Consider the following 70,301-nt stretch of genomic DNA (forward strand, 5'->3'; position numbering starts at 1 on the left):
CTTGTTAAATCTCTGTTTCACAGTAAATGTGACAGTGGTTTAACACGATTCGATGGCAAGGGACACTTGATTATTTACTGCATAGAGGACAGGGTCAGACAGAACTGTTAGGGAGACCCTCCCGCTGACTCACGAGGTTCAGAGAGGACCCCCTTTGCATTCTAAACTCCTTCCCTTGGAGGAGTCTAGGTGCGGCTGGATCCAAACTTAGTCTTGGACTTGGTCAACGTTTTATGTCTAAAGGATTATATGTGCACAAGCAATCAAAGATATAATCTTAGTGAAGCTTACAAAGTTTAGCAAGCTATTAGTCACTTACCGAGGATCTGCTGCGGCAAGGACTCTCCCAACACCGAGGCATAAGGGAACTCTGCGGCAGGCGTAACCTTGGGAGGCGTCCCTGCTCAAGGGGAGATCCCGTCGTGCAGCCCACTGCCGTGCAGGAGAGCTCAAAGGTCTCTTGGGCTGCTCACTATTTATGGGGGTAAGATGACTGACTCCTAGTCATATTTGCATACCGACCACAGAGATCTTAGTTTCTTTCTTCCAGATTTGGCTTGAGTGGGACTTTGACCAGCACTGTGGTTAGGTGGGCACATTGCCCACATCAGCCCTTGGCTATTGTGTTGTTATCTGTCTCCCGAATCCACTTTGAGCCGGATGCAGCCATCACGACCAGACGCAGCCATCACGACTGCCACTGGTGGTTATCGATGGACCGCAAGTCAGGGACTGAAGGAGCAATGTCGCTCCCACTGTAAGAGAAGATCAGGTTTGTGACCCCCTGAGGAACCTGGACGTACATAAGTCTATGGGACCTGACGAGATGCATCCCGGAGTCCTGAGGGAATGGGCTGATGTAGTTGCCAAGCCACTCTCCATACTGTTTGAAAAGTCACGGCAGCCAGGTGAAGTCCCTGGTGACTGGGAAAAGGGAAACATTGCACCCGTTTTTAAAATGGACAGGAAGGAGGATGCTGGGAATGACTGACCTGTCAGCCTCACCTGTGTGCCTGGGAAGATCATGGAACAGATCCTCCTAGAAGCTATGCTAAGGCACATGGAGGGCAGGGAGGCGATTTGAGACAGCCAGCATGGCTTCACCAAGGGCAAGTCTTGCCTGACCAACTTAGTGGCCTTCTATGACGGAGTGACTACAGCAGCGGACAAGGGAAGAGCTCTGGATGTCATCTACCTGGACTTCTGTAAGGCCTTTGACACAGTCCCCCACAACATCCTTCTCTCTGAATTGGACTGTCCGGTGGATGAGGAATTGGTTGGATGGTCGCATCCAGAGGGCAGTGGTCAACAGCTCAATGTCCGGATGGAGATCAGTGACAAGCGGTGTCCCTCAGGGGTCCATACTGGGACCAGTGCAGTTTAATATCTTCATCAATGACATAGACAGTGGGATCAAGTGCACCCTCGGCAAGTTTACAGATGACACCAAGCTGAGTGGTGCAGATGACACGCCAGAGGGATGGGATGCCATTCAGAGGGACCTGGACAAGCTTGAGAAGCGGGTCCATGCGAATTTCATGAGGTTCAACAAGGCCAAGTGCAAGGTCCTGCACCTGTGTCGGGGCAATGCCCGGTATCAATACAGGCTGGGGGATGAATGGATTGAGAGCAGCCCTGCAGGGAAGGACTTGGGGGTACCGGTGGACGGAAAGCTCGACATGAGCTGGCAATGTGCGCTCACAGCCCAAAAGCCAGCTGTATCCTGGGCTAGATCAAAAGCAGCATGGCCAGCAGGTCAAGGGAGGTGATTCTGCCCATCCACTCTGCTCTCCAAAAGAGGAAAAACCATCTTGGGTAGATTCCTTGGAGGAGTATGGGGCTGCTACCCTGGGTCTCAGGTCCCTAAAGCAGACGTGAAAAAACTCCTGGAGATGCCTGGGAGGAGTCTTGGGCAGATCCTGGAGGAGAGAGTTTCACCCAAAGGACAAAAATATACTCTGGGTGCTTCCTTCGAGGAGTCTGGAGCTGCTACCCAGGATCTCAGGTCCTTGAAGCAGTGGTCAGAAGACTCCAGAAATTGCTTTGGAGGAATCTGGGGTGGACCCGGAGGAGAGAACTTCCTCTAAAGAAGAAAAAACATCTCGTGAATCTTTGTTGGCAGAGTCTGGGGCTGCTACGTGGGATCTCACGTCACTACATCAGAGGTCAAAAGACTCCAGGACATGCCTGGTAGCAGTCTCGGGTGGATCACAGAGGAGAGAGTTTCCTCCAAAAGAGGGAAAAACTTCTTGGGTATCTTCCTTGGAGGAGTCCAGGACTGCTACGCGGGATTTCACATCACTAAATCAGACGTCAAAACACTCCAGGAGATGCCTGGGAGGAGTCTCGGGTGGATCCCAGAGGAAAGAGTTTCCTCCAAAGGAGAAAAATATACTTGGGAAGCTGCCTTGGAGGAGTCTGGGACTGCTACCGGGGAACTAATGTCCCTAAAGCGTATCTCCAAACACTCTGGGATCTTCCTGAGAGGAGTCTAGGGTGGATCCCAGGGGAGAGATCTTCCTTTTAAAAGAGAAAAATCATCTCAGGAAGCTTCCTTGGAGGAGTCTGGGGATGCAACCTGGAATCACAGGTCCCTGAAGCAGAGGTCCAAACACTCTGGGAGATGCCTGGGAGGAGTCTCGGGTTCATCCTGGTGGAGAGTGCTTCCTCCAAAAGAGGAAAAGCTTTTTGGGTAGCTTCCTTGGAGGAGTCTGGGACAGCTACCCGGGATCTCATGTCCCTGAAGCAGAGGTCAAAAGGCTCTGGGAGATGCCTGGGAGGAGTCTCGGGTTCATCCTGGTGGAGAGTGCTTCCTCCAAAAGAGGAAAAGCTTTTCGGGTAGCTTCCTTGGAGGAGTCTGGGACAGCTACCCGGGATCTCATGTCCCTGAAGCAGAGGTCAAAAGGCTCTGGGAGATGCCTGGGAGGAGTCTCGGGCAGATCCCTGAGGAGAGATCTTCCTTTAAAAGAGAAAAAATATTTTGTGAATTTTCCTTGGAGGAGTCTGGGGCTACTATGTGGGGTCTCGGGTCCATAAGAAGTGGTCAAAAGACTCTGGGACATGCCTTGGAGTAGTCTTGAGTGGATCCCAGAAGAGACGTGTTCCTCTAAAGGAGAAAAAACATCTCAGGTAGCCTCCTTGGAGGAGTCTGGGACTGCTACCTGGTATCTCAGGACCGTAAAGAAGAGGTCAAAAGACTCCCGGACATGCCTGGGAGGAGTCTCACGCGTATCCCGGAGGAGAGATCTTCCTCTAAAGGAGGAAAAACATCTGAGGTAGCTTCCTTGGAGGAGTCTGGGGCTGCTACCTGGGAATCCACGTCCCTAAATCAGAAGTCAGAACTCTCTGGGAGATATTTGGGAGGAGTCTCGGGTGCATCCCAGAGGAGAGAGTTTCCTTTAAAGGAGAAAAGACATCTCGGGTAGCTTCCTTGGAGGAGTCTGGGGCTGCTACCTGGGATCTCATGTCCCTAAAGAAGAGGTCAAAAGACTCCGCGAGATGCCTGGAGAACTCCTGAGGAGGAGGAGGATTACGATGAGTTCTGAGGAGAAGGAGAAGGGGGAGGAAGAGGAGAAAAACTCCTGAGGAGGAAGAAGAAGAGGAGGAGGAGGACAAGGACACCTGAGGGCATGGAGGGCTCCAGGAAAAAGGAGGAGAAGAAGGACTCCTGAGGCGGAAGCAGAGGAGGAGGAAGAGGACGATGAGGAAGAGGATAACTCCTGAGGATGAGGAGGAGGATTTCTGAGGAGGAGTATGAAAGGGAAACCTGAAGACAAGGACTCCAATAGAGGAGGAGGAGGATGGGGAAGACTCCTTAAGATGAGGAGGAGGACTCAAGAGGAAAAGGACTGTGGAGGAGGAGGAGGATGACAATGACGGCAACTCCATAGGAGGAGAAGGACTCGTGAGGAAGAGGACTCTAGAGGAGGAGGAGGAGGAGGAGGAGGAGGAAGAGGAGGACACCTGAGGAGAAGACCTCCTATAGATGAGATGGAGGAGGACACCATAGGAAGAGGAGGACTCATGAGGAAGGGGAAAAGGAGTCTAGAGGAGGAGGAGGAGGAAAACTCCTGAGGAGATGGAGGAGGAAGAGGAGGAGGACTCCTGAGGAGGAGAATCGAGACAAAGAATTGAGTCCTGAGGAGTAGTAGGAGGAGGAGGACGACACCTCTAGAGTAGAAGGAGCACTCATGAGGATGAGGACTCCTGGGGAGCATAAGGCCAGCTGAGGAGGAAGAGGAGGTGGACTCCTGAGGAAGAAGAGAAGGAGTCCTCCTCTTGAGGAGGAGGTTTCCTTAGCAGGAAGAGGAGGACTCCTGAGGAAGAGAAAGAGAAGGAAGACTCCTGAAGAGGAGTACTCCTGAGGAGGATGAGGACTCCTGAAGAGGAGAATTCTGTACAAGGAGTCCTGAGTAGGAGAAGGAGGAGGATTCCAGAGGAGGAGGAATAAGAAGAGAATGACGAGGAAGAAGATAACTCCTGAGGATGAGGACGACTCCCAAGAAGGACAATCTAGAAAAGGAGGAGTCCTGAGTAGGAGCAGGAGGAAGGCTCCTGAGGAGGACGACTTCTATCGAGTAGAAGAAGCACTCATGAGGACAAGCGGGAGGACTCCTGAGGATGATAAGGCCTCCTGAGGAGGAGGAGAACTCTTGAGGAGAAAGAAGGAGTGGACTCCTGAGGAGGACGAGGAGGAGGATTCCTTAGGGGGAAGAGGTAAACACCTGAGGAGGAGGTGAAGGAGGACTTCAGAGGAGGAGGCGGCGGAGGAGGAGGAAGAGGAAGAGGACTCCTGAGGAGGAGGAAGATAAGGAGGAGTTCTGAGGAGGAGTACTCCTGAGGAAGAGCAGCACTCCTGAGGAGGAGAACTCTGAAGAAGGAGGCACCCTGTGGAGGAGGAGGAGGAGAAGAAAGAGGAGGACTCCTGAGGAGGAAGAGAAGGAGAAGGACTCCTGAGGAAGTGAAGGAGGAATCCTGAGGAGGAGGAAGAGATGGACTCCTGAGGAGGAAGAGGTAGAGGAGGAGGACTCCTGAATAGAAGGACTCCTCTAGGAGGAAGAGGAGGACTCCTGAAGAGGAGAACTCTGAAGGAGGAGGAGGAGAAGGAGGGGAACTCCTGATGAAGAGGTGTAAAACTCCTGGACAGGAAGAGAACTTCTGAGGACTCCTGAGGAGGAGGAGGAAGAGAAGGAGGAGGACTCCTGAAGAGCAGGACTTCGGAGTAGGTGAAGGAGGACTCCTGAAGAGGAGTACTCCTGAGGAGGACGAGGACTCCTGAGGAGGAGAATTCTGTAGAAGAAGGAATCCTGAATAGGAGAAGGAGGAGGATTCCTGAGGAGGAGGAGGAGGAAGACGATGCCTTAGGAGAAGAAGGAGGAAGAGGAGGAGGACTCCTGAGGAGGAGGAGGACTCCTGAGGAGGAGAATCTAGACAAGAAGTGCTGAGGAGGAGGAAGGGTCCTGAGGAGGATGACTCGTATGGAGTAGAAGGAGCACACATGAGGATGAGCGGGAGCACTCCTGAGGAGGATGAGGAGAACTCTTGAGGAGAAAGAAGGAGAAGGACTCCTGAGGAGGAAGAGGAGGAGAAGGACTCCTAGGAGTTGAAGGATGAATCCTGAGGAGCGGAAAGAGATGGTCTCCTGAGAAGGAGGAGGAGGAGTCCTGAGGAGAAGAACTCTTTTGAAGGAGGAGTCCTGAGGAGGAGAAAGAGGGGAAGTCCTGATGAAGAAGTGGAAAATTCCTGAATAGGAAGAGAACTTCTGAGGAGGACATAGGAGGACTCCTGAAGAGGAGGAAGAGAAGGAGGAGGACTCCTGAAGAGGAGGACTTCTGAGTAGGTGAAGGAGGACTCCTGAGGAGGAGGAATAGAAGGAGGACTCCTGAAGAGGAGTTCTCCTGAGGAGGACAAAGACTCCTGAGGAGAATTCTGTACAAGAAGGAGTCCTGAGTAGGAGAAGGGGGATTCCTGATGATGATGAGGAAGAAGACGACTCCTTAGGAGAAGGAGGAAGAGGACGAGGACTCCTGAGGAGAATTCTGTACAAGAAGGAGACCTGAGTAGGAGAAGGATGAGGATTCCTGAGGAAGAGGAGGAGGAGGAATAAGAAGACTACTTAGGAGAAGAAGGAGGAAGAGGAGGAGGACCATTGAGGAGTAGGAAGAGGAGGACCCCTGAGGTGGAGAACCTAGAGAAAGAGAAGTCCTGAGTAGGAGGAGGAGAAAAGGGTCCTGAGGAGGACGACTCGTATAGAGCAGAAGGAGCACTCATGAGGACAAGCGGGAGGACTCCTGAGGAGGATAAGGTCTTCTGAGGAGGAGGAGGAGGAGGAGAACTTTTGAGGAGAAAGCGGGAGTTGACACCTGAGGAGGGCGGGGAGAATTCCTTAGGGGGAAGAGGTAAAGTCCAGAGGAGGGGGTGAAGGAGGACTTCTGAGGAGGAGGAGGTGGAGGAGGAAGAGGACTCCTGAGGGGGAGGAAGATAAGGAGGAGTTCTGAGGAGGAGTACTCCTGAGGAAGAGCAGCACTCCTGAGGAGGAGAACTCTGAGGAAGGAGGCATCCTGTGTAGGAGGAGAAGTCCTGAAGAGGAGGACACCTGAGAAGGGGGAGGAGGAGGAAGAGAAGGAGGACTCCTGAGGAGTTGAAGGAGGAATCCTGAGGAGGAGGAAGAGATGGACTCCTGAGGAAGAGGAGGACTCCTGAGGAGGACTCCTGTAGGTGGAAGAGAAGGACTCCTGAAGAGCAGAACTCTGTTGAAGTCCTGAGTCCTGAGGAGAAGTCCTGAGGAGGTGGAGGAGAGGAAGTCCTGATGAAGAGGTGGAGAACTCCTGAATGGGAAGAGAACTTCTGAGGAGGTCATAGGAGGACTCCTGAGGAGGAGGACTGCTATAAAGGAGTGTTGGAGAGGGAGAATCACCCGGAGTAACGATGAAATCTCAATATGAGTATAGTCGTTCTCCCCTTTATTCAAGCTTACAGAGTATATATAGACAGATGCCAAGAACACGCGTCCGCAACAGTTGTATAATTGGCTTACAGCCTCTGTTCACGCGCCAGGGCGGCGAGTGTGATTGGTACAGTGCTCTTGTGCACGCACGAGAGCACTTCTCCTCTTCGTGGATGTAGCTCCTTCTTCTTGTTTACCATTCCACTGTCTCTTATCACATCAGGCTTTCAAGGACAGTTAGCGGTTCCCTCTGAGCCTTTCCTCTCATCAGAGACTGAGTTGCTCATGGGAATCAGATCGTGTCCCTTGTTACTAAGCCATTCCTCCACAATTCCCCCTTCTTGTTTTTGAGCAATTCAGGCTTGGTGAGCGAGCTGCAAAATTAACCTTTTTATACAAGATATAGCACAGCTTAAGCATACTAAAACAGTAATTATAACTATTATAATTAAGAGATTATATTTAAACAAATCAGCACACTTTGATTTAGTTTGTTCCCATTCATGCACAACCAAATGACCATACTAACCAAATGATCAATACAAATCATGCAACGTAGTAACCAAGTGATTAATACAAATCATACATGCAATTGTATGTCACCAGGCGGGGTTCTCATGAACCACAAGTTATGAGCAGCTTCAAGTAACCGGTCCCGAACAAAAAAGAATGCCTTATTCTTACCAGAGGTCCTTGTCTGTCCCCGCGAGGATCCGCTGAATCGGTGAGTCCCTCCAGAGAAATCTCCGGGGCCGGCCTAGAGAGTCGCCGATTCAGAGGCTCCTGCAGCCAGACAGAGATTGTCCCATCTAAAACTGAAACAACAAAGTCGGTACCGAGCCCGCGATCAGGACGGTTTTCCGAGATGAATAACCTAATAACAACTAGTTTGTTATTAAGCAGGCATTCTTTAATACAGCGCTGGGCAGCATTGGGGATTTGTCCACCATGAGTGCTCCAACGGGTTAGCAAAACACCTCAGTTCATATACAGAAACAAATCATACATATTCATCAGAATTCTCAAAAGGGCAGTCTTATGTGGATGAGTTCCCGGAACTCTTTTACTACCAGATCCACGTATACCATAACCAAGACTGCTGGAGCAGTCTGTCAGAGTTGGCCTCAGGCTCGTGACCTGTTGCTACCACGATGCGAGAAGCATTGTGAACCGAATTTGGTATTGTCCTTCTAAACAGTCATGACACCAATGTCCCGCTAATCCTCGACAACGAAATTCTTGTTGTCCGCAGGTGGCACAGTGCACGTATTCAGTTGTCATTCAACTGGACGGGGTCAATCGAAGGAGGAGGTTCTTTCCATGGTCTAATCCACCACGCTGGGACCCACTGTGGACCCTGATCTTTTAAGATAAAAGCATAACCTCTCCCAGTCATTTTAACTTCAGCAGGACCTTTCCATTCCCCGGATATTGGGTCCTTGAACTGTACCCACACAAGTGTCGAGGGCTGCAGGCCAGATTACAGCGATAAATGATGTATCACTATTGGGGGGGACTCGCGGTCGCCCGTTAAGCGTAAAAAATTTAACACAGCGCTTTTGCAAGCCGTTCAGCTGGACACAGGGATGAGTCTCCCCCTTTTTGTTTTTGCAAAAGCGATTTCAGCGTAGCATGAGCACGTTCTACTATGGTCTGTTCCGTCAGGGAATGTGGAATACCCGTAGACCTACGGATATCCCACTGGGTACAAAAATGTGCAAAGCGTTGCAAAACATAAGCAGGACTGTTATCGGTTTTAATTTCATTAGGTACACCTAACACAGCGATGGATGCGCACATATGTCTAATCACATGTCTTGCCATTTCACCTGTGTGAGCCGTTGCCCACATAGCCAGAGAATATGTGTCAATGCTTACATGAACATAGTTTTGACGCCCAAATTCAGGAATATGAGTGACGTCCATGTGCCACAATTGTAAAGCATGCAATCCACGAGGATTGACTCCTAAACCCAATCCCAGACCTGTAATTTGGCAGTCCGGACATGATTGTACAATGCCACGGGCATCAGAAATAGAAAGAATAAATTGTCTCGCTAAAACTTTAGTCGATCGGTGAAAAAAATCATGGGAACTCTGGCCTTGCTCAAACAGGTTAGTTTGGCGATTTTCCCAAGCGGTGGCAACTAAGTCATCTGCTCTGTTATTGCCAATGGCCAGACCAGAGTCAAACTGATGGCTGCGAATATGCGTAATAAAATAAGGATTGGTTCGCTGATTTAACAAATGCAACATCTGTAACAACAACTGATATAATACTGGGTTTTTCACCTCACGTACCATAGATCGCTCAATCCGTTTAAACAGTACCCACTACATACAAGGAATCAGAGACGATGTTAACAGGTTGAGTTGTCCAATTCTGAAAAGTCCAAACCTCGGCCTTCAGCTCCAACGTTTGCAATGAATCTTGCGGATAACCTGTAAGCAATTGGGAATGCCATTGTCCCTGAACACACCAAGTAATAGCGGCTCATTTTGACTTTTTTCCTGCATCGGTAAAAACAGTAAGCCCTGGGACAGGCGTTTCTGATAATTGCAGAGATTCTTCAAACGCTTGGTCCTGTAACAACGGTAAAAGTCTTGTAGGTGGGTAAGCATTAGTAATCTGACCAGTATATTCAGCAAAAGCGTATAGTAAAATACCAGAAGAGGACAAAAGCCAATCTAAATAGGATTGCTTAATAAGAATACAAATTCGTTCTGGATCCTGCCCTCTTAAATCAATACTGCGACGCCTTCCCTTTATGATGATATTTGCAAGCAGTTCTATTCTAGTACACACTGTTGTCTTAGGCTGATACGACAAGAAAAGCCATTCTAATAGTATGACACTTTTTGGTGATTGCTGGATTAGGAGACCTAAAACATGGTTCCTACTTTTACTGGAATTAACAATAAATAAGTGTATAGGTAGGTCTGTAATAAATTGTTGTGACATCCTGCCGACTAATTTCTCAGTTATCTTTTGCAAAGCTTGCTGTTGCTGCATCGATAAAGTTCTCGATGCATCAGCAGATGCAGAAGTCCCTAACAGAGGCATTAAAGCAAAAGCCGCGCAGGCAAGCAAAGCAAAACAAGGAATTCATTCACCACTACCCGTCGGCAGGCAGGTGTTCAGCCATCTCCAGGAAAGCAGGGCTCCATCACGCGTAACTATTACTTGGGAAGACAAAAGCCATTACTCCGAATGTCCCCCAATAATTTCTGCACATCTGTTAATGTTGTTATCTGCGCGGTCAGCTGTATTTTCTGTGGCCTCACAATACTTTGTGTGATGATCCAACCCAAATAATGCCATGGAGGACCCTTTTGGACCTTTTCAGGTGCAATTTTTAAACCTTTTCTCTCTACCGTAACTGTCAAATCTTGCAATGTTTTTCCAACATCTAAATCTTTCCCCGCAACTAAAACATCATCCATGTAATGATACACGAGCAGGAACTGTCTAACCTTAAGCTTAGAGGATGTGTGGATCCTTGAAACAGGCCAAGCCTGTCCTTCTTACCTGTTGCTGGAAGAAACCAAGACTTGTGATGTCTGAAATATGTAGGAAAACTTGAAGTTTGGGATAAATACTTGACAGACTGGTTCATTCTTTGTTTCACATAAGCTCCTGATAGATTTGTTCTTAATTTCTCCTGGAGAAAACACTTCAGTTGCTTTTCAGACCTCTTAATACAAATTGCTTTCTATAAGTCTATTTTGTCAAATAAAATTTTGAGCAGTAAACCCTTTATAACTAACTTTATCTATTGCTTCTGCCTGTTTGTGTTCAGAAGCACTAAGGTGATGCTTCTCTTTAGTGCGGAAGAGACTGGGGGGGGTTGAGAATGCTGCAACTTCTGAATTGAGGGTTTTTTTCGGGGGAGGGAGGGCGGGGGCTGGGGGGGGGTGGTGGGGGGGAGGAGGGCAGGGGCCGGAGGCAGGGAGGGAGGGCGGGGAGGCGGGGGGCGCCGGGCGCACGCAGGACGGGCGCACGCGCGGCGGCGGCACAGCCGGGCCCGGGCTGCGGCAGACAGATGTTCACCCCCTCCCCGCTCCCCACTTCGCGCCACGTGCTGGCGCGGATTTTTTCTTCCCGAATGCCTAATGTCCCAAATCGATGAGCTCAGTAGGTGGCCCAGGTCCCTCCTCCGTTAGAGTTTTCTGAGGAGGCACTTCCGCATGCGTATTATTTCTCCGTTTTGGCTTAGAACCGCTCACTTCCGCTTTTCCCGCGTCCTGCACGGGGCTCCGCGGCAGGCTTTTTCTTTCCTCAGGAGGGTCAGGGGTCTCATAAGTTTGAATATCAGCAACAGTTTTGCAAACAGTCCCGGACATGCCCTTCACCACAGGCATGCCAAAGAACCGCGCAATAGGTCCCGGCTTACTCGGCGGTTTCAGAGCAGCTGTTCCTGAGCCTAGCATCTGAGCGGCGGCACAGGCTATTTCCCGCTCTGCTTTCATCGCTTTCAATGTTGCTAACACGTCATTCCACAGTCCACGGACAATCTTTATTTCTTTTTCATCTTTTTCATTCCCCTCGATCGTTTTTTGCCACATTGTCCCTCCAAAGTCCCGCCATTCCGAGACAGAAAACAGCATATGCGTGTCAGAAAAATGACCCCATCGCTGTCCCAATCTAATTAACTTAACCAGCCGCTTTACAGGTGCTTCAATCCCTCTCTTAGAGAGGATTCCTGCAAGCAAGGTGGCCGCAGCTTCTATTTCCATAGCTGCGCCTGAGGGGTGAGGAGCGACCTCACACACCGGTGTCTGCCGCACTTCTTGTGCCCGAGCAGCACCTCCCTCAGCCGTGGTTTCCCACTCCCCTCCTCTAGCTGCTTACCGCAGTCTCGGAGACCTCAGTCGAACTGAACCATCCTCTGCTACCAGATGTTGGAGTGGGAGACAGACCCGGAGTAACGATGAAATCTCAATATGAGTATAGTCGTTCTCCCCTTTATTCAAGCTTACAGAGTATATATAGACAGATGCCAAGAACACGCGTCCGCAACAGTTGTATAATTGGCTTACAGCCTCTGTTCACGCGCCAGGGCGGCGAGTGTGATTGGTACAGTGCTCTTGTGCACGCACGAGAGCACTTCTCCTCTTCGTGGATGTAGCTCCTTCTTCTTGTTCACCATTCCACTGTCTCTTATCACATCAGGCTTTCAAGGACAGTTAGCGGTTCCCTCTGAGCCTTTCCTCTCATCAGAGACTGAGTTGCTCATGGGAACCAGATCGTGTCCCTTGTTACTAAGCCATTCCTCCACAAAGGAGGAGGAGGAGCAGGACTCCTGAGGAAGATGAGGGCTCCTGAAGAGGAGGAGTTGGAAGAGGAGGACTCCTGAGAACAAGGACTTGTGAGGAGGAGGAGGAGGAGGAGGGCAAGGACTGCTGAGGAGGAGGAGAAGTGGAAGAGGAGGAGGAGGAGAGGGGGCAGGAGGCGTCGATGATGCAGTCGTTACCCAGCGCTCCTCCAGTGACGGGTGGCAGCGGCAGAGCCGCGGCAGAGGCCGTGTCTCGGTGCCGGTCCCGCTGCCGCACACGGCCCCTCCTCCCGGCGCACTTCGCTCCGTGGCGGCGGGCAGCAGCCCCGCTGCAGCGTGTCCCTGCGGGAGCCCCCGCCCCGCAGCTCCCCGCCCCTCCGCCCCGCGGCCCGGCCCGGCTCCGTCCCCGTCCCCGTCCCCCCGCCGCCCCGTTCTCCCCCGGCCCCGCTCCCCGCCGGGCCGCGCTGCCGGGGCTCCCCGCGGCGGGGGCGGAGCCGGCCTGAGCGGCGGCTCATGAATATTCATGAGGGCGGGCGGGGCCGCGGCGGGGCAGGTTTTTGGTGTCCGTGAGGGTACGTTGTGTCCGTAGGGTTTGTCGGTCGGATGAACGGAGGGAAAGTTAATTTCCGCCCTTTAGTTCAAGTGTGGAAAAAAGGACACGCTCAATGCTTGCTGCTCCTTGTGGTGACGTGAATTGGGTGGTTTTAGGGTGATGAAGCAGCCTCAGAGTGGTGTTGCAGAGGGTGGGAGCTCCCGGAGCCAAGGTGCATCCATCAGAAGCCGGCACGAAGCCGGGAGGCGAGAGCTGGCCCCGGGCGGGTTCTTGCCTTCTGCCTGCGGGACGGGTTTCCACAGCTCGCGGGTGCTGGGAGAGGCTGGGGGTGGGCACGGGGGTGTCCTGGGGCCCAGCGCCTTTGCAGAGCCTTGCTGCTCCTCTGGCTTCCAGGATGGAGAGAGTTCCATTTCTGTGGTGAGCTTTTCAGTTGCACGTTTTTCAAAAGACAAAGTCTGGTTTTTCGAGTTTGAACATTCAGAAAATAATCTCCTTACACCTGCGGACGGAGCAGAAACCTGAAGTCATTAAGGTACAAGAAGTAATTGGAACGTGCTGAAAGTTTCTATGTGCTGGGAAGGTGGGAGTGCTTCTGATTGGGAAATATGGCAGCAGAACTTGCTCTGAGACTGGAAATAACTGCAGTAATGTTGTGGCTGTTGATGGCTATAAATGCGATGTCACTAATTGCCATCATTTTTCTCTGCAAGCTTGTACCGCCTGATGTGCTGCCAGCCTGCCGGTTGTCACCTCGCTGCTGGGTGACCGCTCCTGGGTGCTTCTCTGGGGTCCCCTGTGCACCCAGGCTTTTAAGGCAGCCTTGCTGCTGCCCCTTCCCGGTACCCAACCCCTGACCCAGCCCTCCTGCCCCAGTGACACACATCCCTGGGCATCCTCGGCGAGTCCCCGGTTCCTTCCTTGCAGCGGCTCCTCCGTGCTTCTCCTGCGCCGTCCTTCTGCCCAAGGGCAGCTCCTGGGGCTGCTCCTCGTCCTAAGGAGACAACGGGGACTGTCACAGGCTGCTCTGTGCTGTGCACTTCTCACAGCTGCATCTTCTTAAATGTTGAAAAAATGCCTGTGTGAAAATAAAATTAATAATCAGAATAATTGATAAGGAATTACTAACCAAGAATTATTCGAGATTTAAACAAAATAGTTCTTCTTCCGAACACTTCTGTAGTTCAACTTGCTTATTTTTTCTTCACCTCGCCTTCAAGGTCCTGCTCAGTTCTGCTTTGTCCTGCATCTCTGTTTCTCGTACCGATCTCATGTAGCCAGGCAGACCGATTTCCTCCTCCTTTTACCCGGTTTTCGCCCTCTGAATCTGTTCTGTCATCGCCTGGTCTTTGTGGAAAGACGTTTAAAAACTGTGGTTGCATGCTCCGGCCTTCCAGGAGGTGCCTGTAGCTGCAGGGGTGCCATGTGAAGCAGGTGGGACAGGCCTGGTGTCTGCTCCGGGTCGGTGTTTCCTCCCCTCTGGTGCTGCTGAAGGCAGGGTGCTGTGGACAGGCAGCTGCAGCTCGGGTTCAGAGCAGAACGGGTCTGCGGAGGGAAGAGCTGCCGGGTCCCGCTGGGTGAGCCGCCGTGCCGGGCTGGAGCAGCACCGCAATGCCGGCAGAGCTCTGGTCCCTGGCTGCCTCCTGCCCCGCAGCCCGGTCCCCCAGCAGCGTCCTCTCCCCTCTGCCAGCCTGCTTGCCCTGGGGTTGAGCTTGGGCTCAACCTTTTGTTCCTCATTAGTGCATCAGGGGTTTACCGGGGGTTTTGTTTGTTTGCTTGCTTTTTATCTGCCATGCTCTGTTAAAACCAAAACCCCAAACCCAAGCCCTTACTGTAGCTCTTTGGATTTCTGGCATTAAATTAGGTGGTGTTTTATGGGCTGAACTAAAGGAAGTCTGTAGGATTTCTGCCCAGGAGTGAAGTGACCAGAAAGGACTGTCCTGGTACGCTGCTGCCAGCCTTCAGTCTAGTGAAATGGCTGGTCGTGGTGTATGTTTGTTGCAAATACTCTGATTTTTAAATAATCAAGATTTGATCATATAGAAAGGTTAAGTTTGATTAATAAATAAAAGAATAAAATACAAAGGTATAAGTTAGGATTGTTACGTTTGAAACAATAACCATAGGAACCTCACCAGGGAGTCGCTGTTCCGTATTAAGGACCTACTTGTAGCGAGATTGAACGATGAAGAATCGAATAGAGCAGTTTTGTCTGGGTCCCGTAACAATGTGACCTGGCCAGTGATGCTGCTTGGAAAGTTCCTTACCTTTCCCACCTTGATTCGAATATCAAGAATGCCAATCAATAAATATTAATAGAAACAACCATTGATTATTTTAAGTATGGCTATTGATAGAACAGTATAATCCAGAGAGCGATTAATAAAAATTAAATTACATATATTCTGTATGAAGGTAACTAGATATGATTTATCTGTGATTTAATCATAAACTAACTGCTGAACAATGTAGCATTGTGAATAGGTAGGATTTGCTTGTCAAGAGAATGACAAATTGTAGGCCTTGTCGGTAAACCGAGGAAAACTTAGGAAGATGCCAAGAATGGAATTTTGCAACCAACCTGAGCCTGCGCAAAGATGGGGTTCGACTAAAGGACAGGATGAGGAAGACTATGGCCGACCACCAGAGGACCTTAGACAACCACCTGTGTCCCTGGAGGAGCATGCGTCACGAGCATTTACATGTATTAATGAGTTCTCCGAAACGGTATGAGTATGTTAATCGTTGCTTGGAAATGTGATGAATATGTATACTTTGATTGTATATAACTTTTGTAGCAGAGAAACTAAGCACGCACACGAGGTGGAGCGATCCCCTGTGCGTCCAGCGCTGCAATAAAGAAGTGTCTGCTCACCTACGTACAGTGTGTAGGTGAGTTTTTATATTACAGATTTGTAACATGTTTAACAGTGACGTAACCCAAATGCATGTTAAATAGACAAGTTTTGCCCTTGTTGCTGATCTGTCTGGGAGATAATTCTCAGGAGGTCATAAATGGTATGTTCTGCTGTGCTTTAAAATAACCTGTCGCCAGAAATGTCTTCCTTAGTGCCTGTGCAGAGCAAGAACCTCCAGTAGCGAGGGCATGCTGACCCTCGGGCAGCTTCAAAGCAACGAATACTTGTAAATAGGTTAAAAATCCAGTCCCGTGGTAGCAGCGTGTCTAAGTCCACCTCACTCTCCACATTACTCAGCACTCAGTCAAAAGTTTTTGTGGGTAGGGGTGGATGAAGTCGGTATACTCTAGAGGCAGGTGCTAAAACTGGCCAGGCAGTTCATCTAAATAAATCAAAATTTACCTTTGAATGGAGTGGCATGCCTTTAGATGTGGGGGTGGGGTGTGTATTGCTTTTTCCTTCCTTGGTCTGAGCACAGCTCAGAGAGAGGTGTTTCCACCTGGGGGAGGGAAACTCATCCAACAGCCATCATCAGCCTCAGGGCTTGTGGTCCTTGATGGAGGCCTAAGTGCTTGGGATAGCTTTAGTTGTGTGGTGCTTCTCATTCTGCTCCCAGCTTTTCCCATTAACGTTTGCTCTTTGGTTAATTTGTCTGTACAGTGTTTAGTAAACATTCTCCATTCAGAGCTCTGAGTCCCTTTTTTTTTTTTTTTTTTTTTAAAGGCAGGTAAACTACATGTGCCTTTCTTTGAAACCCCATGAATAGCTCTGGAGTTTACCTTGGGGGCAGGGAAAATAGGGACCCTTTAGAGTAGAGAAGAGAATTTAATAGGGGAAGCACTTCAGTGATATGCTGCTTGTGAGGAGGAAAGTACCTGCTTCAACTTCTTTTGGTAGCTTCTGCACTGTTTAGCAATAACTACTTAAAAGACTGACTACTTCAGCAAAAGAAGAAGAAATCACTTCTGATTTCTGTGTCTGACTGAAAGAACTAACCTGAACATACAGAAAACTGATGTGAAGAGCCATTTTTGGTCATTACTGGGTCATCAGTGGTGGCCTTTGTATAAATCGGATGATGAGGAGAAATGGTCCTTCAATGGAACCTTGAATTAGAATACCTTGGTGCAATTGATGTTGGTTTTGAGGGGGAGGCGGTACTGCATTTCCCGGATGGGGGGGAAGCAGGGAAACATCCCCACGGCCTTTCGCTGAGGGGCGAGTACGCCCTTGTGTCTTTTGCCCTGGATAGGGTAGTATTGTTGTCAGTTCAATCAGGTGGTGTTCTTAGGCTGAGGAATAAGCCCCTGCGGGCAGGGTGTTCATTATGGGAGGTAAACAAAGGGGCGGAATATTGAGAAGGAGCCCTCTAGGCTGTATTTTAGCTCACTGGGAGGAGATAGGAGAGCTGCCAGGAGGAAGCGTGAGCAGAAAGACTTTAATAAAATATTGTCATCAGTGGTGGTCTTTGTATAAATTGGATGATGAGGAGAAATGGCCCTTTAATGGAACCTTGAATTATACCTTGTTGCAATTGATGTTGGTTTTGAGGGGGAGCCGGTACCGCGTTTCCCGGATGGGGGGGAAGCAGGGAAACGTCCCCGTGGCCTCCCCCGGCTGGGGAGGGAGCTGGAGCCCAAAAAAACCGCTGTGACGAGGCCCGAGCGCGGTGCTGCGTGGTGTGTGCCCCAACCAGCGCCCAAGGGGGCCCCTCCCGCCTCAGCGGTGCTTCTCGGAGGCAGCAGCCCCGCTGCTCAGAATGAGAGAGAAAGGGCAGACCCCGTCCTTGATTTTATTTTCTCAGGATGAAACCTATCAACCAAGCTTTAACACCTACGGAAGGTGATTTTGTAACGGTAAAAGGAGCTACTGGCCAAAGTGAAAAGGGGTATTTTTTAAAAACCTCTTTAATTTAGATTGGGAAAAGAATTGGGAATACACAAATTCTTATCTGTGCCTAAGTCACCAAAACCTCTGTTGGGGTGAGACTTATTGGAACAACTAAAAGTGGAGACAAAATTTGACAAAGGAAAAGTAGAACCTCGAGTGGGGATGACCAGCTAATTGAACTTCTGAGTCTGGCCCTCAGAGATACTCCTGTTAGCTCAGAAGTACCTGAGGAAATCCAGAACCAAGTATATCCAGGGGTATGGGCCTCAGAAATACCAGGAAAAGCGAAAAATGCCTCCCCAGTAATGGTCAGGCTCAAATCAGGGGCGCGGCCTGTAAGAATTAAGCAATATCCCCTCAGAACTGAAGGTAGGGAAGGAATCCGACCAGTAATCAACCGATTATCAAATAGAGTAAGAACAGAGGAGGGGATAGAGGGTCTTCAGTGGCTGCAGTTTTGATCAGTTTTCTTCCCAGGGGCGCTGGTGCTTTGTGGGCAGAAAACTCTCCCTGGAAGTCCTCCTCCTGAAAGGTCTGTTATGCACTGTACCTCCCACCTAATTTTTGATCTTTCTTTAATAAACCTTTTTTGTTGTTGTTGTTTGGGGTGTTTCCCCCCTCTCCAGGATGTGATATGCCTCTGTTTTGGAGAAAAGCAAGTAAAAGAGCAGAAGCTGGGACAGGACTAGGTAAGTCGGAGGAGTGGTAGAATATCATGGGCAAAAGCGCATTTGGATTTTGGTCTGCTCCGAAATTTTCGTACTGGCCTTCCAACTCGCTTGTTACTAATGTGGAGGTGATTGTGAATGAAGAGAGGAGGGGAGAGACAAAGGAGTGGAGGGAGCGAGGAAGGGCTCAGGGGATTTGCAACACCTCGTGCTGCATTAATCCATTCAGCAGGAGATCCTCCCCACTGCTCCCGGAGCTGTAATGTGCCGCTCCTCTAGTGTCAGAAGGGGTGACTTGCCAGTGACACTGGAGCTGTCACTCCTCGCCCCTGACTTCATAATTCCCTTGGAAGCCAGGGCTACAGCCTCTCTCTTAAGAACGTGTGTTAGAGGTGCGAGTGCACAGGGGCAGCAACGTGAACGGCGGGCAGTGCGAACAGGCAACGTCTCAGTCCATGGACAGGGAACTTGTTATTCCTGTCTTCTGGTGACGGGATGTCGTGGGCTTTAGCATCTTGCAGAAGGTTGTTCTTGAGAGGATGAGAAACAGGGAAGTGCTCGTCCGTCTTCCTAAGGTGCGGCATTGGGGAGGCACAGTTGGGCTCCCAGCGTGTGGGAGAATCTGCTTTCATACTAATTAGTTAGTATGTATTAAAATGAATTTGTCCTATCCTGCCCATGTAAAACCAATGTGGGGCTGGTCCCCGTGTGGAGCTGCTCCAGGCAATGCTGAGGCAGCCTAGTGACTTCATCCCCAAGGCTTTTCCTTATTTACCTTTTTGGTTCAGACTTCCCACCTTGTTTCCTGAAGTTTAAGACCCATCCCGAAGACCGTGTTGCCGTAACTGTGGTTTGAAGAATACCCAGTGTTCTTGCAAGTGGTTGCAGAAATTGCTGAAGTGATGTCCAGCTTCCTCATTCAGGGCTGTTCTGGATGGAGTAGAAGGGGTGGAAAATTATGATTCCTGTCCTGGAGTTTTCCTGGGGAAGGTTTCCCAAACCCCACATGTTAAGGTTGAAAATTTTCACGGTGGAAATTAATTTACAAATAATCTGGTTCTCCTGAAATCAGAGCGCTCTGTGTTATGCCTCAGTTTTGATGTTTTTCAACGTTGGTGAGTCACTACAACGTTAAAGACATATTTTGGTTTGTGGCACACTTGCTTCCCTCTCAGGCTTTCCCCTCCTGACCCCAGGCTGTACTTTCCTCCCTGTTACCACCTGCGTGAGGGTCCCTGCGGCAGTGTCCGAGGGAAAGGCTGTGCAGGTTTGTGTGTTGCAAGTCCTGCGGCTGGCCTGGCCCACAGCGGTGGGTCTGAGCCAAAAGTCTATTTTTCATAAGGCGATGGAGGTGATTTGGGAAAAAAACTCCACTTTTTCATGAGACTTGATATGAAATTTTTCAAGGTGTTTCAGGAAAGGAAGTAATTTGAGTTGGAGCTACTGTGTCAAGTATTTCTGATTGGTGAAAGTCTAATGATTTTCTCGCAAATACAAAACTTTCCCACAAAAAGCTTAAGCTTTGCAGAATATAAAATCTCTGTCAGGAAGATCTTACCAGTTGGTAATCTGCTCCTGCGCTGTGCGTATACACCCTCGTAGCACAGATCAGTTTATTCTATCATTCTGCATCTGCTCGTTGAGCGTTACAATCTCTGCCCAAGAGTAATTGAGCGTGCATTTGCAAGATAAGCGTAAGTGACAGTATCACATTTGTGACAGCAAATAACCCTGTCTTGGCCCTATTGCTGGGAGATGGGCCTGTTTGCAGGGAGATGTAATTTGAGATGGCAGACACCGTGCTTCAGAACAGGAGTGGTGCATGGTGGAAATGGAGGCAAGCTTTGTTTACTTCTTCATTTCTAAGCCCTGCAGCTGAGTTCCTACCTTAGAGATGGCAATTCCGGTCGCAGCAACAATGCGGAACAAGGTTCTTGTTCTGGAGGTGCAGCAAGGTCAGTAAGGGACCCAGCCGAGGAGCCTGTCCGGCCGTCTGGGCCGTCTTTCCCCAGCTGACGGCAGGGTCGTGGCCTTTGACAGATGTGGAGTTGTTGTCGTTGGCAATCAATACCTCCCCTGCTCAAAGTGTGAGCAGCAGCCAGCCTGCCTCTGTTACGATCTCAGGTGGAGCGGGTCTTTGCAGCTGAGTGGCCGTGCTGTAAATGCAGCTCTACCTCCTGCCCGGTCTGTCTGGCCATGTTCTGGTCTGGGGCAGGAGCCTCAGTTCACATCTGGGGGGTTTGGGCAGCTGGGTGCAGGCTTTCTGTCCTGGCTTTGGGTGAGACGTGCTGTGCCGTCGGTTTCAGCCACTCTGTTTTAGTGTCTTGGAGGCTGCACCCCCACGAGCCAGCCCCGTTCAAGAGCAAACGTGTGCAGGTCCGTGCATCTGGACTCTGCTCTCCTCGCCTGTCCTCTTGCAGTGTGGAGGAAGGTTACTTTAATAAAGTGAGAAGCTTCTTCCATGGCTTAGTCTGCTCCTCTCTGGTTACACCCAGGGATGATCTCCAGGGACTCCACTCTGCAGGGACCTCTCTCCCCATGTCTCTGGCTTCTTGGTCCTTTGCTTTCTTTCAGGAGATGCAGCTGAACCAAGGCGTCTGGTCCGTGCGAGCGGCAAGTCAGGGGGAAATAGGAGTTACCGGCAGGGCTGAGAAGCTCTGTGGGGTTGGGAGGAGGCTCAGACCGTTTGAGGGCAGCGCAAAGCCCGATGTGCAGGGAGCCAGGGCTCACACGTGCCTCAGACTGACCTGCAGCAGTGGGGCAGGACATGGGTCCCTCTGAGCCCCCCTCATACAAATGCCTGCTGCTGGAGAAGGTCCAGCTCAGTCGCTTGCCCCGTGCCTGGCACACTCACCTCCCAGGACTACCAGAGCCCTCAGCACTGCTGGTGCCCAGGGAAACCCCCAGCACCTCGGCCCTTGCTGGTGCCCCCTCCACAGCAGGACCCTCCCCAGGCCTGGTGTTCCACCCAGTCAGGGGCTTGACTCCCTCTTCCAGCTCCAGCCCCACCTCTGTCAAGGAACGTGACTGTGCAAGGCAGGAGCACGTGTTTGAGCAATCTTTGCAGGGTCTTCAGTTAGGAACACAGGGATGGTGGGACCCCCGGGACAGGGGACCAGAGGCTTACATGGGCTCACAGCGGGGCCAGGGTGCCCAGCAGCCTGAGGGATGAAACTGCATCTCTGCTGGTGGGCTCCCTGTGTGGAGCTGCCCCTGCCCCACACAGATGTGCCCAGGCCCGCCGGGGCTGGGGACCAGCACCAGTGGGGCCTGTGTTGGTGGGCAGGGGTCCGATGGGCCAGCCAGAGCCCTCTGCTACACTCTGTCCCTCTGCTCAGCCCCTGAGCCATAGCTGACCCTTTAAGATCCCCCGACATTCCCTACTTGTCCCCCAGTGCCACCCTTCTGCCCCCTGACCACACCCCTCTAAACTGCTGTGCCTCCCTTGGTTCTCCCCACCCATCCTCCAGTGCCCCCTACTCCCCCCAGTGCCCCCCTTTTCCCCTGATACCCCCCCACTCTGTCCCTGGGCAAGTGCTGTGGGGGGGCCCAGCATGGCAGGACACCGGGGAGGGCAAAGCCTGCTGTGGTGGTATGGTCAGGGCTCTCCTGGGCTGTTCCCTGCGCCAGCCCTTGCTGGTGCCAGAGGTGGTCGTGCCGTGGTGGGAGGGGTGGCAAGGGGATCCCCATGGGCAGTGGGAGGGCACGGCAAGGCCCCAGGACCCCATGGGGAGACCCCTGCTCTGGGGTCTGTCCCGGCATGACTGCGTTGTGCCCAGCCCACGAAGATCCGGGAGGGGCCATGCAGCTGGCAGCCCCCAGCCTCGGTGTCACCCACATGTGGTCCCGCCAAGCACAAGGGTGCCATCGGGGGAAAAAAGATACACTGCCCTTTAGGCATCTTGTGCTGAGCTTTATTTAATTAACTCCTTGGTGCTGGCTGGGGACAGGTATCGTGCAGAGACTCCTCTAGTGCCTGCTTCACTCGCGGGTCCTTGTTGTGCTGCAGTCCCAAGAGAGCTGGAAGGACACAGGCAGTGCTGTGGGGACCTGGTCCTGGCCAGGCGCTCCCCTGTCTGCTCCGCTCCAGGGATCTTCCCACAAAAACAGACGTCCCAAGGAGCCGGATCTCACTAAAACCCTCTGAACCCTTCCTTCCCCACCCCCTGCCTTACCTCAGCAAAGAAGGCTGTAGCTGTCACCCGCAGCTTAACTGAGCAGGAATCCAGCCATGGGAAGAGGGTCTGCTTCAGACAGGGTGATAGAAGCCCAGCATGGACCAGGACGCTGTGCAAGGGAGCACAAGCGAGGGACACACAGTTACCCAGGAAGGCCAGGTTGCCAAAATTCATGTACACCAATGCAGATACTATTCTTCAGCTCAGGACGGCTTCCCAGGCATGCTGGAAGGGTCCTGCAGGCATTTCCCTGGGCACAGCCCCGCAGGAGGCAGCCATGTGCATCCCTGGGGCTCTTACCTGGTCAGGAGACGCACCCCATCAGAATGGGTCAGGGGGTCTTCAAGGAGAGCCCACGCTGCCCGATTCATGAGCAGCCGCATCCACTTCTCTGCCATGCATTTGCCTAGCACCAACTCTAAAGCCATAAGGAAAACCCTGGCAAAAGAAACAAAACACAAACCCAGTCAAAACACAGTCAAACAAAACAAGAAAAAAATCAAAACAGCAGCAGCACCACAAAACCAAAGAAAGATCAAATCACTGCAGTTTAGGGGAAGATTTCTCTTTAGCAGAGCTAAATACCCCGGGAATGATGCTTCGTAGACTGCAGCTAACGACACTGGCATTTTCATCATGCCCCAAACCCACTGAAGCAGAAGAAACTCCACGCCCCTGGACTGACTCCATGCTAGAGAACCAAGGCAACACCTAATACCTCTTCCCACCAGCATTTTGTGAAGAATGATGCCATTGCCCGCAAGAGTCACGCTCCCCCCCGGTGGGGGTCCGCTGAGGGAGTGCAAAGCTATCGTGCATGCAAGGGTATGCAGAAGGCAAGATGACAGCCGTCCACAGCACGAGCTGCCTCAGACCTTCCTGCCTGGGAGCTGGAGTTTCCCCATGAAGGAGCAGAAGTAAACCCAACCACGACGAGCAGTTTGCTCATCTAGGAAGCGGGGCAGGCAAAGCCCTCCCTCAACCCCACAAAGGCACGTGCCTTGGCGAGGGGAACCGAAGCCAGCCCCTCCATCTGCCCCTTCGGCTCCTTACCTGCACGGCTTCTCCTCAAGCACCTGGCCCTTGAGGAACAGTTGTCTTCCGCCTTCTCCCAGGGGGGAAAGCAGCCGCTCCTCGCCCAGGGTTTCGCTGGCCCACCTCAGGAGGCTGGGAAGGAGGTGGGGAAGCAGCTGCCTGAGCTCCTCCGTGCTCCTCAGGGCAAGCACCACTTCGGAGATGGCACGGGTGATCTGCAGAGAAACGTGACCAAGAAGCCCCTCTTCAGGCAAGGCCTTTTCCCACCAGCCTGGTTCCCCTGCCTGCCTGGGGCAGGGGGGTTACTGTCCGCAATTGTCACTTCTGCGACAGCCTTGTGGCTCAGGAGCACAACACTGTCCCAGCTCCCCACACTGCTTGAGGCCGGCCCAGCACAGCGCCCTGGGAGTCTCCAGGGGCATCTGCAAAGGGCACCTGACTCCCCCTTTTCCGAAGCAGGAGTTACAAAGCAGATGCAAAGCTACAGAAACGTGTCTGCCATTGAACGTACCATCAAAGTCTCCAGAGCAGTCTCATGGTTGTGCCACTCACAAGCGGAGGAGTTGGTCCCCAGGCAGTTGTTTCGTGCTCTGTTTAGTTTCTCCACTAAGCACCTCAGGACCTGAATCCCAATGGTGCTTCTCCCCAGGCTCCTCCACAGCTCCACCGTGTCACTGCAAGGGAACAGATGTTCACCCCTGAGCCCGTATCTTCGCAGTCCTGCAGTGCCCTCAAACCTTCTCCTCCTCTGCAATGGGGCTTACAACGCCCCAGTCACGGCAGAGACACAAGCACGCAGTCTTGCAACACTCAAGACAGCTCAGGCAGAAAAAAGACCTGCTTCTTAACTGGGCCACCCCAGTGCACGCAAGCTGTGGGGTCTCTGTTTGACTACAGTGGGGAAGTGGCTGGTGCACGTACCTGTCCATGGGCAGACCTTTCCGGAGGAGACTGCTGATGACGGGCTCCTGGTGAAAGTGGGCGAGGAGAAACACGGCCCAGAGCAGGAAGGGCCTGTGGGTGCTCTGCCGCATGTAGGTGCAAAGGGTCTTCAGGATTTTTGGCACCTGAATGGAAATGGAGGAGAAAGAAGGGCTCGGTGCATCCTTTACCCCCTCCTGCGGGGCCCAGACACAGTCATTCAGCACAGGACCAGTGCCTGCTCCCGTGACACAGGGTCCAGACCTAGCTTGAAACCTCACCCCTTCCACCCTGCCTGGCCCTGGCTCACGTCTGGAGCTGGGTGTGCTCTTGGCAACTGCGCACACGTACGCACACATGCATGCGCTCACACGCACAGACTCAGTCACTGCATGTGCCTGGGCCCAACCGTACGAGCAGCTGCGTGCCCTTGTGCACACAGAGGACACGGGCACGTTTCACACCCAACGCTTGAAGAACTCTCCCCACATGTGTGTAGCGATGCAAGAGCAAAACCAAACACGCTCTTTGAGACCCTGAAGTCGCCTTGCAGGGCCTCTGCAAGGGCACCTGACTCCTTCAGCAGCCCCTTGGCTCGACACACAGGTGGCATTTCTTGAGCCTGTGCCAACTGCACAGGGTGTCGTTAAACAGCCAACAGGAGCAAAGACAAAGTCAAATGGGAAAAAGGTCGCCTTTACCTCCTGGACTATTTCCTTCCTGCATTCCACCAGGAAGATGAACACCCACTTCCATAGTGGCTTCACACACGTGGGTGTGACGTGCAGCAAGCTGGGCAGGACCGCAGTCAGAAAGTCCGTAGCCTGCGCTGGAGGGATGCACTTGCAAACAGCCTGGAGAGAAGTCAGGAACAAGAGAGACCACGTCACAGCTCTGCTCCAGCAATTCAGAATGGAAAGGAAACTTGACAGAACTGTTAGTTCGGCAGTCGTGCAGGGGGCAATCACTTTTTCCTCCTGCTATGCATACAGTGCTGTTTACATCTGATGCAGCTACCCGATTGGGAAGTGTCGCCCCCCATGTTGTTTGCTTATTATGTACCAAATTTGTATTCTGACAAGAGCAATCACACACGCACACATATACGGTATCTGCTCCAGCATGCCTGAAGGACAGTCTTGTCTCAAAGCCTCCTGCTACTTGCTAACAACAGCCATCCTGGACAGCTTGCTCTGGAGACAGCGAGGGACGCTGGAGGGGAGCAGGGAGATGTGCAGGAGCCCAGGAGCTGGGCCCCCACCCCGCTCTTTTGGGGCCAGTTACCTTTGCTATTTTGGCGCAGGTCTGCACGGTGTCTGGGCTGTTCAGCTCCTCACCAAGGCACCTGATCTCATCTGCCTGAGGCACCACCTCCATGGTCCTGGCTGGAACAAACACCAGAAGAAAAGGGGAGTCACGCCCACAGAAAGGCAACCTCTGGCCCTAGATACTGCTCAAGGAGAACCCAGGGGGTGGCAGTGAAAGCCACAGGGAAACCCAGGGCCCTCCTGAACTCGGTGCAGCAGGATTTCCTGAGCCCGATAAATGGCTGACAAATCCCGGGCTGGAAAGAGCCCTCTTCCTCCTCGAACCATTTGTTGGGGCTTCAGGGTTTCAGCAGCTACTGGCCTCTGATCCCAGCAGCTGTGTCCCCTATTCCCACACAGGCCACCATCGTCTCTGGGAGGCAGGAAACCTCCCCGTGACTGCCTCAGCACAGGCAGACCCTGCTGCCTGAAGAGGAAACGGTTCAAACACAACCCTTTGCGGCACGCCCCGGGCCTGCAGTTCAGATCCCTCTTCCCTGCCCAGTTTGCTCTGGGCAGCAAATTGGTTTCCTCTCTTGTGCTCGGCAGGAGAGTTCTTCCCTGGCGGCGATGAGTTTGGATAGTTTGCCTGGGGAGCTGCCTGTCTCTCCAGGCTCAAGGCAGGGAGCAAGGGGGAAGGCACCCTCTGGAATGTCAGGGGCCTCATCCGAGCGAGTTGTCTGACCACCCTCTGTCTCTCCTGGAACATGGAGGGGGGCAGACATGGAGGGGGACAGTCCCCAGCATTGGTGGCAATGTCCTGCTCTCAGACAGCAGTGAGGGATGGCCCTGACCAACCGCACACATGCGCTGCGGAGGTGGGACTCAGCGACCCTCTCCCAGGGATCCTTCCTGACATGTCCAGGGAGGCAGAGGGCTAACAGGGTGGGGGCACAAAACCAGCCAAGCACGTTGCCTCCCGCTTCCCTCCTGGGGACAGGGCCTGGCCCTGCAGGATCCCAGTGGTGCCAGGCCGGGAAGGGAGGGAGGATCAGGCTGAGCAAGGCTGGGAAGCGCCCACTCTCCTTACCTTGCATTTGGAGAAGGTAGCCAAGGCAGACCCATGCCCTCTGGCGGGACGTGGCCAGGCAGTCGCTGGTCAGAGTTGCCAGCAATCCCACCAGGGAGCCGAACCGCTTGCAAGGACGTCCTCTCTGCAGGGGAGAGCAGCAGGAAAAGGGTCGCAGGCAGCCCCAGCACCCGCTCGCTTCTATCGCCCATCCTGCTCCCTGAGCAGCGACCGGGCAGAGGGGCAGGCAGAAGGGCTGCCCCGTAATCCCTGGAGCCCCAAAACCCAGCACCCAGTTGGGCAGGGTTCCCTTCTGGGGCCATGAATGGTGGGAAAAGGGCGCCAGGGCACGCGAGGGGGCTCTACTCACCATGAGCTCGAATCGCTCCTTGCAAGCTCCCAGCACATGGGCACAAACCTGCAGGGCTCTCTCCCGCTCCCATTCGTTGGCTGAGGTGAGCCAGCCCTTCAGGACCTGAGGCAGGGTGCATCTCTCTCACAACAGGCATCTTTCTCTCCCGGAGATCCCTCTCCAACTCCCTCCTTCTCTGGCCCCTTCCCAGTGCCAACCCCAGCCCCACCGAGCACTGGCACTGCTGCCTCCACTGCCTCGCTCCCTCCAGCTGCCTCTGCCCTGAGGCTGCTGTTGCTACACTGCCAGCGTCTCCCGACTCCAGCCTTCCTCCAGGCTGCTCTCAGCCAGCTCAGGGCTGGCTCTGGGCTTTCCCTCCATCAGGGCCCACTGCTCTGCCTGGCCAGAGGCTGCAGTGGCCGGGCGCTCCCGTCCCCCAGCTCAGCCCCTGGCCCCGGCCAGACGCACAGCCTCAGAGCAAGGAGCCAAAGCCCCACATTCCCGCAGGAAAGGTATCCACCTCCTAACACCCTCTAAGGCCTCCACTCTCTGCCCCTGAAACACTTTCCCTCTTGCCCCACGGCTACTCACATGGACCATGTCATCAAAGCAGGCAGAGGTCACCTCTGCCTCCAGAAAGGTTTCTAGGAGATGGCCCAGATCTTCCACGCATCTCCTGTGCAGAAGCTGAAAGCAGGAAAGCAGAGCTGAGGTTCTGCATCATGGGGGCTGCCGGGGCGCACTGAGGTGGGATCCTGACCCAGGGGTGGGCAGGCACTGGCCAGCGGGTACCTGCATGTTCACAGCTGCCCTCACTGTCTTCCTGCCCTTTTTCATCTGCTCCTTGGAAGGACAGGACAAGACAGTCTGGCAGCACACTGCCAGCAGCTTGTGATTTTCCTCCCGCCTCAGAGGTGGCCTCAGCTTGCTGGCCAGAGGAAAAAGGAAGAGAAAACACAAAGGAGATTTACTGTCTCCAGAGTGGCTCAAACCACACCTGGGTTCCTCCTAATCGAGGGCCCCAAATCCAACACACCCCCGCCCACGCCAGCGAGCACTGCCTTCAGCGCCAGCAATTCCTGCCTCCTCCCAGGCAGCAGGCAAACCCCTGCCCCCAGGTTAAGGAACCTCGGGGGCTCCCTTCCTGTGGGAGACACCCGACATGGGGAACACCCTCCCACTCCACAGCCCCAGCAGCTCCCGGCCCCATGCTCAAGGCCACTGGGGCTGCCCCAGCCAGCTGGGATGGGGCACACTGGGAGTCCCCACAGCCTGGGGAACAGACCTCACCTCAACTCCTCCAGGGCCTGGAACACTCCATACACCAGGGAGTCCCAGGGCTCCCCCTTGATCCAGTCCTGCAAGTCCCAGAGAGAGAAGCACAGAGTTGGCAGGGGCACGAGACAGCCCTCCCGCCTCCCCTGGGGACAGGCTCTGCTGCCAGGCCTGGGCAGACACTGCCCCGTCACCCCCACGCATCCCCAAAGGCACTGCAGGAGGGACCCTGCTCCCCAACCACAGCCACCCAGCACCAGCACTCAAGAGCCCCACCAGCTCCGGACACAGCTCCAGGAGCTCACGTGAAGCCCAGAGACCATCGTGCCTCTGGGGTAACGAGTCCGATGGCACAGCCCAAAACTCCCCCGTGCGACCGCCCCGGCTACAGGCACTCACCAGCAAGGTCCACGTTGCCTCCTGCTTTAAGGACAGCTCAAAGCTGCCGCAGTCGCCCACAGCCTGGATGGCACAGCTGACCTCGGTGATGCTCTGCACCAGGGCGAGCTTGAGCTGCAAGTCCTGAGGCCAAAGAGAGCAAAGCACCCCTTCAACTCTTTGAAGGGCTGAGAGGTGGAAGAAGAGCATGGGCAGGGGAAACCCATGGGGGGCTGGATCTGGACGTTGAGGACAAACCCTTCCTTGGGAGATCTTTAGAAAGGGACCGTCCACCTCGGTGCACCCCAGCCCCAAGGGGCTGAAGCTGGGACACCCAGGCATCCCTGCCCTGTGTGCCCCATGCTCCTACCCTCTGTTTAGCTCTGGAGAGCCGCAGGATGTTGCCCACGATTTCTTTATCCACGCGGGTGAGCAGCTGCTCCTTGGGGGCACGCAGTGCAATGCCGCTGTAGGTGCACATCAGAGCAGCACGAATGGCCTGGGCGCTCTCCATCTTCTGCTGCTGCTGGACCTGTGTCAACAGAGATGCCCTGAGAGGTCAGCCCCAGGACTTTGGCAGGCTCCTGCGGCAGGCCCTGCCCTGCATCCTCACCAGCTCCTTGTTTCCCTGGGCACCTCCCAGCAGCTCCCCAGGCCACTCCTCGAGCTGCGAGTTCCAAGGCCAGAAGTTGTTCCCATCCCACAGCTTGGGATCTCGCATGGGGATGGGGATGAGGTGCAGCCAGCATCGCACACACTGCTGGCTCTTTTACCACTGATTTGAGAGGTCGGGGAGGTGCCTGGAACCTTTCTGTGGAAAGGTATCTGACATAGCCTGTCACAGTCCTGCTCAGACACGCAGCCCGTGCTCGTCAGGGGTGCAGATGAGCCCACTCTGCTCACCTCCCCAGGCCAGGCTGCACCGCTCTCTCTGTAGGGCCCTGCCCTGCCCTGAAAGGCTTCCCCACAGCCCCCAGGTGGGGAGCAGAGCCAGCGAGACTTCACCAGGCTCCTGCTCTTGGCCCTCAGCTTTGGGGAAGGGTCAGAGTGTCACACCGTGCCCACCCCCTTGTCGCTAGCTCCTGCTGAAGTTAAGTCAGGGGCAAGGTGGCTGCAAGCAAGCAACCGCTGCAGCTGCCCCAGCTGGGTGGCTCTGATCCACCCGGTGTCAAACCCCCTCCTCTCCAAAGACACCTCAGGGGCCCCAATGCCAGGACGTTCCCTCTGAAACACAGGTCTCGGGTAGCTCTTACACGAATGCTTATCTAAAGGCAGCTGCCACAACTTGGCTGCTGCAGGTGTAGAAGTGAAAGAAGGCCAAAAAAGGAAAGCCAAACAGGGAAACCCTGGATCCTTTACCTTCCAGCCCATGGAAGTCTGATAAAACCAGCCTCTGGTGAAAGCAGTGGAGAACATGTTCACTGTGTCCAAGACCAGATGGAAGTGGCTCTCAGCCGTGTGGGACACAACAGAAATCATTCCCTGCAACCACAGAGAAACAGGGAGTTGGCTCCAGCCCAGGCACTCGGCCATGGCCAGCAACAACGGCCAGGCAGGACATTGCGGCAAGGGGGAAATGGCAGCAAGGGGGAAATCGAGGTCTGGAGCAGCCCTGCCTCTCCCCCAGGAACAGGCAGGGGATGCGCAGGACATGAACATCACCTCACCTGGGCTTCAGACAGCTGCACAGGGTTTGTCTCCTGCAGGAACCTCAGCACCTGCCCTTGGACGTGTCTGAGATCCTGACAAGCTGCCAGCACTGTCCCAAGGGCCTTGTACAGGAAAAGCTGCAAGAGAGGAGGCCACGTCCGAGATGTGGTCATGGACCGACCTGTCAGGAAAGGTCTGGCCCCAGACAGACCCGACCACCCCTGGTGGTAGCCAGCCACTGGAGTAGCCCAGGGAGGTGCATTTTGGGGGCAAGAGAAGGGGAAGCAATGAAAACCGCCTGCGTGGGCAGAGCCCCAGCCCTGGCGCGGGGCAGGAGACACACCTTCTCCCAGGAGCCGGGGGCAGAGCTGCCCAGCTGCTGGCTCAGCTCCTGGCTCAGGCCCATGGTCCAGGCCCTGTCCTCGATGGGCTCCAGTGACGCTCGCAGGAACTGTGGGGAACAGAGAGGAAGCGAGTGTTCCCCTGCCCTTGGCCAGGATGCTTTCTACGCTCGCATGTCCCGGGACACTGCTGAGGGGAGCTACTGGGAACGGCAGACTCTTCCCCTGCCCCACCCAGCCCTCTTTTCACCAGCCTCCCTCTTCTCCTAACACCTCAGGCGAGACCTCCCCGGCATGCCAGACATAGAGGAGGAGGCAGTGCTAAGGCGTGTGCCACAGCGATAGAGGGCATTAGCCATCAGCCGTGGCACGTGCGCAGACAGCAGCTCCTCTGAGCGGGCAGGCACCTACTGCGGGGGGAGGCACAGGGCACTCAGGAGGTGCCCCCAACTCCTGCTGCCTACACAGGCAGCCCCGAGCTTCCTCCCACAACTTTGTCTGTTCCCTCTTCTCCCCCTCTATTTGTGACACCCCCCAAGGATGCTGTACCTTGAGCACACGATGCTCCCACTCTGCAGAGTCCAGGGACCTCTTGGTTTTCCCTAGAAAGCAAGAGGAAGCAAAAGCCCTCGCTGCTATTTAAGCTCACACCAAAGACGAGCCCTGTGGTCTCCTCTGCGGTCAGACCTCCCAACATTCCCAGGCCATCAGGCTAGAAAGGGCCTACAAGCACCTACACCAAAGCCCTTGTGAGGCCAAAGACACAGGAGGGATCCCAGGAACATTTGTCAGGGCCACTGATTCAAGCTGGGCAAGGACGTGCTGTCCACAACAGATCCCCACTGCTTGACTGCAGCTCCCAGAACAACTCCGACCACTGCGTGCCAGCGTGCATTGGCAACACACATTTTCTCCTTAATGACCCACCACTTTCTGCCCATTTGCAGCTCTTCTCCCAGGCTATTGCCAAGGACAGCTGCTGCAAACCTGGCCTGGCCTGGCAACTTGGTTCTCCAAAGCCAGGGGCTGCACCCCCTCCAGGAGCACCAGTCCTGTCCCTCCCCCAAACACCATCCCGGCCAGGACATGGGGGTGCCGCCAAGACCTGCCCTCCAAAAGGACATCAACAGCCCCATCCATCCCCTGGGCCAAATCGACACTGGGGGACGGCTGCCCCCAGCCTCAGCTTTGGCTCCCTGGAAGGGGAAAGGCTGCAGAGCAAGTGCTGGGGAACTGGGGACAATTCTCCTCCGTCACGCTGGGAAGCTGCATTTTCCTGACCCCCTTCCCTCCCCCCAGCCTCTCCCTCCCCACCCGCACTTTACCTTCCAAGTACTGCAGCAGGAGGGGGATCTCGGTAGTCCACACCACCCCCAAGGCTCGGTGTATCCTGCCATGCAGGGCCTGCAGCAGCTGCAAGGCAGCGACTGCACGTTCGCCGCTCTTGTGAGGAGCTGCTGCCACCACCTAGGCGAGGGCAGGAGAGAAGGGTCACTCCTGCCACCAGAGCTGCAGTTTTTCCCGGGAGGGAGGGAGGGAGCTTGATGACGCTCCTGCACCCAGGGTGCTGCTAGCCCCAAGAAAGGAGTGGGATACCGGACAGGCCCAGGCAGTCTCAGGCACACTACCTCCTCCTTGGGGGATCCCGGCACGGGCCTCAACAGCATCTCTGCCCTGGGCTCCCCCACCACCCCTGGCCAGAAAAGCTCTTTCCCCCAGGCCCCACTACTCACCAGCAGTCGAGCCAGCAGGGCCTGGGGAGCCGGCAGCCGGGCTGTGGGGAGGAAGAAAGGCTAGGTGAGCCAACGAGCCCCTGCCATGCCGTGCCCATCGCGCCTCCGATGCCCCACACAGGGCTGAGGGCTGAGAGCAGCTGTGCTGCCACGGTGCTGACCCGGGAGAAATCCCCAGGGCTGCCCAGCACGGGACGAAGGCAGCTCCAGCATGGCCAGGAACAAGCCCCGGCTCGCCAGGGGAGTGCTGCGAGCAGGAGAGACGGGCCTCTGCACTGGGCAAGGGGCAATGCAGGGCAGAGCCCCTCGTGCCCAGCAGCAGAGCCTGGCTCCGCCCTTTGGTTCTCCCAGGCTTCTGCTGAGGGCTGGCAGGGTGCATGTAGACACAGACTGGCCAAGCCCCTGGCTGAACCCATTAGCTTCTACCTCGCTCCTGGGAGTCCACGGCGTCAGGCTCCTCCTCGTCTTCTTCACACCCTGCGCTCTCCCGTCTCTCAACTAGGGCTCGGAGACAGCGGGAGAGCGGGATCAGCATGCCGCTGTACTGGGCTGGCACTACGTACTGCAGCAGCCTCGGCCACAGGAGCTGCAGAGAAGAACCAGGCAATTCACCACATCAGCATTTCTATTCAGCTCGAAGACAAAAGTGACAGTCTGCTTTTCCCTGAGCCTTGTGTGCTTCAGCACATGTGAGGGGAGAGGTTCACAGCATGGGGAAGCACGAAGAAAAATGTCCTGAAGGCAAGAAGTGGCCACAGCAGCAGGGCACAGGGTGACTTACTTTGGTCATCCCTCTCAGAGAGACGTCCAGCGAGCCCAGGATGTCCACACACAGGGCTCGAAGAGCTCCTTCCTCCGGTGTTACCCAGGCAAAAAGGCCTCCTGCCACCTGTAAGACAGAGTTGGCAAAACCCCTGTTACTCTCAGCTCCCGACCGACAAGGCTCAGGCATGGCCTCACCAGTGCTCCTGCGCCAACCTCCCAGGAGCACTGACCTCCAGAAGGAGGACAAAAACGGCCAGACCCAGCTCGGGAACCACTTCCCAGACCCTGGGAAGGACTAGAAAGCCCTGGAGCAAAGCAACACGCACAGATCCCCCGGTTGGAGGGAGGCTCTAGCCAGAGGGAAGGTCCTCAGCAAGTCAGCAAAAGGCTCAGCCATGCCCATCCTTCATCTCCTGGGCACCCAGATGGAAACACTCACCAAAGGGACTGCCAGACGGCCTGTCCCCTTGCCAGAAGGGATGCGGGTCCCCAGACTGCTATTGGATGGGCAGGGCATGCTTTGGAGGGCCAGAGTATGAGAACACCACAGAAAGATCCTCTAGCCAGGCCCATCTGGCTGCAGTGGCTGTGTTTTGCTGATTGTCTGTGAGCACTTAAGGATGGAGGATGTCCTGTCCCTAGAAGACCCCTCCCTTTGCAAGGCAGCTTTGCTGAAGGTGTCTGTGGGCACAGCTCAGCCTGTGGGGTGCGCAGGCAGCCCCACAGTCCCAGGTGGCACGCCCGGGTGCAAACCCTCATCATTCACTGACGTCTCCACCAACATCAGCACACACACACACGAGGAACAGCCATTTGCAGGTCATTCCAATGGCAGCGCCGGCGCTGATGGCCCTGCAGCGTGGAGCTCTCCATGCTCAAGGATGCCTGCAGAAGCTCTCAGCACAGGCCAGGCACTGCTGGAAGCCCCAGGTGTCTCGCTCTGCCCTTACCAGTCTGCCTGAGGTCCGGCTGAACTCGCTGAAGATGTGCCCCACCACATCCCATGCCCAGCAGCTCTGGGAGCCAGAGCTGAGCAGCTCCCGGATGAACTCCAGAACTGCCCTCCGCACCTGCCAGGGGAGAGCGTGGTTACGGTCCTCCTGTTCAAAATCCAAAGGGAAGCCGCCTTTGCTTGGGGGCAGCCTTTGTGGCTCGCGGAGAGATGACAAGCGCACGGCAGAAGCTTTCGCTCCGGCCATCAGGGCTGGGCTTTAGCACCAGGCTGGACGGGCATTTGCTCCACAGAGCACAGCGACCTCCCTGCTCCACTCTGCCAGCTCTCCCCAGGGAGAAGCCATCACCCACTGCCTGGGCAATGCGCCGGCACTTCCCCAGGCACCCCAGCTCTGCCCTGAGGGAAAGGCTTCCTCTGCCTCCCCTGGTGGCACTGTCCCTTCCCAAACCAGCTCACCTGGGCACTGGGGTGGTTGCACACTGACTCCACGGCCTCCATCACCTGGGGCAGCTTCTCTCTCACTGCAGGTGCTGGAAGAGATATGGAGAGGTGTGCATTGAGGCAGAGCCCCAATGGCAGAAGCTTCCAAGTTTTTCGCACACCAACGGGACAGAAAAGCGGGGCCTGACTCTGACTTCACAGGAGGCAGCGGCATAGCCAGAGCGACTCCATTTCTAGAGGCACAGCTGTTTTATAGGGACTGAAAGCTATGGTAATATGGTAACACAGAGCACGTGAGAAATGACTTGGGTACAAGCAGCTCCTGTGCACCAGCCCACCCGCCCACCCACCAGCCTGCCCGTGTTACTGAGCTTGGAGCATCATCCCTGGTGTGCACCATTTCTAACTGCTGGAGGAGAGCTCGAGCCCTGTCGCAGGGCGTCAGCTCGGCTGGGGGACCCGCTCTTTGCAGCTCCTTTTGGGTGCAGGTGCACTGCTTTCAGCCCGTTCCTGCTCTCAGCCCAGCAGCCCCAACCCCTGCCTTCTGTCCCTGGCCCATGGCACTGACCGTCAGAGTGGGCCAGCGCTCCCAGCAGGCCCAGGGCTGCCACGCGACCGGCCTTGCTCCCACCGCTCTCCGGGGAGTGCAGAAACATGCCCGTCTCCTCAGGGCATATTCGTGCTGCAGGGAAGAAATCGCATTCTGCACTAGCAGGCAGCTGCCTCTGACTGCCGAGGACAGGGAGAGAGCCGCCACAGCACGACGGGGGATCGCCCAGTCTCCTCTCCTTACCCTGCAGCGCGATGCAGCGGGGAAGTTCTGCCTTAGGGGCCAGGCCAGGCTCTTTGGTCACGTCAGGGAGCTGTGGGAACAAGGTCTGTTTTAAAGAAATCTGCATCAGCATTGAGGGGGACTGAAAAGAAAGGGTGCTCTCTGCCCTCCTCTCCCAGAGTCCTGCTGTGACTTGGCTGAGAGGGAAATCACTGTGGGAACAGGGCTGCCCCTCAGGCCCATTCCGAACAGCCAGGATCAGGCCTCCTGCAGCCTTAAGGAACCTACGTGGCACCTGTCTCACAAATCCTGGCGTGTTCCTGGCCTGCAGGAAGGTCTGTGAGACAACGGGGGAGGAAGAGGAGGCTAAAGCTACTTAAAGGCACTTGGGAAGGGAGAAATCCAGCACATCTGGGAGAAGGGGAGTCCCTAACAGCAGCTCCCAGGGAAAACCACAAACCCTCCTGGATGGGGCTTCTTGTTTGCCCTCCCCTCAGAGCAGCATCGGCAGGGTCTCTTTCCTCTGAACAGAGCCCGCTGTTGACAACTCCGTTTCCCGGCACTTCCCACTCATCAGACCTCAGCCCTCACTGGACAGGACTGGACATAGCGCTGGGCATTAGGGCAAAGCTCTTCCCACACACAGAGCGCTACAGAGATGGCAATGCCTCCCTTCCTGAGAAGACAAGCCCCGGGGACTCTTGCCTCCCTTCTGGCCCCTCCCCGCATTTCTCTTTTCTTGCCCAAAGAGTGCGGGGAAGTCTCAGGCCTCCTCTGCTCTCCCCCTCCCTGTTCCTTCTCTAAGGCCTTCCCAGCTCCTCCTGGCACCCCACAGCTCCCCAGTGCCTCGTGGCACTCGCGCAGACCCACCCCAGCAGCCACGCCGGGCCCTGCGCAACACCTCACCTTGTTGACCCGGGAGGTGTCTCGGACCTCCTGAGATTGGTGCAGCAGCCAGAGGAGCTGCTCCCAGGCATGCTCGCGGTGCTGCTCCTCACGCAGCAGGACCTCCATCATGGCAGCCACCGCCCTGAGCACAGCCTGCTTGTCCTGAAGAGGGAAGGGAGAGGCTCTGCTTGGAGGGCTGAAGGTCTGCCTAGCACTCAGCATCGCCTGCACACCAGTCTGCCCTTCCCACTGGGAGGGGTTTCCCTTTCCCTTCTGCCCTGCAGCAGAAGGGCTCACTCCAGAGGAGAGAGAGCAGTTCCCCACGCTCGCACCCCAGCCCTCCCTGCAGAAAGGCCCCAGGACTCAGCTGCTTCCTGCCAGAGAGCCTCCAGCCCCAGGCACAGTGACAGCAGGCTCCCGGCCTGGGATGCTTTCTCATTCAGACCGCTCCCTCCCCTCACCCCTCTGCTCACACCCCACCAGCCACAGACAGACCCACCAACGTGGACATCCCTGCTGTGGCCCCAGGCGTGGAAAGCAGCACTTCTTACCTCTTCTTCCTCGCAGCCCAGCCAATTTACCAGCGCGTAACGGAAGACTGGGTAAATGTCTTCACAGAGCTGCGCTTCCCCGTTGCGAGGGAAGGGGCATTGCTCCCGGCTGCCGAAGTATGTATTGACCCCTTTTGACCATTGCTCCAGAACTGCACCAGGAGAAAGGGAAGGGCAGCACGTGAGAGTCTGCAGCAGGGACGGTACCTTGCACCCTCACCCAAGCCTGCTCTAAGGACGGTCCCAGGCTCGGCAGGGCTCAGCCCAGGACCAGATCTGCATCTGAGGCCAAGCTGTGCCCTTGAGGTGTCTGGTTTCAAACAGCCCACTGTTTCTCTCCTCCTCCCCATCCTTTTCCTCCTCAATGGCCTGTTCCCCTCCAGTATTTCCCAGGGGAAACAGGGGAACAGAAGCCATGGGAAGGGACCCAGGAGTTCCCCTGTGCAGCACCGTCGCGTCCTACCCACAGAAACCTCCGGGGCTTCTCCCGCTCCTTCTGCACACTCACAGAGGTTTGGGATCGCCAAGGCCTGACCTCGCTGTGGGCTGACACCTGCCATGTTCCCTCTGAGATCACATGGAGGCATCAACGGCCACCCCAGCCCCTGACCCTGGGACCCCAGCTAAGGAGCCGACACTCACCACTGCAGACGGCGCGCAGGATCCGGCCACTCCCCACCCGGCTCAGCATGGCACGCACGGCAAGCAGCGTCATTCCCACGAAGGGGATGCACCGCAGGGCTGCAGAGAAGGCAGGGACAAAGGGACCGAGAGGGTCAGTGAGAGACACGGGAGACTGGGGTCGATCCCTGGCAAGGCTGGGGCTGCTGGGCCATGTGGGACATGCCAGAGGGTGTGGGGAGGGCTGCCTTCCCCAAGGGGGACACAGGAAAGCCCTTTAGGGAAATGGGGAGGACAGTGCGGGGCAGAGACCCTGCGGGTTTGTCTCCAGTGGGTTCCCACCCTCCAGGAACCAGGACTGGGCTAGTAAGGCAGAGCTGCCGGCCAGCCCTGGCACAGAGCAAGGAGGCATGGCGACTTCATAGCCCCCCAGTTCAACACAGAGCCTTCAGGAAGGGGGAGGGTGCTTTCTCCCCGTTATCTCAGACCCCTACCCAAACCAAGAGGCCCAGGGTGCCGTACCGTAGCTGCGGGCCATTTTGCCCAAGGTGAGGAGCACGATCTCATCAGGGACCTTCCCCATGGCCTTCAGGTGGCTCTGGAGCTCAGACATGACAAAGTGGAAGCGGGAGCGGGCCAGAGCCACCAGGACGTCGCTAGCAGCCATCTTCACATCATCTGTCACACCCTGAAAAAGTGCCACAAGTTAAACACTCCCGAGAAAAAGGCTGAGGCACTCGGACAGGCTGAACGCCCCTGTCTCCCCTGCAAGACCCCTCGGGGCAGTTTGCTCAGACCGGGCGCCTGCTGCCTCTTGTACCCTGGGGTAGGCGAGCAGCTCCCCAGTGAGACGCGGGAGGCTTTTCCCTAGCACAGCCCTGTGCTGCTGCCTTCTCTCCCTCTCTGCAGAGATGCCAGGAACAAACTGTCACAGACTCAGGGACCCCCTGGGGCCTCTCCACGGGGCTGCTGGGTTCCCAGGGCTGTTCCTCAAGTGAGCTTGAACCCAGCTCTCGCTCAGTTAGAAACAGCCCCGCGTCCACCTCTCTGCACTACTCTCTGCATCTCCTCTTCAAATTCCCTATAAGGAGGAGTCCCCTTCGGACCTCCACTGGGTCTGAATAGTTGAGGAACATCTCTGTGCTGCTCTGGATTTCCCCAAAAACCAGGGCCAGAGGCAGGCTGCTTTGGCGGCCTTGAAAGAGAACAAGCTCACCTGGGCTGCTCGCATGTCACTGGACACCTCTGCTATCAGGCGGTTCACGACACCGCTCTGCAAACTGCCATCGTCTCCTTGCAAGAAGCTCTCCAGCTCCCGGTATGTCTCCACTCGGTCACCCTGGGGACAGACCACACATAGGAGTGATGGGACTTGCTTTGCCCTCGTTGCCAGGGACCCACGAGAGAGACCTACTGCCCCCCAAATCATCTCTCTGCCATGGGCACAAGGTACGAGCTGCAGGCATCGGTCAGGACAGCCATGGGGAACGGCAAGATCTTCCACGGCACCTCTGACACTACCAGAGAGCCAGACAGGGAGGTTGATTCCACCAGGGTAAAAGGCCATGCGGGAGCCTAGGAAGTCGGTCCTGAGGATGGGGGATGGTGGAGGTCAGACGGACAGTGCCAGGCGAGGAAGAGGAAGATGTGGGAATGAGACCAGTCCCTGAGGAGGGGGAGCCATGAACTCCCTGCACCTTGGGGCACAGTGTCGCTCCCCTCGCACAGGCAGGAGCCCAGGCGCTGGGACAGTTCTGGAACCAAAGCTAAGGTGGGGCCTTGAGCGCTTGGGCAAAGGTGCTGGAGAGATGCTGGGATTTATGCCAGAGGCTTTGCCTTGTCCAGGAGAGCACTGCAAGCTCCCAGGGAAAGGAGGGAGGGAGCAGTGGCATTAGTCCAGCTGGAGCGGCAGGATCGGCGCTTGGGGACGAAGCGCCTGCAGGAGGGCAGAGGTGCCATCAGGCGAGATCCCCCTCTGCCACGGCACCTGGGGAAGTCAAGGGCTTGGAGGGGAGCCCTCGAGCCCCCTTGTCTCACCTCATGGTCTTGCAGCCGCTTTAGCAGAGAAGCCCCACTAGCCACAAAGGTAGTGACGGCTTTAGGGACAGCCTTCTTTGCCCTGCCTCCATCCTCAGGATGTGCAGGTCTGGACTGAGAACCAAAGCACGGGCAGAGAGCTGGAAGAAAAGAAAGAAATGGTTTTGCTGGCTGCAGGGCTTTGCACCAGGGAGGGGAGAGGATCTTCCCAGCCTCTCCCAGCACTAACAGCCCGTGCTGGGCTGTACTGGCAAGAGGGCAGTCAGTGGGACGAGGGAAGGGAGTCTTCCCCTCACTGCGGCACTGGGAAGACCGCACTGGGAATATCACACTGGGGGACTGGATCCATTCTGGGCTCCCCAGTGACAGAATGGCAGCAATGCGTTAGAGCAAGTCCAGCACGGGGGCCCCGAGCTGGGCAGGACATGGACATGGGGCCCTGCAAGGAGGTGCTGGGAGGGCTGGGGCTGGGCAGCCCCGACAAGAGTCGGCCGGGCCAGGTCGTCTTTGAGCAGTCCCCAGCTGCCCCACGGAGGGCAGGGAGAGGATGGAGCCAGAGCCCCCTCGGAGGTGCCTGGCAGCAGGATGAGAGGTGACGGCGACGCAGCCCCCAGCAGGCAGCAGCCCCCAGCCCCCCACCACCGCCTCACCTCTGAGTGCTCTCATCCTCCTCAGGGCAGCAGGATCCCCCAGATGGACGCACTGCTCTCTCTGGGTCCTCCTCCTGCGAACGCCATGAGAAACTGGGGCAGCACCAGCCCCTTGGGAAGATATAGAGCCTGGCCATTGTGACACCCGTGCGGGGCGCGGCGCCTCACAGAGGGCTGCTGTGACACAGGGACACGTGCTGGGGACACGCCGCGGGGCGGGGACCAGACACGCAGCACCCTGCGGATCCCCACACGCCCCGAAATGCAGGATTTCCCCATTCTCCATCACTTGAACTCACTCATGGTCCTCGAACAGTTCTAGCAAGGACCTTCTCCCGAGAGCCCTTCCCAGCCCCGTCCCCGATCCACGTCCCCCTCCAGGGACCCGAGGCCACCGGAGCAGTTTGTGCCACCGCTCACAGCCGCACGGCGTTACTCAGCCATCTGGAAAGCCTCGCTGGCACCCAGGGCCTGAGAGCATCAGGCCACAAGCCTCCAGTAAACACGCACGGCAAAGTTTTTCCCCATTTTCCCATTTTCAGCCCAGAACATCAGCACTGATGGGGGGCCCCAGCCCAGCCTGTCTGGGCCTCGGGGCACAGCTGCTCCTGGCCCATCCCGCCCTGCGGGCCGTGCTGGGCCTTCTCAGGGGAAGGCGCGGGCCCTCGCCCTGAGGCCTCGCAGCACGAACAGGCGGAGGGTGCCCAGCCCAGCCCCGGTCGGGCGCCCTCCTGCTCCCTCCCTCAGTGCCAGTGTCACCGAAATCGGGAATGAAACCCCTTCACACTGGTCTATTAAAGAGCAGGCATTACTGCATTCGGTGCCGGGTGCGTGGGGGATCTCTCCAGCCAGCATGCACCCCGGGCTGAAATCATGACAGGGATTTAAAACAGGTGACAATGTTAGTTACGCCTACTGCTCCTACCCCTTAACTAACTATTGGTTAGTACCTTTCTTACTTCATCTTACAGATACAGTTCCAATTCCCTACGCATGCCCAGAGGGGAGGGGGCTTATTTGGGTTGGGGGCGTTTTCTAGCTAGGAGGTGTGGGTTTCACATGACAATGAGGCAGGTCAGCCTTAAAACAGTTTTGGCACTCTATTCTATTTTCCTAGACTTCGACCTTGTGGTAATCCTTACTGTTAGTTAGTGGAGACAGTTTTTAACTGTAATTTTATGTCTACATACCAGGTGCACGCATTACAAAGTATCTTCTTCACATTATTTCCATTCCTTTTACACTACTTTGACCCTGCGTTTCAGGATGTTCTGTAACACCAGCACCAGGCCGAGCCACTGACTGCGGGGGCCTGGGGCTGCGGCCGTCAGCTCCTGCTGAGGTGTAGGAGCCCCCAGGTGTGGGGGGGCCTGGCTCTCAGCCTGCGGAGAAGTGGCCTCACCCTCAGCCTGCGGAGAAGTGGCCTGTGGAGAGGGTCCAGGTCGGGCCGGTGCCCTCCCCTGCCCCAGCCCTACTTTCAGGGGCGCAGCGTGATGCCGTGTGGTTACGCACGGGTGGGCCGGGAGCGGCGAGGGGCTTCTGCAAGTAGGTTCCCAAGAGCTCAGTTACTGTGTTGCTCCTCTTCCATACTGCCCCTTCTGCCTTCCGTGCAGTGGATCAGCCTGGGGCTGAGTCAGGTGGGGCGAGACCTTGGCTGTCCCAAACAGGTATTCCCCCCTCGGGGCAAGGCGTCTTGGTGCCAGGCCTCTGCAAAGGGAGGACAGACTCTGGGTTGGAAAGGGCAGAGCCAGCCATCAGAGGGGTCCCTCTCTCTCCAGCCAGGTCCCCCACAAAAAGACAATTCAGGAGCCCAGCAAGCCCCTCTCCGGCGTCAGGGAGGTGCTGGAGAGAAGGGGGGCCCTGCCTCCTTCCCTCGGGCCACCCCTCGGGTTTGCTCGCGGGGGGGGTGCGCGGGGCGAGGAGCCCCAGTTCACGTCCCACGTGTGGAATTCGTGTCTGATTTACTTCATTTAGTTACTGACGGCTGTGGATCCTTCACCGACCTGTGTTTGCGATGCTCATTTAGTGCTGAAAACGGCTTTATAAACGTTTGAAACAGAGATCTCGCCAGCTTGTGTTCTGCTGGCACTGGCACTGGACACGTACGTCTTTGTGTAAGACCACCACCCCCAAAAAAAAAACCCACTCCCCCCTGAACCTGAAGTCCAGTTCTGGACCCCATCTGTGCCTTCTAGCGGGGAGTCATTTCCTTTCAGGTGATGCGGGTCCAGACGTATATCCTGTGTCACTTCAACTGTTGAGCGCACAGACTTCTTGTAAACCTCAGCTACTCAGGTCACATCCTCTGCCGGTGCCGGAATAAGAATTTCAGGTAAGACGGATTGATGTCTGCGTGCTGCGGGGATTGTATTTGGGAGATCACAGATGGTCTTCAGCTTTGAGGATCAAATGTAACCGTGATTCTAAACGAGAAGTAGAAATACCTTGTATATATTTGTACTGAACAATAGACTACAACACAGATCCTGAACACGTGAAAGGGAATATTAGAAGTTATCGTCTCGTCTGACCATGAGGAAAATGTTTGTAGTACTTGCGTTACAAAGAGGAGAGCTGCTGATGCCTCTGCTGAGGGAAAGCGGGGGGAACACAACTCGATGTTCTAGACAAGTCAAATTGTTTTGGTCTGAATGCGACAATACGGATAATCGTGTTACTCAAAGCATTTGATAGATTTTTCTAAATAGGCTCGAGGCCTTGTAACTGTCCTGTGCTCTCACTGATTCACTTACTCTGAATCTTTGAGAATTGAGTGGCTTTAGGTTGTACAGTATTTGAACAAATATTACTGCCTAAGACTAGATTAATCTGAGAAGCTGTGCTTACCTGAAACATGTCATTAAAGAGTTTTAAAGAACCCTTTGCTTCCTGCCTGATGAAGAATGTCTGCTTTTGCTTTTTTATCAAAGTGTTTCTAAATACTTCACCATTTTCCATGGGAGATCATAGTGACGTGTGCAGAAGAAAATGACTTGTTATGGCTGACCTGCAACTCTAAATGTACTCCTGGTAGAGGCCACTATGGTAGAGCACAAGTTAGAGCTGAACACTAAAGTGGATTTCTTGTCACTTTGTCACTTGCAGCTTCCTGCGCTACCATGGCCATTTACAACACTGCAGTGGTTACCAGCAGGGGCATCACCACAGAACAGTGGTGCACACCGCTCCTTTCTGAGGAAGGTTGATGTTGTGAACGTAGGGGAGCGATTTAACCACTTACTTCTATTGGTAAATTCCTATGTCTAGCAGAAATTCTTTTATTTCCTACAGTTAGGGAAAAAAATCCTCCCACCTTATACTCGTTACATAGGTAGCATAACTGAAAAAAATTTGCATCCTCCTGTTCATAAAGCTACTGTGAAAACTCAGTTCAGTTAACAGCATTTCTCAAATGTAATTTTTGTACACTTACTATGTGTATTTACAGTGGAATTCCTCTTGGAAAAGTGTGCAAGGTAAATATGCAGTAGAAGGCAACAGTGCTTTAATGAAGAGGAAAAGTTAATGTCTGGGGGAAGGAAAAGTGTGTAGGAAGAGGGGAGTCCCTGTGGTTCTTAGGTGCCGCTCAGAGCTTCGGTGAATACCTTCTCCATCTTCTGCTGTGTGGATGCTATTATCCCTGAATTCATGGGTTGTATGGATTTCCTATCTTGTGACAGATGAGTGAAGGCAGCAAATTCTGTGCCTGAGCCTTAGTCCCTGTGCATACAGGTATTGTAAATACTCTGATTTTCTAAAATAATCAAAATATGATCATATAGAAAGGTTAAATTTGATTAACAAATAAAATAATAAAATACAAAGGCATAAGTTAGGATTGTTAAGTTAGAAACAATAACCATAGGAACCTCACCAGGGAGTCGCTGTTCCATACTAAGGAACTAACAGTAACGAGATGGAACGATGAAGAATTGAATAGAAAAGTTTCATCTGAGTCCTGTGACAATGTGACCTGATATGCACCAGTGATGCTGCTTGGAAAGTTCCTTACCTTTCCCACCTTGATTCGAATATCAAGAATGCCAATCAATCAATATTAATAGAAATAACCATTGATTGTTTTAAGGATGGATATTGGTAGAATGGTATAATCCAGAGAGCGATTAATAAAAAATAAATTATACATATTCTGTATGAAGGTAACTAGGTATGATTTATCTGTGATTTAATCATAAACTAACTGTTGAACAATGTAGCATCGTGAATAGGTAGAATTTGCTTGTCAAGACAATGATAAGTTGTAGGCCTGGTCAGTAAACCGAGGAAAACTTAAGAAGATTCCAAGAATGGAATTTTACAACCAACCTGAGCATGCGCAAAGATTGGGTTCAACTAAAGGACACCATGAGGAAGACTATGGACGACCACCAGAGGACCTTAGACGACCACCTGTGTACCTGGAGGCGCATGCGTCACGAGCATTTACATATATTAATGAGTTCTCAGAAATGGTATGAGTATGTTAATTGTTTCTTGGAAATGTGATGAATATGTATACTTTGATTGTATATAACTTTTGTAGCAGAGAAACTAAGCACGCACACGAGGTGGAGCGATCCCCTGTGCGTCCAACGCTGCAATAAAGAAGTGTCTGCTCACCTACGTACAGTGTGTAGGTGAGTTTTTATATTACAGATTTGTAACACAGGGAACAGTGAAGTTGTAAAAGAATGGGAAGGGGTGGGGGGAGCTATCTGCCTAGATCATCTCTGCCTAAAAAACCAGAAATTTTAACTAAGTCATAAGTAGGTTCTGACACAAGTTTTGTTTAAAAGAGAAGTAATTGAGCAAGCAAGACAGTAAGAATTACCTTCTTTGTAAGGTGTTGATGAAAGGTTGGGTGGAGCCAGACAAACTCCACTATTTCATCTGTTGGATAGCATTGCCCTCATCTGACCTAGGCACAGATCTCAAGTTTGGGACACGGAGAATTCGTGGTTTGATGGTCACAGTGGCATCTCATTGGGCACACGGAGACTGCATGCCTCTCGGCCGGGTTAAACGAGGCCTTCTGGACTTCTGTTAAATGCCAGGAAGACTGATACTCTCCTGGCAGTGCAGAAAGGAGAAGTTGCAAGCTTCTGGAAGATTGCATTGGGTTAAAGATGAGGTCACTTGCATCTTTAATGCAGTGTGGATGCGGCAGAGCAGGTGGCCTGTGTGTCCACAGACCGGCTGGAGCCTTTTTCTCTGGCTGAGTGCTTACGCTTGGAGCTGAAATGAGGTGTTCTCCGGGTCCTGATGGTTCCTTATGCCCTGACACAGTGCCCCCTCCAGCTCTGCCTGTGCCTGATAGCTCAGCTGAGACGGTCTATTTTATATAGCTTTGCTACAAGAAAACACTCACACATGTTTAACATTTTTAACATGCTTTACTGAACTTGTGATTATAAAGGCAATTTACAATAAAGCGATTAAACAAACAGTAAGTTAAAACACCACACATTTATACAAAGTATTTCAAAGGGCTCAAATGACTATCAGGTTCCAACTCATTAAAACAACATCAATCTTCAAAGTGTATCCACACCTATACTTAGCATTGTAACACTTTTGAAGACTCCCAACAACGATTAAGAGCACTACACGAGACAGGCATGAATGATGTGCTTGAAGCTTCCTGGGAAATACGGGTTTTACCTCTAAATTGAATTGACTCTTTGGACAACAAATTGTAAACACTAGCAGCCTTTCTGGAGTACATGAGTGATACCCTTAGTGGGAACCAGTCTCCACGTCCCTCACTTAACACTGTAGTTTCACAAATGTTTCAGGTTAATGCTGCCTAAAGACATACCCCACCTTTCTCCGGCCATCTGTTCCCATGCGCATCTCCTGCTACCCTTGAGCCAGTGCAAAGCACTTGTACGTTTGCTCAGTGAACCAGCCAGGGAAACTGATTGAGCTTCAAGCTAATTCAGCAAACAAACATGGCAGAGCGCTAGCTGTAATTCTCCTTGATTTCCCTGGTCATGTTCGCTGTGCAGATGTGCTGGCACCAGAAAGACATCCGCACAGGGGAGAGACACAGTGCCTGGGAGCAAGAGGACTATTTCTGTAGGCAGCAGTACTGTTAAAAACACCAGTTAAAACCATCTTGTGGAACTACAGCGTTCAGCTTTTTCATTTTGAAACAAGAAACGTGTTTTTGAAACAATTTATAGTGCCAATCAAATAGTCAGGAGCAAAATGGTGGACTACCAGAATAGACAATAACTTTTTACCATCTCTCTCATCCCTCTTTCTCTCTGCCTCAGCCAGCCGGTGCCCAGGGATGGAGTGGACTTCAGGTTCTCATCTTGAAGGGTGTATGGTGTAAAGAGTGCAGGGCCACCAGGCCGCAAACACAACACAATGCTCCAATACTGTAAACGGGATCTGTTCCTCCTCTCCGAGTACGGAAAGCCCACAGGATAGTTGGTACAACAGGGGCTGCTACAGTATCTCTTCTTTTTTCCTGTCTTGACATACCCAAAGGCTTCATCGTCATGAGGTTCTGTAAAATCACGTTCTTTCACGAAATGGTTTTCATTAACTCCGTGCTCCACCTTCCTGCATGGAGACTCCACAGGAGACAAAAGGATGGCAGCGTTTAGATGACTTGGAGTTAAGTCCACTACGATACCAGAGTCACTGAACCTTCCAGGAGAAAATTCACCCAGTTCCTTCAGTGAAGACGGTGGGCTTAGAGGACAGGCGTCTTGAGCTCTGAAGATGTTTTGAATGAGCTGCTCCACATCCAGGCTAGATGGCACCACGTCAGTCTGGATGGCCTGTTCCACCATCACATTGCTGACTTTCTCCTCCTCCTGGAAAGAAGTTACTTTCTCATCCAGAACACTTTCAAGCATCTCTTGAGTCACAGCAGAACTGGAGGGAGCTGGATCACTCAACTCAGAGGTTATGGTGGTCAAACTGTCTTCACAGGAATCAGTCCCATTAGCTGTGCCCTCATTAAGAAGCAGCCCACTATCTGCCACCTCCTCCAGAGCTTGGTCCTCTGTGGTGAGGCTGTCTGGCATTGTGGCACACACCACCAACGGCTTCCCCTCTGAGCCACACCTGTGCTCCAGGCACTGCTCATCTCTCACAGAGCTGCTCTGAGCCATCTCCATGCTCTGCAGCAAAGACTCCAGTTTCTTGTTTTCAATGCTAATGGCTATGAAGTATTGCTGCATTTTTTTGTCTTTCTCAGCCAAGCTGGTTTTCATGCTTTCAATAACCTGCTTGAGTTGTTTAACTTCCCTTCTTGCTTCCAAGGCGGCCAGCTCTGCCTCTACACGATGACACTCTTCCTCAACCCAGTCTTCCTTCATCCGTCCCAGCTGAGCTTTGAGTTCTTCTATTTCCACTTCCCTGTAGCAAAATAAAAAAGTTATAACGCTTCTGCTGACCGGTCAGTTAAAGAGTCAACGTGAGGCTCCACTGCACTGGGATGGCTATGCTGCAGAGATGCTCCAAGAAAGAAGCAAGTTTTTCCATGCAGCACTTGCTGCTGCCTTCGACGGAGCTGGCAGAGATGTAAGTCGGCTGCCCAGACACGCCGGCTGATTGCTAACTAGAGTCACCGACCTCGCCACACAGCCAGCAGCCTTGTGGGCTGTGCTCTGATCCTGGACATACTGAGGTGCAAGTGCTGGCTCTAGGTAAGGTCCAACCAGTGCAGCGCTTAACATCTCACCTACTGCCTCACTCTGGAGGAAATGGAAAGCTGGAGGCCGGAAAGCTGCCCGGCAGAAAAGGACCTGGGGCTGTTGATCGACAGCCGGCTGAAGATGAGCCGGCAGTGTGCCCAGGTGGCCAAGGCGGCCAACGCCATCCTGGCCTGTATCAGAAATGGTGTGGCCAGCAGGAGTAGGGAGGGGATCGTGCCCCTGTACTTGGTGCTGGTGAGGCCACACCTCGAATGCTGTGTTCAGTTTTGGGCCCCTCACTACAAGAAAGATATTGAGGTGCTGGAGCGTGTCCAGAGAAGGGTGAGGAATCTGGTGAGGGGTCTGGAGCACAAGCCTGATGAAGAGCGGCTGAGGGAGCTGGGGTTGTTCAGTCTGGAGAAGAGGAGGCTGAGGGGAGACCTTATCGCTCTCTACAGCTACCTGAAAGGGGGTTGCGGAGAGGTGGATGTTGGTCTCTTCTACCAGGTGACTAGTGACAGGACAAGAGGAAACGGCCTCAAGTTGCGCCAGGGGAGGTTCAGGCTGGATATTAGGAAAAACTTCTATACTGAGAAAGTGGTGAAGCATTGGAACAGGCTGCCCAGGGAGGTGGTGGAGTCACCATCGCCGGAGGTGTTCAAGGAATGTGTGGATGTGGCATTGTGGGACACGGTTTAGTGGGCATGGTGGTGTGGGGTTGATGGTTGGACTTGATGATCTTACAGGTCATTTCCAACCTTAATGATTCTGTGATTCTGTGAAATGAGGAACTGCTGCCTGGATGCGTCCCCCGTGCCTGCCAGCAGCTCGTCACGTACAGCCAGAGCCAACACTGGCCTCAGACAGCAGGAGGGCTCGGGGCTGCAGGCACCTGGCTTGCTTTGCACCCACCCAGCCCAGCGTGGAGCCAGAGGCTGCTGCCTTGACTTGCAAGCAAGTGGGGAGAGGGGGCCCTTACTGAGATCCAGCCCTCCCAGATGCAGAGGTCGGGCTATCCCGAGCTGGTCCAAGGGGTCCCTGGGACTCTGCCTTGGGGCTCCACTCAAACACCCCTTTGTGCCCGCTTGGGCTGTGTGTGCTGGAGAGCCAGCTCTCAGAGTGCAGCTTTAGCAAAAGAGATGACGTCTGTTGCTGTGGAATGCACGTTGTCGCTTCTTTGCTCAGCATCCATACAAAGAGCTCTTGCGAAAAATTCAATATCTAAGCGACAAAACCACAAGCAGGCACACTGGTTTGTGTAAGAGCTTTTCTTTCATTAGGGGAGACGGGGGAAAGCTGTAGTCATATTTCACTGCGTAAGGCAGAACAGGAGACTAAGCTAAGACATGCTTGCAGGTAGAAACTGGTTTATGTAGAAAAGGTCTCAATGCTAAATCCGACTGGTAAAAAATGACCCTTTAAAAATATTCTGCTAGGGAAGTTCAAAAAAGGGAAAAAGAGACAGCCATATTCATAACTAAACTGCATGGTACGTATTCACGGAGCACACTATGAAACCTGAAATATCTGAAACCAACCAAATAAAATTGATCACATTTCAAATTTCTTAATGAAGACTTTATGTGGCCAAGAAATGAGTGAAAACATTCAGGATTCCCACCCCTAAATGCTCCTGCATAAATCTTTCTGACTCTGATTTCTGAAGTGAAATATACCTTTCTTAAGTCTGCTCTCAGATTCCTTCAGCTTTGTTTTCAAATGCCGTACTGTAACTTCTTTCTGCTGCAGAGGACTTAAATACTGCTCTGGATTTTCTGGCTTCATGCTGTGATTGTCACCACAAGAAATGGTGACAAGAAAAAAAACCAAACCATCACATAACATCACTCCTACAGTTCTTCAGTCCTGGCAAAAAGAAAAACATCCCATAGACTGATACAAAGCTTGACTCATTTGGGGCTCCTCAGTGTCCGCACTAGTGACTCCCTCTGGCAAATCAAAGTACTTGAGGAAATGGCTGATTTGTGGCTATCGTGCAAAATCTGCTATTTATTGTACTTGTTTTCAGTGTAGGGAGACATTTAACTTTAAAACACCCAGCCAACCCCTCACCCTAAACAGGTGTGGTGTGCCCAAGGGCAGGCAGCCGGGCCACCGGCAAAGGCACCCAGCTGCAGACACGGTCAGGTGAGGTAGTGTACGGACTGAGTTCAGCTCCACATGTGAGGTAGGAAGCTGAGCACCCTGAAACCTGGATTCATCCTGTCTAGCTTTAGGTGCACATCTGATAATGCTTGGCTGTTAAGAGAGAGAGAGGGAAACAGCAGCAGTGTGGTGGCAATTTCTTCTCTGCAATACGGGTTGCATGCTCTGACAGGTATCTGTTTTCTTTCCTGTACAGGAAACTGCACAGAGAGGTGCCTAAGGCTGGGCAGGGTGAGTTTTCACCTGAGTGTATCATATTTTCTATACTACCCCAGCCAAGACTCTCCAAAGTGAAAGGACCCTTATACAAAAGAACCAGTAAATCCACATGGGAATTGATGCCATGAAACCCCATGAAGGAGCTTGCCTTGGAGTGACAACCAACTACAAAGGGCTTTGACTAAAAGTAACCTTGAATTTTACAGTGCTGAAACAATAAAGGTTTTACAGGGGATGGAGCACCCTGTTGACTGGCGAGCCACCAACATGAGGAGTCACACCTATGCTGAGGAGCAAGTTGACCTGCACAGCAACCCAGACAGCCAATGCCACATTACCGTGCAGAGACGGTAAGTCAGTGCGCTGAACACTGGCATGCTGAAATAAAGACTTGCCTCATCACTGAGCTGCTGTCGCTTCCTTTGCATGAGCCTGACTTGCTCCTGCTGGCTGAAGAAGCCCCGTGATTCTGGCGGACGTTAGCAGGACACAGCTGGCTTTTGCCCAGTCTTGACAAAGGGTCCTTTTCACAGGAAGCAGGTGGGCTGGCTCTGGCCTTGTAGGATAAGGATCCATCATTCCGACCATAAGGGCCACGGCTGCAGGGGAAGCAACACGGTTAAGGCATATTGGATTATCCTCATCACGCAACCCATTATGTGTCTTATTTTACACACAAAGTTGTCTAAACACTAAAACAGACAGGAAACTGTGAGTGGCTGTGGAGAAAGTCAGTCCCAAAGTCATCAGCCACTGCACGTTCTTTCACTGACTGTGGGGCACTCAGTCTGAATTACGTGATCTAGGAAAACCTCGGCCATTTTCACATTTCTCAGTGGATAGCACGATTCCCAGTGACTCCATCAGATCATCCACGTTCCCTGAACCTCTGACTCCATTAAGTAATGAGAGAACTGCAGCCTGGACTAGTGCCAGAAGAACCAAGCTCCAGCCTTTCCCAGCCAAGTCTGCATAGAGATGCCTGTCCACGGAGGTCTGCTGTAAGACTGCTTTCAAGCTCCTCAGCAAGCAGCCTGAAGGATCACAGCGTGCAGTGAAAACAGATTTTGGTTGAGCCACTGTTCTTTCCTGCCTTTGGCATACCGGCTGCTTCAGCTGCCATTGTCAGCTATTCACTTGCTTAGATATAGTTCAAAACCCACTGTGAGCAGTCTGAAAGAGTATTAAAAAAGCACAGCCTTTTCTTTCTTCCTTCCAGTTTCCCTCATACATATCTACCTTTCTTTTCCCACTCTTTACTAAAGAATCAGACTGTCAACCACGTGCTTGAAAGCAACTGGTATCTGCACTGCCCGACAGCTGCCAAAGGGCTGGGGTGCTCTGAGGACAGCTTCTCGAGGGGCATTCCTCACTTGCTCACTTGCTTTGCCTTCTGCACTACTACACTGCTAACTTCATCCTCTCATGCCAGTTGTTCTTCTAAACTGTAACGGAAGGGCTGGTTTCAAAAAAATACGGAAAAAGACAAATCTAGCCAGCAAAAGAGAAAGCTTAAACATAAAAATTGAAATACCACAGAATTAGGAAGCAAGCTCTCTTCTCAAAATCGTCTGACTTGGTTTCCTCCCTTCTCCGAAAATGGAACAGTTTATAAGGAACAGGTGGCTGAGTGGCTGCTGCAGACCTTCATCGCACTGCTGCCGTTTGGGTCATTTTATAACCACTTCACTAATTTTATAACCATTTCACAATGAAGTGCAGGACTGTGGCTTGTGACAACATGGAAACGTGTCACAGCGACTTAAGCCAAACAGTTAAAAGAGAACATATTGCAAAGGAGACATCTCTTTCCACTCGGTACAGTACAGCATCAACTCTTGTGTGAGGCAGAATTTGCCCAGACTGTGCATAACACAGCCATGCACTGGAAGGAGCATTCTTACAGAGGGCTTCTGTCCAATTAAGTAGGTCAGCATGCTCTAATGTAAAGTTACATTTAAACGCACAATAATCTATGAAACGATACATCATCTTACTGCAAGTAAGGTGATTTTAGGGCTTCATATTATACTTGGTATTGCTTTTTCCCCCAGCCAGTACCTTTACTTGTTAGATTTAACCTAGAGAGCACTTCAGTAACATTTATTTTTCCAACAGTCTCACGACGCAGATAGGAAACTGCTCATTAAGCATCATTCTGCCGACCTCTGTACACTGGGGCACGCTGCGACCTTGGAGACGTGTGTGCCTTAAGCACAGGGCTATCCCACTGCCGGTCCCAGCCTGCCTGCCAGCTCTTCCACAAAGGGCAGGAAACCAGTCCTGTCTGTTTGAACTCTTTGGTTTTGGTCTCCACACACAGCATTTGTATTTTTTTCTTCTTCTTTCTCGTATCACAGTTCTCATCAACATAAGTACTGCCCGAGAGCACAGCATCACCCAAATTGTTTTAAAACTCACAATACTGATATTGTCTGTATTAGCTGCAAGACCTTACAGAGTAGTCTACATCTGCACTAGTGACGCTTGCACTATTCACGAAAGATTGCTTTGCTTACTTGAGAGAAAAAGAAGATCTTTTGCTTCCAGCAGCAGACACATGGACTTCAGGCGCTGAAATACCGCCCATGCTGCCTGAAGACCTGAAATCGGCTTCACTCCCTGGCAAGGAAAAGGGAAGAGTAAAAACATGATGATAACTCAAAGTCTGTTTTCAAAATAACAATGAATCACAAGCATCCTTCCTTTGTCCGTCCTGAGTGAATTTTAGAAGTCGCATGAATTTTCAAACATCCCTGAGGACAAGCGCTGGGCTTGTTCCAGATTTTCAACATGTCTTCAGATCTGGCACTTCAACAAGAGCAGAAAAAAACATTTGGACACAAAACCCTCACACTACAGAAGTCATTTTAGGATGTAGCTAGGAACATTTGTTGTGACAACCTGTTCGCTTTCTCACAGCCATCAGCACGTGAATGAGGCTGCTCACGTGGCTCCTTCAGAAGCCCAGTGATTCGGAACACACAATTGTGATGTCAAATGAGAACCAAACATAGAGTGAAGGCATCTAAAACACAACCTGACTTCTTTTTTGCATTCTCCATTTTTGCTGTGACGTCTGGGTGCTTCCTGCAGCCTGAGAGTCTTCTGAACAAAAGGAGATACATGTCTTGAGAGGCCACAGCCCAACCACGAATTGCCTACGTCTCCACTAAGCAACAGCAGCCATTTTGAGACAGGGGTGGCTCATAAATATTGCAACACAGAATTAAAAGATCATTTTTCCAGGCCACTTTAATCCAACAGGAACTTGTAGATTTGGGTTCAAAAATACAAAACACTTTAAAGCCGAAACACTCTTTGTAGGTGCTACTTTGCTTATTCTCGTTTGAAAGAAATGCTTGCCTATTTGAACATGTTTTCCACATCAATTCAACTAAATTGGTTTAAATTCAAACTTTAAAATCTAAAACGTATAAAAATCCAAACTAAAAAAATAGCACTATGCTACTAATTTTTACCAAATTTTTAAGCATCTTTTGCTCAAAATACTTATATTCCGATTATATTCTAATATTACCTCTTGGAAGCTACAGAGCACCTTTTTCACTTCAGTGCAATTTAGTTAGCTTATGTCCTAAAAATAATTCATTCCCGCTGACTAACAAAGCTCATGGTGCGAAATGAGATGATACAGAAATTTCCCTGTGCAATGCTAGGCGCCTTGGGCAGTAGTCCTCAGAAACAGGACAAAAAAACAGAGAGTGCCTAAGCTTATTAGGGATCAACGGAAGAGGAAAAGGCATCTAATTAGACCTACTTGAAAGAGCCAAGCGTGATCTTGAAACACAAACTTTCTTCTGCAGCTGAATATCCAAGACTGACTTTCTGTTCAAGGAAAAAAAAAACAAATAAACCCCCCTAAAAAAAGGAGAAATAGAAGAGACAGAGACTGTACTTGGCTTCCATAAGGGCTAACAGCAGAGCTGTCAGAGACCTGATGAGGACCACAGGAGACTGGGGTGGGATTCATCTGACTAAACACGAATGTCTCTAACGTAGACACCCGCGTCTGAGCCAACCTCGGTCCCATTTTTAGACAACAGAGAGTTACTCAGTAGAACCAGTGAGTTCAAGGCACTGCTTTCCTTATCCTAAAGTAAATGCTTACATATTTGGGCAGAAAGACCGCACACTAGACTCACTGATTTTATTTGTTATATCTCCTTTAAAACAAAATAGGACCTCAGTCCACTTGTGCCAGTGGAAACGATTACAGCTACATTACAGATACACAACTGAGGTCAGACAAATGACAGTCCATCTCTGCTCTATCCAATTTGGCTCAAGACCGTGAATTTACATCTCCCTCACCTCCCAACAGCTCCCGTAACCCCCAGAAGAAGGGAAATGGCAGATTCACCTCTTAAAGCTCTTCCACTTAGGAAGTGGAAAGAGAGACAGTCCCCATCCACAGCCCACAGCTCCTGAACGTCATCTGAGACCTGTAGATTCAAATGTCTCCTCTTCTAAATCACAAACACGGAGGGGTTTATGCCAGAGAGAGGAGCTCCAACGGGATCCACTGGCTGTGCTGGGTCCGTTGAGCCAACTGGGAGGGACCACTCACAAACTGCCACCGGAACCCAAACGTTCTGAAGCGTGCGGGGGAGGGCGGGGCTATGCAAATGACGGACCCCCCAACAGCCGCATCCACCCCCCACCACCCACCAGACTTCACAGCGCTGGTGCCTTCCAGACCTCACAGCTCCAACTGCTACAGCACACCACACCTTCCCAGGGTGACGCCCCTCCATGCCCAACTCCAGGATGCAAGCTTTGAGGATAGCACGGGCTTGAACCCGGACACGGCGTCCTCGCTCCTGGAGGGCGAGATGTGCGTGTTCATCTCCCTCTGAAAGAGGAAAAAACAACATTAGAAACCCTCAACCCGACATGACAATAGCTTTAACTCATTTAAACCAGACACAGAAGATGTTTCTATGAACTTCTGATCCTAGTATTTAGGAACAAAAATACAGGCTTTTTGTAACACTGAAGGGATATTTTTAATGATAAAACCATTTACTCTAAGCAGGAGAAGATCATTCACTGTACACTCGCACTCTGCTATTCACACACCCCTCCCTCCCCGCACTTTTTTTTTATTAATTAAAAACAAGTGCCACTAAGCAGTATTTCTGATGGAAGGCAAATGAGGGTAAGCCTTCCAGAAATACAGGCAGCTCAAATAAGTTGTCCTCCAGTTCCACAGAGAGCATCCCAAAGGAAGACTGAGCTCCCCAACATGCCTTGCACAACTGCAACCCCTCCCCAGGAAGCCCAAAGAGAAACATGATGCTTCTGAAAAATCCCAGTCCTCCGCACATGATGGTGTCAGAGCAAAAGTCTTGATGAGAACAGAAGCCCCACTTGAGGCTCAACAAATCTGTATTTGATGCACAGCCTGAGAAAACCAGAGCCAGTAGATAACTCAGAGCTTTTACAGAAGGCCTCAGATCTCCCAGCATCAGCGCTGAGAGCAGCTTCCATACGCCAAGCACAGGGATGGAGAAACAGCTGGTCACGAGCAATGGGTCCTTCCCAAGGTCTCCAGGCAGCCTGCACCACAGAGGGTTGCTTAAGCAAGCCGTTTGTAAGAGACAAGGTCTAGGAGGAGGCTCTTCCATAAACGGCATTCTCAAGCCGAGATCCTCGAGAACACGACCTTGCTGCTCGCTCTCTTCCCCTACAGAGCCTGAAGGAGCTGCCCAACGGCTCAGGCAATCGCCATTTTCAAGAGAGGCAGAGTCCAGCAGTATGTAAGGCTGCCAGATCCAGAGACATCTCCTGTATGGATCCTTCCCCTGACATACAGGCCCATGCTGGCCAGACTGGTATTTATGGCTGGAGCTGAAGTGCTCTGGAAGGTCGGCACACACTGGCCACTGAAAAGCTCTGCTCAGTGCTACCAGATGATTTCTAGTCAAATTCAGCAACAGAAAGACAAACGGGGAGAGGCCACAGTCCCGCGTGCAAAGGGAGCAGAGAACAAAACAAAAGATACCGGGGGCAATTCTGGAAGCAGCAACTGGCCGTCTGGCAGACGCATTTTTACCCTCACCTGGTTCAGGTTTTGGGGGGAAGATCTCCGAACCAAAGTCTTCTTTAAGCAACTCCTGCGGGTGGAGAGGAAGGCAGTTGGGAATGGGGACGAGTTAGCCGTGTCACAGGGAGAAGAACTGCAGGAATAGAATGACAAGCGTTAGAACCACAAACAGCCAGGGGAAGGTCCTAAGAGAAATCAAACTAGAGCAGTCTTCAGCCTCACCAAGATGAAAAGAAAGGACAGGAGGAAAGAGGTCAGGAGGCAGGCAGGGAGATTCCCAGTTTTGAGTTGTATGTAGATGATCTTCAAACAAATCCTTTGTCTCCTTTTTAAACAAAAAGAATGATCTTGAGCAGGAATGTACATGTGGGACAAGGAAGCAAGGACTGAGTTCAGCAGGCTGGATCAAAGCAGTCAGGGAACTTGTTTCAGAATTCAGAAAGAACTTGCCCATGCAACTGAAGTCCTATCTCAGAGCAAGAACTTCCGACATCTTCTACCTCTGACTTAGCAGATTTGTTAGTGAGCTACAGAAAACATTTCCCCAAAGAACTGGAGTCAGGCAGCTGCGCAGCTATAGCCTAATGGGTTTGACATCAGTAGTATGCAAGGCTCTGGAGAATTTGCAAAGGAAAGAATTAATCAACACCATCAAACTAAGCAGATGGAGTCCTACGTGCATTCACTTAAGATGGAGCATGCCTGACTGACCTGCGTCTTTTCTCTGACTAAATGACAGATTGACTATCTCACTACAAGAAACAGAGTAGCTATAATTGTGCAAGTCAGAAAAGTGGCATGATCTGCAGGGAAGGGGGCAACAAATCTACTCCTATAGCCTAAAAATACTGTATAAAAGTTCTGACCTACCTTTCAGAAAAAAGGATTCAGATTCTCTCTGTCACTTTCAGGACTGGATGAAATAGTCCTTGGGCCATCTGGTTTTGAGGAGGAGGAGGAGGACCTGAAGAGCTTGACTAGGCAGGCTAACAAAATGAGGCTTCCAAAAATAAGCCTCGGTTTGGTGGGTTGGTTTTGAGCTGGTTGCTTCATGGGTTCTGTTTGCTGAGAAGACATCTGCAGAAGACAGCTGCACGGGCACAAAGAGAAGACCAGCAAGGGGGTGGAAAAGAGTCTCTTGGAAGTGGCAGTCTGGGACTTCTCTTTTTGCTTGCCACGTTTGCTCATGGTGTTTGGAGGATTCATTGAACCACTACATTCCCAGAAAGTCCCAGGCTGGACAGCTCCCAAAAAACCAAACAGCGCAGGACTGCAAGAAAAACAACCAGGTGGTGAAACCCTCCTCCAGAGCCATATGGTGATGTGCTCCTCACACGCTTCAAAACTAGTGTGGGCAATCCCAGACTGTGGGCAATCCTAGAAAACAGCAGTGGAACAGGTATTTTTATTCCCATTTGGAAATTCCTAGCCAACAGCTGTACAACGTTCCTGCAGTCTCCTAGAGACAGTCATTCCTAGCAAGTCCTGTGAAAGTCCTTGAATGCATCCCAGTTCTTCATCTCCTAGGGCCTCCTGGGAAAGTCCTCATTTCTCCCTCGTTTTGCTGTGCCAAAAAGCCACACTGCACATTCCCACAACGGAAAGGCTGCCTGCGCAGAGTCGGACTACACCTGATGAGGACACAAATGCCGCACCTCTTCCCAGACCCCTCCTGTTTATTGCACAGGGATTAGTCAACTCTGCGGCCCACCGCTCTTAATGCTTCCTAGTGAGCTTTCAACCTTCACAGGTGGCACTGGCGCAGGGGTGCAATCCACTTCTCTGCCTTTGAAGAAACCTGCAACTCACAGAAGGCCCCTTCTGGCCGAGATAAAAGGTGGCCCCCAAAACATTCCCCTCAGCCCCTTTAAATGACCACCTGGAGAGCTCCTGTTTCACCTGGGAGCCACCTCCCTGCTCCTCTGGTCACTCTCACCTCGCCCTCACCCGCTACCTAAGAGATACACAAGCAGCACAAAGTCCACGTCTGTGGCAACACAGAAGGCTCAGCCGAGCTCCCCAGGCTGAAGGTAGAAGACATTCAGACAGCAGAGACTTGGCAGACTGACAAAAGGGTTTCGACTATGTCCCTGCTCTCCATCTACAGCTTGAATAGAACTAGACACTATGTTTACTGCCTACACTCAGAAGAGTCTGGCTGAGGTTTTTGCACCTGTGAACAGGGCATAAACAAGAAAGTGTGTATTTTGCACTGAAGCAAAAAAGCCTCACCTTGCTTAGCTGAAGCTTGCTTCATTTTAGTTACAATATCTGTAGGTTGCGTATAGTCTACATACAGAACAAGTCCTGCATTGCCCAAGCGAGGGAACTTCTGTCTGGATATAAAATACACACAGGTATGACACCATCTCGGTACCTTTATAGGCATAGAATATACACAGAAAACATGCAGCAAGTATAAACAGAATCATACGCATAGACGTATAGAGATACACATAAATATACGTCTTTTGCAAACTCAGATACACACCCCCCCATGCACGGTCTATACAGAACACCCACAGACACTATATTCTCTGCCTGCAGGAAGAGAAGCCTCAGCTGACCTCACCTCGCTGAGGCTTTTTTCCTCTCTTGATTCAGAAGATAGATTATCTACGCATAAAAAAAGTATACAGACACAGGAAGCACAACCATGTTTTTCTCTCTGTAGATGCACTCTCTACACAGAACACACACATAGAACATGCAGAATAGACATACAATGTGTTAATTGCGTACATACTACACAAAACAGTCAGGTAAGGGGAAGCTACGCTTTATGTCTTTATGTTGAATACGAATGTCGATGTCTTCATGTTGAATCGATACTGTCTCTGCACGGAACGCAGACATTTTCAAGGTCAAGGGAGGAAGGTCATTTTTCTCTGTGTGTGGAGCATACGCTGTCCTGACTTGGAACACATGCACATGAATACGCACACTTTACATGCAGACATACACAGAGAGAAAGGCAAGGTATGTTTTTTCTCTCTGCATAGAGCTCACGTATTGCCGTTATGTAGAATATGTCCTAACTCTACATAGAGTAGATACAAAGAGCTGAGGCAGGTCTTCTCTGCTTACAGAAGAGAGCCTCTTTCCATAGAAGACTATAGAAGACCCATACAGTCACGCTTTTCTGTCTTTATGCACAAAAGATCCTAACTACCAAATACACACAGGGCTGAAGAGAGGATTTGGTTTATCTCTATCGAATATATTCGACAGGAGAGGAAGGCTTGTCAGTCTTTTCTTTGAATACAGCCTATGCATATGTGGAATATAGGCAGGCAAGGTGATGAGAGGCTTTTCTGTCTGCATAGAGAATATATGGGCTCAATATAACACATGTACATAGAAAGGCAGTGCCTCACCTACCTCTACATCTAGTAACGACCATCTGTGTGCACACAACATGCCAGCAACAAGGGGAGGCTTTTCTGTCACTATACAGACTACATACTGTCTTCCTCAAGACTACGCATGGACGGGCAAAGCCAGGCTTGCTTTCTCAGTATGCAGCGTATACCAGGATATACTTTGCCTATCAGAAAAGAGATGGTGAGGCTTTTCTCTCCAGATACAGACTCTATTTCTTCTGTAGATAGACTGCATGCAGGCAAAGCATGTCTACTCATGGACTAGATACTGCCAAGGCAGGGCTTTTGGGTCTGCTTATGCAATGAAAACTGGCTGTATAGAGAACAGAAACCAACAGAATATGAAGGTGGGGCAATAGCTTTCTGTCACCATACAGACTATAAAATGGCTGTACAGAGAATACATATGGAGAGCACTACACACCACTTTCCTGTTGGGATGCAAAACGTATTCTGGTGATGGAGCAGAGACGGGCCAGGTGAGGCAGGGCCTTCCCACCCACCTGTGTGTGACATCTGGGGAGTGTCTCCGTACATCAGGCACACTCTGCCTATAGAAGCACACAAACAGGGGAGGTGAGGCTTTTCTCTTGGCAGAGCAAAGACTTGGTGCACGCAGGTAGTAAGTATGAGGCTCTTCTGCCTGTATGCGGAATACAGGCTGTCTACAGAGCAGAGAGGTATCTCTGTACTTAGAACATACACTGCTCATCTGCACAACAGACCCAGAGAGGCAGGGGAAGGTGGGGCGCTCCTGCCCATACACAGGCAATACCCTCTTTGTAGAGCACAGGCAAAAGGGTGAGGCAAGGCAAGGCTGCCGGGGGGCTGGCAGCTATCAGAGCTCTCCTCTTGCAGCCAGGTAGAGGCACCCTTCTGCCAACCTGGCCTGAAGTTTCCAGTGGCTTGCAGCTCACTGGGTGCCACGATGCTCCAGGGAGGCTGAGGAGGCTCATCAGGCCCTCATCCCAATGACATCCAGGGGGAAGAGCCCAGGGCTCTGGCAGGATTGTCCTCAGGAAGGCTCAAGTAGGAGCAAACACATCCTGCTGCTTAGCACCACTGGGCTGGTGGCACAGTCAGGGCTTCGGCTCCTATGACCACAGGACCCTTCCTCAAGGAGCACAAGGAATAAGGACTGCCGGCCCATGGACACGGCTCCCTTGACTGAGCGGGCAAGAGAGTCTCTGCGAGCAGGCTGGCTAACCCAGTGAGGAAGGCCTGCAACCACATACACCACCACAACCTTCTCAGACTCTGCAGGCACGGTGCCGGGGGCAGCGAGGAGGCGTCCAGGGGACAGCAGCACAGAGCAATATCGTCTCACACCCCATGTGTGAAAGCAGAATGACGGGGCAACTGTCTCCACCCTCCGCTGGACTCCCTGTCCACAGACACAGAAAAACTGACCAAGGTTAAGGGCATGCTGGGCTGCGGCCACCATTCGGCTGTAGAATTTAAAAAACTGAGGGAAGTGAGCAAACCAGCAGGATCACAATGCTGGACTTCAGCAGAGTAGACTGCCGCTTCCTGAAGAGCTTCTAGGCAAGAGTCAACAGGAGACCGGCCTGGAGGGCAAAGGGGCCCAGGGCAACTGGTTGAACTTCAAGGACCACAGCCCCCACCTCCCCAGGCACCAGAAGGGTCCATGCCAAAACACAGAGTCGGTCACAAGTAGCAGAAGGCCAGCACTGACGGACAGGAAACTCCTGAGCCAGCTCAAACGCCAAAAAGGAAGAACACACGAGGCGCAGACAGAGATGGGATACCCAGGAGGAACAGAGAGACATCGCGCAAGCATACAGGAATGGACTGTGGAAAGCCGCAGCTTAGCTGGAGGCAAACTAGGAAGAGATGAAGGACAACAGGAAGGACTTCTGGAAGGCTACTGGAAGCTAAGGGAAATGCAAGCCACTGCTCAACAGGAAGGGAACTTACTGGCAAAGGACAAAGGAAAAGCTAGAGAAGATGCTACACGGGGCAGAGGTGTGTGGGCAGGGGGTTGGGTGTGTGTTTTGGGGGGGTGTTTGCCCCACTTCTCTCTCCTACTTCTCTCCCTCACTGGAGGAAACAAAGCCAGACTCTTCTTGAGGGGCACACTGGATGGACAAGGGGCAATGGACAAGGTGCAGATTCTGACTCAAGACAAAGAAAGTTGCTCATCACGAGGGTGCCCAAGCACTGGAACAAGTTGCCAGAGATGATGCTGATCTCCCTCCTTGGAGATACCCCAAACGGGACTGGACACAGCCCTGAGCAACATGATCTGACTGGACCTGCTCCGAGCAGGAAATCAGACCAGATGGCATCGGGAGGACCCCCCCCCCACCTACCCCATTCTATGAATCCCCAGAGATTTCTCACGTCACTCCAGTATTCTCCCAATTCATCACCAGCAACTGCTCATGTTAAGACCTCTACAAAAGCGTTTGCGGAGCACTACACTTGCTCCTAGGACATCAGGGGAGTTGCTGGAGACAACCACCCTTACCTTCCATCACTTCTAGAGAACAAAAGCATGGCAAGCCTAGGGCACACTAAAGCCATTGCAAACAGGTAACAGAAAGGAAGGCAGAGTTTAAAGGCTAGGTCTTCCCATCTGAAGCCATCTGAGGCCAGATGGGGCAAGTAAAACAGTTCTGGAAAGCACAGGGCTGGCAGGAACATGAGAAGACACAGGACAGCTCCTCCTGGGGAAAGCTGGCCGTGTTCAGCTCAAGTTCCTCCCCCCACCTTTCTTTCCCCTGGCAGGAAGAAGGAAGCACATTCAGCTAACCTTGCTTTCACCCTGTTGTGGAGGGCACCCAGGAACTCAGTGAACTGGTCAGACTCTTGGGCAGTATCTGATACAGAGACATACCCCTTCGGGCTAAATAGAAAAGTCTTTATATCTATTTTATAGAAATCTACAGACAGATATCATTATTTACAGAATTATAAAATATCAGTACTTTTACAGAAATATCTTTCCTAAAAGCATTCCCATTTAAATATAACTGCCGGCAGGACTACGCTTCAAGCGCAGAGAACCACATACAGCAAAGGGAAAGCATGTGGACTCAGGACAGCTATCTCAGGATGGCTCAGATGCGATATTGCTCTGCAAGGGTCCACAACAACTACAAACCTTGCTACTGGCCTCCCCACAGGCAACAAGTGTTCCTCGCTTGCTTTTCCCAAATGCAAGATGCTACCATAAGCACCAGATACGACACTGACTTTACCAAGCAGAAAGGGGAATCCCTCCACCCTACCAAATGAATTCACCTTGGGAAGGCAGAGAGGAAGGAACCAAGGAGATTGCCCTTCAGGAATGCAATAAGCCTTGGATAGAATAGGCAGATCTAAGAACAGAGATGAATTTTTATTAAATGCATCAAGTGGAAGGTATTTTGGCCTTGGCCTTTTCCCACTTTCTAGCAAGAAGTAATGCATTTCAAAGCAAAGGTTCTTCTAGAATAATCTGAGGTGCTGCTGCTGGATGTCCCCATTTTGTGTGGCTGGGTGCAAGCAGACCTGTCAGACAGACAGACAGGAGGTGCCAGGTACTGGTACTGGCAGGATACGCACATCACAAAAGCTAGGAGAAGGGAGAACAGGCTACACATGGGTTTCAGTCAGGTCAAAGCATCCCGCATCGCCACTGAGCACGAGTGTGAACACAAGCTACCGCTACACTAGCTTGTGAAATCTGGACTAGGTGTCAGCTAACCACGGCATTGGTTTCTACCACATTTTGCTTCTGTTCAACTTTTCACCTCCACAATACTCTTGCTTTGCAACTTGAGTTTCTTACCATCAAGCTTGAAAGACATCTGAGAACGGGTCCCCACTCTGTATCACAGAGAAGCCCACTTGGTGACCAGTCTGCTCTAGTTTCCTCACCTTAGCTTCAAGCTCGTCAGAAGATGCTGCAACAGACGAACAGCATTACTACATTGCGATACAGAAGAAAAATAAAGCAGAGCGACTCATTTCTGGGCTGCCAAACACCAGAATGCAGCAAATTCTGCAAGCGGGTACTTAGCAGGGAAAGCAATGTGCAAGCCAATGCACTTTAAACTAGACCCTACAAGACTTTCACAAGCAGGAGGGCAGGGAGGCTTCTCTGAAAGCGACTCCCCTCCTCCTCCCGTGAGCAGCAGAGATGGGAGAGCAATAGGCACCCACACCACAAGCAAAGACACGCTCATGACACTGCTCTGAAAAGATGACTACATACCACCATACTCCATACCATTCAGCACTGCCACTTGTTAAAAAGCAAGCAGGGTTTTACTAAAACAAAATAAGGACGGCTTTCTCCTCAGGTAAGTATTAGCAAGTATCTCCAGCACTCTCAAATGCCCCAAAAAAACAAAGCAGATCAGCTGTGGCCCATGCTGATGTGCCCGTTCATTCCAGGGCATCCTGTGATTAGGTTCATCACCTAAGAACATAGCATTCTTTGAAGTTTGCTGTCAGGTTCCTCTTTTGGTTACTAAAGAAAGGAAAGTTAGTCAGGACAGAGCACAGCCCAGCAGAAGTGTCATTCAGACAGGGTGCTACAATGAAAGACTGACCTATTAAAATAAATGCTGTACTGTATTTACAAGGACAAAAACTACCCTCCCACACAAAAAATCCCTGTTTTGTATTGAATGATTCCTGAAAGATTACTCAGATAAACTGCTCTAATTGCAATTATGAACCATTCCTTCCCTAGAAAAATGTCATCAAGACTGGTATTTTTATTCTTAAACAGAAAATTTGTGTATTTCAAAGGATTTAAATATTTTAAACCATTGTTTCCATAAATGCAATTTCTCCTCAATAATGTCATAAACCTGATCCTTTCAAGCAAAATACATTATAATTACATTTTCATGACTGCTGTGCTCTGCTCTGTAGTATTGTTTATTGCATTGAGATTTCAAGTGGAAAAAATCTCCAAGTCCAATAATCAAGTTTTCCTTGAATATGCAAAGTATCTCTTTGAATTCTTGAAGAACAGACAAAATGTAAACAGTACATCCCCCTCTGTTTTTCAACAAGTCTACTTACTGCAATATGAAAGACTAGAACATTTTAGAATAAAACCTCAGACTCAGTTTTAATTATATTCCCTCCAAGCCTCAGGAGAACACCCACGCAAAAGTGTGTTCTCTCAGCAAGAAAATCCCTGGTCCAAAGAAAGATTTTAAAACAGAAAAAAAAGATGGCAGGCATGCTTGCAATATTGGTTTTAGAGCATCCCAAGACTTTAGAATTGTGTGTTACCTGAGGATTGCCTATCAAAAGAAAAATAAGAATAAAAATTAAGTATGAAATCCATTTCTGTGCCCACATTTTACTATGGGGATGGGAGAAAAGCTATAGAAATCATTTACTGCAGTAGCCATTTGAAATGCTGAGAAACACTTCCGTAACACCTAAATATATTCCCTGTTTTCATTGTGATACTCCAGCTCTGGATGGGGGGAGCAGAATACAGAGATCCAGTAATACCACACTATACCATCTTTAATTCTCAATAAAACCTACGAAACTCATGAAAATATCCACTTGCCACGCAGCGTTTTTGTCAATATGTTAGATAAGGAGCATACAAATCACAGTAACTGAGTCTCACTGCAGCTGAAAAACATTTGACAAAGTGAGCGCAAGTTCGCAGCGGCCAAGCAACCTTATCGCAGACAAGGACAAGACCTCAAGCTCAAGAAAGGCAAGAGTGCAGTGTAACAGATAGCAAGCTGCAAACAGTGTTCTTCACTTACAGTAGCTGAAAGCATTTTATTCCCATTGTTTTTATCCATTGCTGGGTTGGGGTTGGTTTTTTCCCCCCACTTTGAGCTATATTAAACAGCTTGGCTTACCTGGCAGTGCACTCCACTTGTATTCTAGCTTGTGCTGTGGATTCTTCCTGCAAAGAAGAAAACAGTAAAAGCTCAGTTTGCCACTGTGCTCCACACTTAAGAAGCCCTGAACGCCTTGATATTCTATAGTTAATTTTCATTTCTTTTTAAAATAAAGTTCTGTGACCGGTGCTTTACTGCAGTCTCTCAGCTTATAGGATGTAGGGTGGAAAAAAAACAGGTTAAAGAAGAGCTCCTATTGTTTCAGCATTAAAAAAAAAAAAAAGGCTGATTAAAACTAAGGGATGAGAGAGTTTCTAAAGTTGTAATATGAGATGCATTTGTTCCACATGATAAGAACTGAGACAATTATTTACTCTCACTGAACATGAAACTAGAACATAACTTCTCTACAATGCATGCACAGTGCATCCCAGGTCTGGACATCCAGGCATAGCTTCCATATTCTGCAACATAAAGCTACAAATTGAATAGTCTGGGAAAATGAAAGAATTTGGCAAGAACTGCTTGTCTCAAAGGATCCCAGGGAGAGTCCACAGAAGGATTCTTCAGAGAGATTACTTATTTCTGCAGTATGATGCTGCAATCTAGCAAGCTCCGTTTACAAGTGTGTAGGTCTTCTATAAAAAAAGAGCATCAAAGCAATGAAAGAAAATTCAAAGTCAACATACTCTCGGATCTGCAGCCCACGTTCCCCTCATTCAGGCCGTGATCCAGGTCCTTAACGCACTGATTGATCCTCCTCCCGCAGTCACCCGACGCTGCTCTCATGGTACAACTTCGTCCAACTCACACTGTGCTAATAGGCCTTGTCAGTCTATTAGAGGCTTTTCTCGGGGCTGCCTGTTAGAATAGTTCCAACGTGATTTATTTTTGCGCAGAAAATTTCAGACATTTCTCCCTTTTTCGTTAATCCAAAGACGTGTGAGCTGCGGTAGGGGAGAGAGGATTTCACTTTTCCTGCTGTCGGAGCATTTTGCTGTGGTCCCACCCCGAGCCTGGACTGTACCTGACTCACGCGACCTCTCCTCCGTCCCGCTCTGGCTCTGACCCCCATCAGTCAGCGGGAAGGGCCCACCTCGCCCCACAGAACAGAGCAGTTGGGAGAACAGGCGTTCCTGCACACCTGCAGCAGAGACGCTGCCTGTGGGGGGGAGCTGCCGGCCCCCCGCGGCCCTCCCGGCGCCTCCCCCGGGCCCCGGGTGCCGAATCCCGCCGGGGGGGTCGGCAGACTTTCCTCCCCGCTGCCGCGGACGCAGACACCGCTCCTGCGCCACAGCCACCCCCCTCTCCCCGTCAGCCCCGGCAGGAGCGGGGCTGCTGCCACAGGAGGCGCGGGAGCCCTCATCCACCCCTCCGCCCGCCCCGACCGTCCCTCAGGGCGGCCCCCCCCGTCCCGGTGACAGACGCATTCGGTGGGGAAGCGGTCCCGCGGGGGCAGGGCACGATTCGCGCCCCGAGTGTCCCGATCCACCCCGCAGCAGGTGCTCTTCCCTGACTCCCGCCGGGCCCGAGGCAGGCGGCAGCGGGGGCTGGCGCCGGGACAGCGGGAGAGCCGCCCCCGAGGAGGGGCCCCGCCGCGGAGCGCCGGTCCCGCCGCAGCCCCCCGGCGCCCCCCGGCCCGCGCTGAGGGCGGCGGGGCGGAGCGGAACGGCGGCGGGGGGCGGGCGGTGCGTCTGCGCGGCGGGCGCGGGCGGGAGCCCTTCTTCGCGCGGGAGGGGCGGGCGCGGCTCAGCGCCGGTGCCGGCGCTCACCCGGGGCGGGGCGGTCCGGGCCGGTCCGGAGCGGCGGGGAAGGCGGCCTCGTCCGCTTCGCTCCCCGGCGCGGCCGCGGCGTGGGCTGTGCCGCCGCCCGCGCGGGGCCCCACGGGCCTGGCCCGGGCCCGGGCCTGGGTCGGAAGGGACCCCTCAGGGCCGTCCGGGCCGCCCCTGCCGCGGGCAGGGACATGAGCCGCTCGGCCGGGCCGCGTCCCCTCGCCCCCCGCGCTGAGCCGAGGGCTGCGCTGCCCTCCGCCCTGCCCGGGGCGAGCGGGCCTGAGGGGCTGCGGGGCTGCGGGCAGCGCTCGCCCGGAACGCCTTCCCGCGGGGGTTCGGCTCCGCTTCTTCCCGGGGGGGAACGGCGTCCGGGAAAGGTCTTCTCCGCACGGAGCGGGGCGGGGGGGGCGGGCGGAGCAGACGCGGGGCTGGGGGGCGGCTGCGGAAGAAGCCCCGGCTGGAGGTGCTGGAGAGAAGGGGGGCCCTGCCTCCTTCCCTCGGGCCGCCCCTCGGGTTGGCTCGCGGGGGGGTGCGCGGGGCGAGGAGCCCCAGTTCAAGTCCCACGTGTGGAATTCGTGTCTGATTTACTTCGCTTAGTTACTGACGGCTGTGGATCCTTCACCGACGTGTGTTTGCGATGCGCGTTTAGTGCTGAAAACGGCTTCAAAAACGTTTGATACGGAGATCTCGCCAGCTTGTGTTCTGCTGGCACTGGCACTGGACAGGTACGTCTTTGTGTAACACCACCACCCCCAAAAAAAAACCCCATTCCGCCCTGAAACAGGAGTCCCATTCTGGACCCCTTCTGTGCCTTTTAGCGGGGAGTCATTTCCTTTCAGGCGACGCGGATCCAGACGTATATTGGGTTTTACTGTAGCTGAATAATTACCCCTTAGGCTCTTTGGCTGTGGAGGGGTAGTTTGTTGTGTGCCTGCAGAACAGCCTGAGGCAGATTGGTTTCATCCACTGACAACAGCGAAATAGCTGTTTTGGAAAGTGCCTGTTAGTTACGAGAAGGTGATTGAGGAGAACTTCATGTATACATTACGTAACTTTTTGCACACACATGTGCGCGCACACACGCACGCCTGTGTATATATCCACATGTGGAAGTGTATATGCTGTGAGCTTATAGATTGAGAGCTTTAGGAAAAAGAGTAGTAAACCACTGCATACAGAAGAATGTTTGATTTGTGGCGAGAAGATTATCTAAAACTGTCTTTTACCCTTTAGGATGGCGCCAGAAGTTGCTGCAGTAGGAAGAACAGGTGGCTATAAGCACCTCTGTGATCTGTGGGCAGCTGGAATAACTGCTACAGAGCTTGCTGAGCTTCAGCCTCCAATGTTTGACCTACATCCCGTGAGGTGAGCAAAGGGTTAAAGCGCGGTGTGTAAGTACAGCTTCCCAAATCATCCATTTGGAGTAGTGGGTACATGGGTGCTTGTGGTGTTTGGGGGTACTGCAAGGGTGTTGGGTTGTAAGTGTTCTGGATGTACGTGATAGAAATTGGGACAACTCCTTTTGCTGTATAAATGCGTCATGTTGTCCTGGTAGCGTCTCTTAAACGGATGGACTTCTTCCTGCCAACTAAACAATGTATTCAAAATTCATGGCAGATAATGTACTGCCATGTCACCCACAGAAATACTGTTGGTTTTTTTAGAGCGCTTTTGCTAATGATGAAAAGCAACTGCCAGCCTCCTGAGTTAAAGGACAAAATGAAATGGCAAGTACTTTTCTGTTTCAGTAGATAATGATCATGTATTTCACTGGGCAATTGATTCTCATGTTTACCACTTCCTTTTACAGGTCCAGTAGTTTGAATCATTCTGTGAAAACGGTACTTAGAAAAAAATCCTGAAAAAAGACCGACAGCTGAAAAGTTACTACAGGTATAAATTTATGTGTGGGATTTTTTTTAAGTTCTAAAATTAAAATGTGCTTAATATGAGCGGTTGGAATTTTAATCGGTGTTTTTCCTTCTGTCTTTCAGCATCCTTTTTGTTACCCAGCCCTTAAATCCAAGTCTTGCTATTGAACTTTTGGATAAAATGAATAATCCTGATCATTCCACTTACCGTGATTTTGATGACGATGATCCTGAGGTAGGAATACGTTTTAATCGCAGGATCAGATTAAGGTTTCATTTGCCGACAAAACTAAATGCTTATGGTTCATTGAGGCACAGAATGTTTTGTGATCTGGGAACAGGCTGAAGGGTTGCTTTTACTTTTGGTTGTGCTGCTCTGTCACACGTCCAGGCCCTTAGCAAAATTCATTATATTTGGGGGAGAGACGCTCAAAGAGAAAGAGATGAAAACACCTTAAAATTTTGTTTGTGGTTGTCCTTCAACAATTTTGCAGCAGTATGTGTGGACTGCTTCTCCAGTCCCGAGTTCTGTCGTGCATTCTGCTTTCTGTTTCTCTGTGGAATTATGTTTCCATTCATCTCAAAGCAAGCATTCGTAAAAATAATTTTCTACTTCTGTAGAACTTGTTCTTTTGTTCCTAATTTACTTTCCTATGAGAAGAAGAGAATGATCCTGTAGTTGTTTTTGCCAAGGGGTTTGGTATGTGTTTCTTGCAGATTCTATTTTCTATCTTGGAATACTCTGAAACTCCATTTCACCTACGGTTTTGTCAAAGACAAAATTTCTGATTTTCTGCTTTAACAGCTGGGAAAAACCAACACGCTTATGTAAGATGATAAGCAGTGCAGGACTGAAGTGTTTCATAAACAAGAGAAAACAGATATTCTGTTACTGCATCCTGTCTTCATACTTAACTGTATGTTAGTGAAGACTTTCCAACTATCAATACCGTTAAACTGAGAGGCCAAAAAGGAAATGTTATCTGAGCAAAGACAAATGCTGGCCAGCATTGTCTTTACTTGCTCAAATCCAGTGTTTTAAAAACCCTTGTGTTGAAGGTGAGGACACTCTACAGATAAAATGTCTCCAAATAATTCTAACTTTCATGTACAAAAACGTACATGCAATCTTTATTTTTAGCTTCTGTTTGATTTCTGTCTTTCTTTGCTGCTATTATGCTAAAGAAACCTGCTAAAAACCAGGTACACAATACTGGGTTT

General features: G+C 52.1%; 2 protein-coding genes across 2 annotated transcripts; both read right to left on the reverse strand.

The window, feature by feature from the left end:
• Nucleotides 1-22,149: 22,149 nt before the first annotated feature.
• On the reverse strand, nt 22,150-40,314 carry LOC132321535 (maestro heat-like repeat-containing protein family member 2B). The gene is made up of 34 exons (XM_059835035.1): nt 40,108-40,314; nt 39,458-39,597; nt 38,637-38,759; nt 37,943-38,108; nt 37,442-37,540; nt 36,800-36,951; nt 36,267-36,410; nt 35,382-35,451; nt 35,157-35,270; nt 34,604-34,677; nt 34,143-34,262; nt 33,209-33,316; nt 32,854-33,013; nt 32,428-32,468; nt 32,020-32,161; nt 31,244-31,296; nt 30,697-30,804; nt 30,371-30,490; nt 30,063-30,185; nt 29,074-29,235; nt 28,725-28,847; nt 28,341-28,408; nt 27,843-27,978; nt 27,642-27,737; nt 27,069-27,173; nt 26,720-26,843; nt 25,667-25,767; nt 25,084-25,236; nt 24,383-24,528; nt 23,973-24,135; nt 23,480-23,676; nt 22,727-22,864; nt 22,424-22,535; nt 22,150-22,268 (listed from the first exon to the last, which is right to left on the reverse strand). Exons 1-34 carry the CDS (start codon nt 40,121-40,123, stop codon nt 22,230-22,232), a joined length of 3,936 nt encoding a protein of 1,311 aa, XP_059691018.1. The 5' UTR covers nt 40,124-40,314; the 3' UTR covers nt 22,150-22,229.
• Nucleotides 40,315-46,414: 6,100 nt separating this feature from the next.
• On the reverse strand, nt 46,415-53,212 carry LOC132321536 (syntabulin-like). Its single transcript, XM_059835036.1, is given in 6 exon segments — nt 46,415-46,568; nt 46,570-47,486; nt 49,440-49,572; nt 50,483-50,746; nt 52,667-52,769; nt 53,188-53,212. Coding segments are annotated over 6 exon segments (1,596 nt in total).
• Nucleotides 53,213-70,301: the final 17,089 nt, after the last annotated feature.

The sequence above is a fragment of the Gavia stellata genome, unplaced genomic scaffold (genome assembly GCF_030936135.1).
Source record: "Gavia stellata isolate bGavSte3 unplaced genomic scaffold, bGavSte3.hap2 HAP2_SCAFFOLD_95, whole genome shotgun sequence".
NCBI lineage: Eukaryota > Metazoa > Chordata > Aves > Gaviiformes > Gaviidae > Gavia > Gavia stellata.

Coding starts and splice junctions, on each gene's coding strand:
- LOC132321535 (XM_059835035.1), bottom strand. Junction 22,865..23,479: donor CTTGAGGAGAAGCCGTGCAG/GTAAGGAGCCGA, acceptor TTCTTTTGCCAG/GGTTTTCCTTATGGCTTTAG. Junction 22,269..22,423: donor CTACAGCCTTCTTTGCTGAG/GTAAGGCAGGGG, acceptor GTGTCCTTCCAG/CTCTCTTGGGACTGCAGCAC.